Genomic DNA, 61805 nt, shown 5'->3' with positions numbered 1-61805 from the left:
AGTAGAAATCATCTGCCTCACAGGCACTGGGAGGGGTGGAAGGGGGGACATATTGGGGTTCTTGGTGGTGACGTTACTGGGCCCGCTCGAGCAAATCGATGAACAACGGGAGGACCGTGACCGTGACAGTGATCCATTACCCTACATTTTGAAACTATGGTCTGTTTCTCTTCAAGTGTTTGCACATAGTATTCCCTTAGTACTGTGTGTTTTTCTCACCTAGTATTTATCTCATTAATTACTAAAATACTGATAAACACTTGTAAACTAAAACCTTTTAAAACCTAGTAAAATAAAAATTACTGGACTTTAAAACATATTAGGACCTAACAATAAATCCATTATTTTTAGTTTTTTACTTTAAAAGTCCTTGTTTAAGGGGCCAGGGAAGTGGCTCAAAGGTCTGCAGCATAAGCTTAGCATGCAGAGGTTTAATCCCTGACACTGCCAGAGGTGACCCCGAAACAAAAGCAAAGCAAAGAACCAAATGAAATGGTAAAGGTAAAGGCCCTCCCGTTGATCATCGATTTGCTCGAGCGGGCCCAGTAACGTCTCCATTGGAGACTTTGTTGTTACTGTGTCTGGCATATCGAATACTCTCGGTAGCTTGCCGGGCTCTCCGAGAGGGGCGGAGGAATCGAACTTGGGTCGGCCATGTTGGCTGCGTGCAAGGCAGACGCCCTACCCGCTGTGCTATGAGTCAGCCTTTATTTCAAATAAATATTTGATCTGTGGATCTCATTTGATTTTACATAATTTTAATGTCTAAGTAGGATAATTCATCAAATATGAACTAAGGAACTATAGAAAAAGAACTTTATGAAATTCTAAATTCTTCCTAAATTCAAATTCACTATTCTTACTTAAGGGATGAAAACTTTTGAAAATTGATGTTCTTTTTAATAGATTATTCACTGCAGCACTGTTGTAATTTCAAGATAACGGTAATAATTTACATGTCTAATAAGGAACTACTAAAAATTGTGGGAAACTGTCCTCTTAATAAAAGTCTCAAGGTCAGGAGTGTCCTTTGGGTAAAACAAGTTTAGCTTAGTTTAAACAATGAGGACTGCTGCAGTAAATTGGGGCAAAAATAGAATAAGAGATTACCACAACCTCAGTGCTATACATTGAAAGTACTCTTTGCTAGTTTATCACCCTCAGGCCACATCTACGTAAATATCCCAGCCTTCACTCTTAAAGTACTTGCTAACTGTTCTTAATGTATTTGTTAACACTGAACAAAGGTTCCCAGGTCTGGAGCAACAGGGAGCCAGGGTAAGGGCACGCAAGTGTATGCAATGGCCAGTTTATCCCCTTGTTTAATAGCAGCAACCAGAACAGTGTCTCATTCTTTGAAACTAACCCTGTTTGACAAAGGTGTGAGGTGCAAATTTGACTGGTTTGATTGTGGTAAATAACTATCAATCTACCAACCCCCCCCACCCACGTGTGTGTGTGTGTGTGTGTGTGTGTGTGTGAGAGAGAGAGAGAGAGAGAGAGAGAGAGAGAGAGAGAGAGAGAGAGAGAATCATATAATAAAATGCTATGTAACAATAAAAAAGGAAAAGAAAAAAAGGTGGGGGACAAAGAGATATGCTACCAGTGGAGGCCCCTTCCCTATCTACCCACTTGCCTCAGACAGTACTAGGTTAAGGTACCTGCCTTGCGGGCTGCCAGTCCAGGTTTGATCCCTTGTACCACGTAAGGTTTCTGGAGTGTGCCAGGAATGATCCCAAAGCATAGATCCATGAGTGATTCCAGAGTACTGCCAGGTGTGACCCTCCCACCACCAAAAAACACAAAAATGGAGGAAATTACTTGCAAAACATGTATCTGATAACACGTATCTTGATGTCATCTGAGTGATTCTAGCCCTGAGTACAAAGCTAGGATGAAGTGTAATAGGAGTGGCCTAAGAACAAAATACAAAAAAAAAAAAAACCACTAACAACAACAAAAATATGCAAATCAAAACCAAAATAAGCTGCCACTTCATAGTAGGTAATTATATATGTTGGCAGAAAATATGGAGAAGTTGGAGACCCCATACCTCAGAAGAAATTTAAATGGGGAGCAGAAGCAATGATACATCAGACAGGGCCTTGCACAAGGTTAACTCAGGCTTGTTCTCTGACATCCTAAGGTCCACCGAGCCCACCAGGAAAGATTCCTGAGTGCAGAGCCAAGAGCAACCCCTGAGCACCTCCGGGGTGCCCCCCCCAAAAAAGATTATTGACAAAAGTGTAATTCACAAAAATCAAAGTACCCAAATGTCCATCAATGATAAATTTTTAATGATAAAACTAGACATGAATACTAGTCAACAATTTATATTTATGTGGTACAATGTGAATAAATCTTTAACATTGTGAAGTGAAACAAAAGTGCACATACTGTATAATCTCACTTAAATGAAATGTCCAGCATAGACAAATCTAGAAACACAGAAAGTAAAATGAATTACTTTTCAATTGAAAATACAAAAACATTTTTTAAGGAGAAAAGGCCTGAAAAATTCTACACAGCTAAAGATAATTCATAAGCCTCAAACATAGAAAACCATATTGACTTTTTTTTTTTTGCTTTTTGGGTCACACCTGGCTCTGCACTCAGGAGTTACTCCTGGCGGTGCTCAGCGGTGCTCAGGGGACCATATGGGATGCTGGGAATCGAACCCATATGGGATGCTGGGAATCGAACCCGGGTCGGCCCCGTGCAGGGCAAACGCCCTACCCGCTGTGCTGTCGCTCCGGCCCCCCCAAATTGACTTTGTTGAGTGTTATCAAATGACCAAAATCCTTTTTGTTAAATTCTGGTCTAGTCTTGAACTGAAAATTACTATGATTAAACCATTATTTGCTAAATATCTATGTATTTTATAAAGGCACTCATTAACACAAAGCTAAAACCTTAAGTCCTAGTAAATAATTCTAATAAATGCAAACAGTACCGTTTCTTGGAATACTAGAACAAAGTCAAATACTGATTTGAGAGTCTTAGGTTGCCATTTACCAAGTAGGTGATAATCAACAATTAACATGGTCTTTGTGAGGCTCAGGTCTCACTTGTTAAATCTGGAATTATAACCTAATTTTACTGAGAAAAGAACTATTCCAGATACTTTACTGAAAGAGAGGGGGCATAATGTCTGGATTTGTTTCACTCTTTCTAAACGCACTGTTGCCATTTTTTAACCACTTATATGTAATAAAAAAGGAATTTAAAAAAAATCTCGACGTATAGGGTCCTTGGGGGCCATTCACTTTAAGAGACAACCACAAAAAGAAGATCAAAAATGACTTTCTAGTGCCTTTCAAAGCCTTTTCACCTTCCGAATTCAGGAGAAAAAAACCTGGAAGAAGCAAAGCTAAACATTTATTTTTCTGAAAGCTATGGTTAAACAAGAGATAAACAAGGGCCACAAAATTCCGCTTTTTAAACCACTTTCCTCAAAACGGACCCAAGAATCTAACCCGAAGTGGGGGGGGGGGGGGGGCCCGCGGGGGTAAATCCCATTTGTTTATTGATGCTAATCTCGCTATTCTCAAACTCCAAGGTTAAGCGGGGGAGGGGGCCGAGTGGCGATGCAAACTCAGATTCTAAAGTGATAAAAAAAAGGAAGCTCGGCTCTTTCGACCCACCGGCTACCGGGATCTAGTTCACGGCCAGCCGGCCAGTAACGATCCTGCAATCCAGCGCGCCCGGGGGCGAGGGGACACTCCCTCGCCGTCGGGTTTCGCCGGGGCAGGGTGCGGGGACGGAGGCGGGGCCCGTTCTCCCGTTCTCCCGCGCCCCGGCGGGGAGCCGAGCGCTGGCGGAGGTCAAAGAGGTGCCATTTTTCCAGTCACCGGAGTCTCCCCCCACCCCCACCCCGGGCTCGTGCGTGGCTTTTGCTTAGCCGGTCGCCAGGCGGAGTCGTTCAACTTGGACGTGCACCCCCCCCCGCCCGGAGGAGGGGAGGGGACGCGCGGCACGCGCCCACCCTCCAGCGGGCAGAACCGCCTGGTTCCACCTTCACGCCGCTTCGAACCGATCCGCACTCTGGGCCGCTTAATAGTTGACGGAGAAACCGAGAAACCCTTTCCGGGCGTCAGATGGCTCCCGCCGTTTTATAGCTACGAGATGCAGCATCTATATACTGATATATATATAATAACAAAAATACTATATTCACGTATTTGTGTCTGCACGACTCTTTCGAGAACTTTTTCTTTTTTCTGAAAAGACGGGGTGGGGGATGGGGAGACACACACACGCGGCGGCGAGCTCCCCGCCCACGCGAAAAGCCCTCGCAACGGCCGGCCCGTGAAGGGATTTCCCTCGCTCGCGGGCGAAGTTGCCACGCGCCGCCCGCCTCAGAGCTCGGCCTTCGAACCGCCGCCTTCGCCCCGGCCCTCCCGCCCGTCGCGCTTCCACGCCCGGGGGCCACGGGCGGCGGCCGGTCCCCTCAGGGCCGCGCGAGGACAGGCTGAGGCGCGGGTGGGGGCGGCGGCGGCGGCGGCGGCAAAGCGCGGCGGGTCGCCGAGCCCCGAGGGCGCGCGGGCGGGCGGGCGGAAAGGAGGGACACCCGTGACTCACTCGTCCCGGGCCCGCCGCCAGACCGCGCGGGGCCCCCGCTCCCCCGCGCGCCGCCCCGGCCTCGCAGCGCCCCCCAGAGGCCGGGGCGGGCTGCCCTCCCGGGACCGACCCCCCGAGTTGGCAGCGGGTAGGCGGGGAGGACTCCCCCAGCTCCCCCACCCCCGGAGGTCCCGGCTCCCGCACAGACCTGAGACGCCGCCTCTCAGCAGCCTCGGACCGCCCGAGCGGGGGAGGGGGGAGGGGAGGGGAGCGGAGGGGAGGGGGAGAGGCCGCTCGCGCCCCGCCCATCGCGCGGCAACCCGCCCCCTCCCCCGCCCCCCGCCCTCCACGAGCATGCGCGCCGGGCCCGCTCGCGCCTGCGCGCCCCCGCCGGCACGCGCCGCCGCCGCCAGGGGAGGCCGGACGAGGCGGCGGCGGAGGCGGAGGCCCCGCTCCCTGGGCGGCGCGCGCCCCCCCCGCCCCGCCATTCACAGGCGACGTTGGCCCGCGGTCCTCCCTCCTCCCAGCCCGTCCTTCTTTTGCCCCCCCCGCCCGCCCCCGCCCCCCGTTAGGCGGCGAGCGCCCGAGGGGAGGGGACAGCCCGGAAGGCAGGAAGCTGCGGCTTAAAAGGGCAGCCCGCGCCGGGCCTTTCCTCCCTCGCTCCGTCCCCGGGCTCCCCCGAGTGCCTCTCCGTGGCCTGCGCCCCGCCGCCATGTACCGCTGTCTGGGCGAAGCGCTGCTGCTGTCCCGCGCCGGGCCCGGCGCCCTGGCCTCGGCGGCGGCGGCGGCGACCAGCGAGTCGGCCGCGCTGCTGGGCCGGGCCCGCGGGCAGCCCGCCGCCGCCGCCGCCGCCCCGCTGCCGGGGTTCGGCGCGCCCGCCCGGCGGCACTACAGCGAGGCGGCGGCCGACCGCGAGGACGACCCCAACTTCTTCAAGATGGTGGAGGGCTTCTTCGACCGCGGCGCCAGCATCGTGGAGGACAAGCTCGTGGAGGACCTCAAGACCCGGGAGAGCGCCGAGCAGAAGCGGAACCGGGTGCGGGGCATCCTGCGGATCATCAAGCCCTGCAACCATGTGCTGAGCCTGTCCTTCCCCATCCGCCGCGACGACGGCTCCTGGGAGGTCATCGAGGGCTACCGGGCCCAGCACAGCCAGCACCGCACGCCGTGCAAAGGAGGTGAGCGCCGGCTCGAGCCCCTCGCGCCCATCCCCTCCTCCCGCCCCGCCCCGCACGGTCGCTGCCCGGGGGTCTGCAGCCCGGGTCGGCCGGCCCTGCCCGGCCCCCGCCGCGGGTAAGGTTTCTGCAGCCCTTCCTGCGGCGCGGTGGTTGACTCCGTCTCCTTTCCCTCCCCCCCCGAGAGCCATCCTCCGGGACTCCTGCAGAGGTTGATGCTGCACCGTTCTTTTCTTTTTCATCCTGGTGCAAGTGACTCACCAGGGTGGGTCCCGACAACATGCACTTCTAGAAAAGGGAACGGTCGGCCCCGTCCGATTGGATCTGTGCATTTTGTGGTTTTGAGGTTGTTTGTGTGTGTGTGTGGGGGGGGGTGCTTACTGTGTTACTGTGACTTAGACGCTGAGATGCACGCTAAGATTCTTTTCCCCCAAGGGGGTGGGGGGTGGGGTCGCACTGTTTACGGCAGTGACGGGACTGGGTAACAACATGCACAATTCTGGCAGTTTTAAAATGGATTAGCCGATGGTACCTTGATCTTTTAGCATGGGCTATTTTCTGTCCTGATAACTTCGGTTTCTTACCAAAAAAAGTAATGCATGAGCGGTGTGACATCTGACAAATAAACACCGGGCGTCCTGACAGTAAATCTAAAGGGTGTAAACTGCGGGACTGCCCGCCAGCCAATGGAATGAAATAGCCCTGGGGGTGTGTACTAGTCCTGGCTAGCACCAGATTCGAGCTGGGGGGAAAGATAAAAGTATAGGAAGTAAGGAGCTGGCTGCTTTAGGATTTAGTTGTCTTCAAGTCATCGTGTAGTTTAAATCTTTGAAATGTGTGTAGTTCCGACTTAGGCAGTCCGATGCTCTCTTTGAGTAAATAAGAGGTTTTCCTTTCGGTGTTTCACCCAATAAGTTGCACAATGGATCGTTAAAGGTGCTTTAAAGTAACCTAAAATAGAAAGGTCGAAACCACTTTTTCTGTTAAAAAAGTGCCATGAAGGGCCCAAGTAGGTGAAGAGTCTCGTTGAAGCCAGTGACTTGATTAATAAATACAGAGGATGTTGCTAGACCCTTGCTTGGAATCCTGGAGGGGTCTTTTATTGTATCAGCTGGCTTCTGATGACGGTGTTCAGAAATATTTCTACCAGAAAAATTGAAGCTCTGCTGGCATTCCCAGTCCGGGAACAAAGGTTGCTTCAAACTGTTTAATGATCTACTTTTATTTGCTAAATTTGCATCGATGACCCCACCTACTTCCAGAGTTTCACCTTTGGAGCTGAAGTTACCCTCTACCTCTGCTAGTTTCCTCTTCTACAAACCAACATTTTAATCACTTGACCTTTAATTTCCCTTTCTAGCTCCAAAATTATATAAAAGGTGCATGCTGTCAATCGTCCTGCATCTACCACTCTCTTATTCCCTAAATCAGAAATCCCAGTTCAGACTCCTCCAGAAGGCAAACAAGTGTAGTGGAGTAATGGATACTGTTAGTAGTTGTTTTAATTTGTCTTTAAGTCGACCTTACTGTTAGATTTTGTTGACAGCAATTGATTTTAAAGTTATATAAATAAACCAATGTATTCATTTCTCTGTAGGATCTGCTTTCCTTTCCTTGGAATTCTTTATCTTATTGCTTTAATGGCAACCCCTCTCCTGTCTTTATAAATAACATTTCCACACGCTCACTAAAGCACCTAAACTGTACCAGTTAGTCTATTCCTGCTGTTGCCACAGCACTTTCAGTACCAAAATGTTAGCATAGCAACAGTTTGCCTCAACCATAAACAGTTATTTATTGTAGCATTTGCTTGTTCTAGACAGGAAGATACATTTCTGTTATATTTTTTCCAACTTGTAAGATGCAACTTAAAGCCACTATTAACTTTCTGCGGACAAGCATAGGGAAACTATTGCAATAATGGTGGCAAGCATTGTAAGATGATGTAGTATGAAATTTTTCCTCACTATTTGAAGGGATTGGCAAGGGGGGAGGGGGGAATTTCTGGCCATATCCAGTGGTGTTCGGGGGCTACTCCTGCTTTATGCTCATGGGTTACTCTTGGCTGTGCTAGGGAACCATAATGATGGCCAGGGATTGAGGGTTATCCACATGCAAGTCAAGCACTGCAAGTACTCTACAATTTCTTCAGCCCCAAAGAACATTTTGGTATAATATACTAAATACGTGATCAGCAAAATTTGGGTGCTGGAGATTTTGATGTTCTGCTCCAGGAACTTCCTGCCCATTTTTTATCCCTTGGCTGATTGCGGAATGTAATGTATTTTAAGAATAATTTATTTTTAGTGTTTTTACAACCTAGCATTTATAGGTTTTTCCCTTAGAAGGAACGTGTTTACTTTCTTGTCCCTACTCTTACCTTAGAAATGCAGTATATATTAGGTGATTGAGTTTTTTAAAACGCTTTTAATAACGCCAGTGATCGGTAATTCTTTTCTAAGCAACCTTGAGCACACTTTTTTCTCCCTGTCCTTGCTTAACTGCCTTACTTCTCTACCAGTGTTCTTTGCTAAATAAAGCAAACAAAACACCCTTTCCACTTCGCTCCATTAAAAGAAAAGTTATACTGTATTTTAGGTAATGTGGCTACAAAGGTATTAGTGTTCATGGTTTTGATTTACAAAGTTAAGCACCTTCATCGTTCCTAGAGTATCTTAAGACCTTCTAGCTCTGTCCTTACAGTTCTTACTCTCTTGGTATTATTCCCAGCCCTCAGCTTTCTCGCTAATCTTTCCTCAAAAGCAACCTTATACCTGAGTTTTCCAAAATAAAATACTCAAGGTTGAAGCAAACCATCAATTCTATTATAATCTTAGTAAAGGGAAACAGGTAACTTTAAGTCCTGAGGATGACTGGCGTATACTTTATTCTGAGTAAATATTTAATAACGTGTTGTTTTTGCACTTCTCTTCCCCACATACCATATTTATGTAATGCCACTAGATGTCCATCTGTTGAAGATATTCAAGTGAGGGACCAGAGCCATAGTACAGTGGGTAGGGCATTTGTGTTGCACACAGCCAATCCCATATGGTCCCCCATGCACTTCGAGGAGTGATTCCTGAGTGCAGAGCCATGAGTAACCCCCAAGCATTGCCAGGTGTGGCCCAAAAATAAAACAAAAAAGATTTTGAATTGATTATACCACAGGCTCTGAAGATAAGTTTTTGGTTTTGTTGGTAGTTTGTTTGCTTGATGTGGGGACCATACCCAGTGGTGCTCAAGGCTTACTTTCGGGAACGTATACATACAAAGCAAGTGCCTTGGCTGCTGTAACTAGCTCTCCAGGCTCCTCTGAAGGGACATTTTAAGATGGGGGTTGAAGGGTGCGGAAGAGCAAAGCAATATACAGTGGGTAAGGTGCTTTCCGTTCACACCCAACCTGGGTTCAATCCCAGACACCACATATGCTCCCCAAAGCTCCACCAAGAGTGATCCCTGAATGCAATTTGGGGAAGTAACTCAGTGGTACAGTACTTGAATGGGAAGGTGTGGCATATGCACATTCAACAGAGATGAATATCTGCAAAACTTTCTGCTTTTAGAAATGTCTTCAGAAGGTTTTGTGAGGGGCCGAAGAAACAGTACAGCGGGTAGGGTGGCTGCCTTGTATGCGGCTGACCAGAGTTCGATCCCCAGCAGCCCATATGTCCCACGAGCACCACCAGGAGTAATTTCTGAGTGCAGAGCCAAGAGTAACCCCTGAGCATCGCTGGATGTGATCCAAAAACCAAAAAAAAGGGAAAAAAGATTCTTTTGGAAAAGGGAGGAAATTTGGGCTACACTCCGCTTGGTATTACTATATATGGTGCCAGGGATGAAACCATGTCAGCAAGGTGTAAGACTTAGTCCCAGTGCTATCTCTGAGCCCCAAAGAGTCTCCTGTGTTTGAAAAATAAGCAATTAATTGTTCCTATTAACTTCCAAATTATCTGTATTCCCTTGGTTCTGCCAAAGACTTTTCTGCCATTTTAGGAAGAAGAATGTTTGTCCCCAATTTGGGGGCCAGAGATGTTCAAAGGGCCAGAGTACTTGATTTACATGGGGGAGGCCTGGGTTCAGTTCCCTGGTATATAGTCCTTAAGCAACAAACTAGGTGTGGTCTCTGAGCCCTGTCTGGTATGCCCCCAAAACCAAAATATTGAAAAGTAGCACTGTCCTCCCGTTGTGTTGTTCATCGATTTGCTTGAGCGAATTTTTTTAAGTTGAAATTATTTTGAAGTCAATTTTCAAAATGCAGATTAATAATAGCAACTTGTTAATAGAGGACTCAATTAATTTTTTCCCTCCCCTTACGATTTTTTCAGGTTGAAACTGACATAACTGATTCTTGTTTCATAGAACTATTAAAACATAGAATAGGTTGGATCGCCTTTTGAGTAGAATCTCCTGAAAGTAATAACTTTGATATCTTTCCTATAACTATAAATAAATAGGACCCCACTGAGGTAACTCAGAGGATGAGAGCACATGCTTTGCTTGTTTGGATCTCCATTCCCACAAGGTCCCATCCCTGAAGTACTGACCTGGAAGTAGCCTCTGAACACTACTAAGAGTGACACACTCCACAAAAACTTACAAATAAACAGGAAGAGTTGGGTGGCTTTTGGTCTGGGGAGGGGAGGGGGCAGCTAAGTGTTGAAGCCTGCCTCTCAGATTACTCATTAGAGTAATGATGTAATTTTGTATTGAATGATAGAATTTGTGTGGGGATTACTGAGGACTGATGGTGTTTTACATTTACAATGAGACATCCACACAGGTACAGGAGTTAAGGCGCTTTCTTGATCCATGTCCCTGGATTAGGTCCCTGTACCAGTTCTATCTCTACACAACATGTGGTCTTGAGCACTGTTGGAGCCGCCAAAAGAGGAGTACCCACTGCCTACAGTTAAAAATATTATCTCTGATTTATTTCTGGCATTTTGAATTGACAATCATCAAAATGTGGATTTTAAATAAACTGAGTAGATTTCACACTTCTTTTTGTTGTTTCTGAACCACAGCAAGCTATGCTTGTGGTCTTCTCCCAGTTTGATGCTTGGAAGTCAGAGTGGTTTTCTGGGAATCAAACCCAGGACCTTAAGCTGCTAAGCCAAGTACACCACCACTGAGCCACATCCCTGAAAAATTTCTCATATTTTTTATGACCATACTTTCTAATGTTTTCGTAAGTATGTGTGCCTGCCTCTGATATGTCACCTTCATAGGTGCATTTAATTTGGTATTTGACTCAATCAGAAACTTGAATTAGAAAAAAAAAAGTATGTCTACTATGTCCTAGTCTTTAGTTCTGAGGATTGTGTTTTGTGAATGCTTTGTAGTTAAATATGAAATTTAACTAAATTCCATTTGCATGTCATGTCTTTTTAGTTTTATTTTAGGGAAACCAAATGCAGCTGTCCCCTACCCATAGTATATAATGGAGATCTTAAATCAGATTGCCATTCAATCTTCCATCATTGAGTCTTAATGATTTGCTTTGGCAGTAAAAACTTCATGTGCAGGAAGATAAACACTGCTCGCTCATTATGCAAAGAACATTGCAGGAATTAGAGCATCAAAAATTGGAGGACAAGTAACAATTGGACCTAAATTCTAATACTGGCAGCGTTTAAATATTAAGAATAATAAGGGGCTGAAACAATAGTACAATGGGTAGTGCATTTGTCTTGTGGCCGAGCTGGATTCAATCCCTGGCATTCCGTATGGTCCCCCAAGCACCACCAGGAGTAATTCCTGAGTACAGAGCCAGGAGTAATCCCCGAGTATCATCAGGTGTAATCCCCCCTACCCCAAAAAAATAATAAAATATTGAATTTTCTGGTATATCATAGAAAGAAATTATGTAGCTCTGTTGCCAAGAATTTAAATTACATAGGAAAATTGCTTTTATCTGATTATGTTTAAAAATATTTATAGAGTTCTTCCAGGGACCAATAAAGATTAATTAAAATTCTTAACTTTGGATATTGAAAATGCATGGACTTGATACTCTTTTCTATTTATTTTATATATTGAGCTTGTAATACCAATTAAAATATCTCTAACATCTGCTCTTCAATAAAGCACAAACTTTGGAATTTTTTTTGCTTATTTTATTTCTCAGGGGCGGGGTGGGGGGGTACCACCCATAGTGCTAGGATGAGGGGTAAACACCAGTGTTTTGCAGTATTGTTATTAGCGCATTTCATGCATGCAGTGTTCTGACAACACACCCTTCACCAGAACTTCCCCTCCACCATTCTCTTAGGGAGGGACCATTTTAAAAAGTAAAGGTTATTATGCTAGGGGAAAAGGCAGCTCAGATAGAGAAGGGAGCACCAAATAAAGGGTGTTGGGAGGATCCTCCCAGGATGAGAGAAGCATGCTGAAAGTAGACTATACACCAAACATGATTGCCACTCATTGCCTCTTTTGCAAACCACAGCACCCAAAAGAAGAGAGAGAACAGAGGGGAATGCCCTGCCACAGAGGCAGGGGGGGATGGGGGGATGGGTGGTGGTGGTGGGAAATGGGCACTGGTGGAGGGATGGGTATTTGATCATTGTATAATTGAAACCCAAGCACAAAATTTGTAAGTCTACAACTGTACCTCATGGTGTCTCACTAATAAAAAAATAATAAAAAAATTTTTAAAGACCTATTAAAGTCTCATTAGCCATGGGGGGAAAAAAGTAAAGGTTATTTCTAACTTTTTTCCTCATCTTCCTTTCTCTTTGTTGTTTAGATTGGGTTGGAATTGGGGGTTGCGGTTGGGTCGTGCCCAGCAGTGCTCAGGACTTACTCTTGGCTCTGTGCTCAGCAACACTCATGGTGGTACCTGGAGAAACATGCAGTGCTGAGATTGAATCCGAGGTTCAGGATAAGTAAGCCTAACCCCTTACTGTTTCTCTGGCCAACTTTTCATTATTTTTGTTCTTATGACCAGAGGTTGCACACTCCGAATTGTAGCAGTGCTTCCAGGGGTCACACACTGTGGTGTTGCACATTTTAGTTGTGATTCTTCCCTGGGGCCTGACTGTAGGAGGCTGGAGATTGCACACCTAATTTTGGCACCAGCAGTCCCAAGCAGCCGAGCCACCATGATTTCACTCGGCATGTGTGGGCAACAAGCATGGGTTGAATTCAGAACTCATGCTCGCACATCAATTCTTAAAATGCCCACAATTGTAATACCCAACAAATGCTTCTTTAAATACACACTTATTATTCAGGTATCCAGGTAGTAATGAAAGTTAAGAAATAAAAAGTGGTGCAGCTCTATTCTCTGGTCTTCCCTACAAAATAACCTAAAATAATCTCAGTTTCAAAACTTTAAAAAAACCCTGACCTATCAGTTTAGGTGGATTTGTATTTCCCTATTCCCTGAGGCAGATTGAAGCTGTAATAGTGAAGTAGTAGTATTTCGTACATGACAACTCATGTACGAAATATTACTCGCAGAGGCAGGAAAGATTTTATGAAGGGCAAGAGAGCCTGGGAAGGGCTGCTTGTTTTTGATTATCTTTCAAAAAGACAGGTGAACCTGGAAGATGCCACCTTCACAGAGGTCACTAGCAAAGATAGAGCAGGATAGCAACAATAACTAACATTTATTGAGCTGCCTGTGTACATCAGACCATTCCTGAGTTCTCTGCATACATTTTGCTAAGAATATTTCATGCTTGTGGAGTATTTCCTCAGCACAACTGAGGAAATAAAATACTGTTGGCCGGGAAGGGGGGTGGAGTAATAGTATAACGGGTTTGCCTTTCACACGGCCAACCTGGGTTCAATCCTGGGTTCAATCCCTGGCATTCCAAATGAACCCATGAGCTCCATCAGGAGTAGTTCCTGAGTGTAAAGCCAGGAGTACCCAGAGCATTACCAGATATGGCACCAAAAATATATATATATATAGTTGATCCTGGTTTTCAAATGTGAATCATTATAGCTGAATAATGCAGTCTCTGCAAAGTTGCATGGTACACAGTAGTAGATTTAGGAATGAAATTCTAGTCATATGATTAGATAATATTAGGTCATTATTACATGGGAAATATTAATTTTAAAAGTTGCGAGTTGTATTGTAGGATAAATACTACTTGAGAACCGTGTCCTCCCAGTCACATGATTCCTAACATTTTGGATTATTTGCAGTTTGCTGCAAGGTTTTAAAAAGCTAAGTTTTAGGTAGAAAATTAATGCATATTCAAACATTTGCATAGAAAATTAATTTATAAATGGTATCTCTCAAAGGGCTGGAGCGATAGCACAGCGATAGGACGTTTGCCTTGCATGCAGCCAACCCGGCCGAACCGGGTTCAATTCCTCCGCCATTCTCAGAGAGTCCGGCAAGCTACCGAGAGTATCTCGCCCGCATGGCAAAGCCTGGCAAGCTACTGGTTACTGGGCCCGCTCCTGCAGGAGCAAATCGATAAACAACCGGAGGACAGTGCTACAGTGCTATCTCTCAAAGTCCATTGTTTAGTAATTGTTTAAACAACAAAATAACCTTTGAAGAAAGGTTTCCTTTAAAAGAAGTTTCAAAAACAGTGGTGTTTTAACAGTTTAATGTTGTAGAACTACTCATTTCTCTAGTAAAGTCTTTTCATGTGTTGCAGGTTTTCAACAGAATAATTTTTAAATAACTTTCTTCCAAGAATCTCTTCCTTACAACTAGAAAAGGTTTTTTGTTTATAATGAGTTGCTAGTGTTTCTCTTGTTTGTTATTCTTAGAGAAAATTGTGTCCGACCTGATTTCTCTGAATTGCTTCTTGGCTATAGGAAAATGTGAAAGCTGACACAAATGAAAACCACAGGTTGTCAGTAGTATGGTTCTTTTTCCACTTATTATTAACACAGTTAGTTATATTCCATTATGCGGTTTTTCCCCTGTGAGCAAGAGCATTTATTGGTTTTTGACCACACCCAGTGGTACTTAGGACTTTCTCCTGGCTCTGTGCAGAGATCACTCCTGATAGTACTCAGGGATGGCCATTGGGGTGCCAGGGATTGAATGGGAGCCGGTTGTATGCATGTCAAGTGCCCCTGTACTATCATTCCTATCGCCCTCTATAGGTTTTTTATGTTTTGAAATACTTTTTTCATTGATTTCCCCCACAGTCTTAAAATCTAAAAATCTCTTGTACACTGTTGTTCTTTTTTTTGTCAGTGTTCTATTTCTACAATTTCTGACTCCAGTCAATAAATGACACAATTGAACACTTTAAACAACATTTCTATAGTTGGAATTCAAAGATTCTCCAGGAAGCAACAGACTTGATCTAGAAGTGAGAAAGGCTGGATAGGAGTTGGACAGGAAAACGATCATTTCAGATAAGAGGATGGCTCACTCAGCCTAAATCTGAAGGACTGAGTGTGATTGGGTCATAGGAACTGACTTTTTTTTTTTTTTTTAGTGAGAAAAAAAGGTTTTGTCCTGTCCCAGAACTCCTAAAACCCTTGTCATCTCCTAAGCGATAGGGTACTAAGAACATCTTTTGTCCTAATACCTGGTTTTTACTCTAGGAACTTCTGAGTTCCTTAGAATTTCATGATAGAAACTATTGCTCAAATGTGGCAACTCTTATCTCTTTGGTGGCCCCTTGATAATTTCAGTATGGGGGCTGACACTTAGTATTTACAGCTTCTTACCCCATCCTAGGGAGGGGAGAGGGCTAGCAATTGAGTAGGAAAATGGATTATCCTGTGAGAAAAAGCTTTCCTAAAAATCCCTAAACTGCTTACTGGGTACGGGAAGCTTCCTGGTACATATTCATAAGCCAGAATGGGTGCCAAATCCCAGCTCCATAGGAACAGAAGCTCCTCCTACACCAGGGACTTTCAAAATAAGCAGATATATGTAGGCTATTTCCCTGAGTTTATTGAGCTGTTAGAGCAAATTATCAAGCCTGAGAAGGGTGGTGTGGAATCCCAATCAGTAATCTCCAGGTTGAATGGAAATCTGGGAACCCAACACATGAAATGAGAGGGAGGGCGGTCATGTGGAACTGAGTCCTTTACTCGTGGTGTTTGCATTGATTGATTCTGTATAGTCATTGGCCAGAATTGAATTGTACTCAGTTGGAGTCCGTAGGGAATAAGAGACTTGCTTTGGGTAGAAAATCAAAAATGATTATCTGAGCAGGGCCAGAGCAACAGTACAGCAAGTGTGTGTGTGGGGGGGGGGGGAGGGGTGCTTGCCCACCTCATCAGCCAACCCTTAGTTCAATCTCCAGCACCACTTTTTGGTCCTCAGCGCCTCTCCAGAAGTGATCCCTGAGTACAGAGCAAGGCGAAAGCTCTGAGCATCACATACGGGCACAAAAGCAAACCACAAAGTACATGAGCAGTCTTGAGGTTTGTTGGATGAATGGACAGCACAGAAAGCTAGGCAACAATGACACTGAGGATGGACTCACAGGTAATTATGGCAGAAGAAATGAAACCTGAAGGAGAGACAACAATTTGAAGAAAGAACAGCATTTCCTAACAGATGAGAGTTGAATTTTAAAAATAAAGGAGATTATTATGAAAATTGGAAATATGTTTTTCTCAGTCTTGTTCTCAGCAAAGTATATTTGCTCTGTCTTTGGTGCTGGTCTCCTGTCTTCCTATAATTCTGTTATTCCTCCCTTATTATCCATCTCAAATATTACGTACATTTATAAATAATCTACATGAAACTGGGTATCTGAAATTTTGATAATTTTTTTATCTCTAAACATTTTTATAACAATATGTGCGATATTTTCTAAATATTAGCCAACTTTATATTTATACGTTTAACTAGCATCAATTTTTAAGATTAGTTTGACTAAGTTTAATGCTATCAATGAATTTATGGAAATAATAATGACTTTCTCCTATGTATAATCTTTTCTCCATTTATTGCCAAGTAAGTGAAAAAAACACAAAATAAAGATGTATGTGTTACAGACATTTAAATTAAAAAACATTGGGGCTGGAGCGATAGCACAGCGGGTAGGGTGTTTGCCTTGCATGCGCCAGCCCGGGTTCGATTTCCAGCATCCCATATGTTCCCCCAAGCACCACCAGGAGTAATTCCTGAGTGCATGAGCCAGGAGTAACCCCTGTGTATTGCTGGGTGAGATCCAAAAAGCAAAAAAAAGAAAAAGAAAGAAAGAAACATACATTATGGTAGGGGCTGGTCTGCAATTGCTCTTACTGTAGCAATTGTGGCAATCATGTGTGGGAAAGAAATTGTTACTTAGTTAACACTGCTTTCTTAGCAAAATAGAAAGTGATCATGTAATTTTGTCAGGCAGGAGACATTACAATAAAAGCAAGGAAGTGTTTTGGACTAGGGTGAACACCTATAGTTTTGAAAACTTAAAATCATAACTGAGCATGTTCACCTATAATGAGATGACTGAGGTCACAAATGGTAGCCCAGGGAGATTTCAGCTTTCTCTGTATTTAAATTTTGATGAAAACATACATCAATAAAAGTAAGAAATACTTTCCATCTTTCCAACATCAACCAAATTCTTGCTTTCTCCTTAAATTTGCTTCTTCTAAGTGACTGGAGTAAAGATTTTGCTGTAATGAGTTAAAACTCTAAAATATTTGTTTCCCTGCCTTCTTACATGTTTTGCATATGGTCACTGTTAAAATCAAAATGTGGTTTTCCTTAGCTCCTTCACTAAAGCTTTTTCCTCATACCAAATGTTGAATTTTATCTAAGACTTACTAATATTGTGTGTGGTCGTTATTTATTGATGAGTGCTAGGTCCTCACCATTTTCCCTCCTATCCACGTATTTAAGTTACGCAAGTCTGTTGTACAGTGGGAAATTCTATTGTGGAGAAAATAGGTTCTAATAAACAAATAGTAAGGAAATCCATGAATTTTAAGAATCTAAAGTCTTTTCATTTTTAAAGTTCTGTTCTTAAAGGGGCCAGAGTGATAGAAAACAGCAAGCATGGCGTTTTGCCTTGCATGTGGCTAGCCCAGGGCTGATTCCCCAACACCCCATATTGTCCCCAATGAGCACTTCCAGGTGTGACCCAAAAACCAAAAAAAAAAAATAGTTTTATTCTTATAGTTGAGCTCTAGGTTATAAAATAATGCTGAAGACTGAAACAATAGTACAGTGAGTAGGATCTTGCCATGCATGCTGCCCCACCTCGGTTCAATCCCCAGCATCCTATTTGCCGCCGCCCCCCCCCCCCCCCATGAAAACCAGGGCTAAGTCCTAAGCACCAGGGGGTGTGACCCCAAAATGAATAAATAGATAATTAGTGCCTGGAAAGTGACAATATAGGGGTCAGAGCAGTAGTATAGTGGGTAGGGTGCTTGCCTTGCATGTGACAAACCCAGGGTTTTATCCTAGGTTCTATATATGGTTCCTGAGTCCCCCATTCCCCCCCCTCCAAGTAATAATTACTGAGCGCTGAGTCAGAAATAAGCTCTGAGCACTGCTGGGTGTGGCTCAAAAACAAAAAGTAAGAATGTAACTAGAAGTTGGGTTTTTGTTTGTTTGTTTGTTTTTCTTTTTGGGTCACACCCAGCTAGGCTCAGGGGTTACTCCTGGCTCATGCACTCAGGAATTGCTCCTGGCGGTGCTCAGGGGACCATATGGGGTGGTGGGAATCGAACCTGTGTCAGCCATGTTGGCTGCGTGCAAGGCAAACACCCTAACCGCTGTGCTATCGCTCCAGCCCCTAGAAGTTGGATTTTTGATGTATGAATCAAACCCTATAAAAAAGATAAAGGTTCAAGTAAGTTTAAGAAGGGAGAAAAATCAGAACTAATTGAATTTTAGAAATGAATCATAGAAACAGTGACTCAGTTGCTAGAGTCCTCTGTTAACTAGCTGAAGAAAGAAAACTTCTAGCTGCTCAGTTGTGGTTTCCACCAAATCTTTTTCAGAGTAATGAGTGCCAGTTTGTTTTCTTTATCACCATAGCAACATCAGCTAGTTTTCTCTTTGGCTTTTTAGTTTCTCCTAGAAAAACAGTGTGCAGCAATCTTAGAGTCTTGAGGAAGCTAAGAAATACCTTTAGTAACTTCTAAGAAAGGAAAATGCTGTGTGCTGTATGTAGTTTGCAGATGTCTCCGTTTCGTTGGTGTTCTTTTGAGATATCTGGATACCAGTTAGCAAAATATATAAAGGAAGTCACTTTTGGGGGGGGGTTGGTTTTGGTTTTTGGGCTGCTCCTATTTTGGGATTGGAAGCATTATTCCCTATAGTGCTTAGGGGACTATGCAGTAGAGTGCCTGTACAGACCCCAGGAGTTCTGCATGCAAGAAAACATGTTACAGTATTTTAAGACACCTAAACTAATTTATTTTTCTCTATTTTTGCAGTAAGTTTTTTGGTGCTTTTGAGTTTCTGTCTCCACTCTGTCTAATCCTTTTTGGTCCTGCTTACTTTGAGCCTGCTCTGCTCTGCCTAACTTCCCATCTCGTAGGAAAGGAGGGAAGGCCTGGTTTTACTTATTTTCCATCCCAAAGGAGGAAAAGAGCTAGCTTTTTTTTAGGTGTGAGCAATTTCTATATTACAGTTTCTCTCAATATTACTACAGAGTATTTTTCTTATTTTTCAGATTAGCAGTTCAAGTAGTCCTATAATAATGTATACACCAGCCTCCACTAGTAAACACATCTATCTATTTAACTAAAGTTAAAATAAAAACATTTCTTCCGTGGACCCAACACTACCACCTATATTTGTTTCTGTGTGTACCTTTCTCCTTCTCTGACCTGCTCAGGGGCATATTCCCCTAACAGCTACTTTCCTTAGTTTCCCAATAGATCTTCCACTGTCTCTGTGCACCAGATCTTCACTGGTTCATAGTCTGCAAAAACGCCTGTGTTGTGAAAAGTCATTTATATAACTGCTTTGGTTCTGTGTCTTACAGTTGAGCTCTCTAAATGGGAGTGGCTAGAACATTCCACTTTACAAGCAAAAATTTTTGGTTCCATCTGGTGGAAACATGTTTTGGTTAAACTTACACAGTTTCTGACTCATCATTCTAGCACTGTTATAATTAAATAGATGCTTTGTTTATGTTATTTTGTAAAAGGAATAGTTCAGTTTCTGATTCCTACCTCTGTCTAAAATACTGTGATTTGCTCTTGGATTTATGATTGTTACTAGTTCATATGCTGCTTAGTTTACCGTTGAATGTGTAAGTACTACATTATATTTTATACTTTTTATACTAAATTTTTTTTCCCCTGGTTAAGAAAGCAGGAACTGGAGCAAGCAAGATACAGTGCAGCAGTTAGCGAGTCTGCCTTTCATGCAACTGACCTGGATTCTAACCCTGGCATCCCATTTGGTCCCCTGAACCCTCCCAGGAGTGATCCCTAAGCTCAGAACCAGAAGTAATTCCTGAGCTGCTGGATGTGCCCCCCAAAGGAAAAAAAGAAAGAAGGAACTGTACTGCCCACTCAGTGAAATAGCTTTGAGAGAGAGAGAGGAAAGGAAAGGAAAATTGAAATAGTTCATTAACTGCGCGGACTCAGAAAGCAATAATTTTTTAAATTCCATTTTTAAAAGTACACTGTAGGCTAACATTGGTTTGACCTTTCTCCCTTGCTACAGGGACCTTAGGTTTTTCAGGTGATATCCATCACAGTGCTCCTGAAGCACCTCCATTCCTCTGTGTTTATTGGAATGTAGCTCTAAACATTTTAGGATAACATTGGTATGTATTGTTTCCTTGCCACAGGGAGCTCAGGTTTATCACAGTGCTCCTGAGGCACTTCCATTCCACTGTATTTATCTGTAAACTCCTCTCCATGCTCTCTTCCCAACGAGTCTTTCACCTTTTCCCCAAATGAGACTCTGTTAACTTGTAAGGTCAGATTCCTCAGAAATCTATGATTTCATATCTCTCAGTGAAATAATTGCCTTTCTCCTCCTGTCTTTTGAACAGTTTACTTTAAAGCAATGTCCTTTTGTATAGACACAGGAAGACAGTTAATATTATGCTTTTGTAACTAGGGATTTAATTGACTTCCAGTAATATTCCCTCCGGGGCATCCGCTTCCTTGACTTAAGCCTCAATTGCCCTTAGTTCCTAGCACCCCAAAAGCAGGGTCCCGACGAAGGACTGAATGGAACCAGGGCAAGCTGTGAGGGACCCTGGCATCGAAATGGGCCAGGCCAAGGCGTCATGATACTCAACTCTAAGTTGAGAGCATGGTCCTGGACAAATGCTGTCCTGATCCAAAAGTAACGACAAGATTAGGACCCTGCTAGCATTAGGAAAGACTAATCTGGCCTGAGCACTGTAGTCTGAGCTCGGGATGACCCAAGGAGAGCAATTCTATAAGCTTAATGTATCTCTTACTGTGTCCATACAAAATGATTAATATTATGAATGTTTTTATATGTTTGTTGGACAAGGAGAGGAGAAGCATGCCCATGGGATTCCGCTCTTGGGTGTGTCATCCTGCTCAGTGAGAATCTGCCCTAGAAGCAGCTTTCCCTGACGGAAAGATTAACCCTATTGATTGTAACCACACCTGTGTGTAAGCCCCAACCCCCACATGCTTTGGATTTAACTAGACTGTAAGAGGGAGCTGGGAGAGCCAGGAGGAGAAGGAGAGGGGCCAGAGGGAGATGCAGGTGGAGAATCAAGTAGCATGGGGAAGGAAGAAGCAGCAGGAGAATCAGGAGAATGGAGATGGGAGTGGAGTAAACTGCAACTGACACCAACCAGCCTGGCCCGCCTTCCTTCCTTCATCCGCCCATCGCTGTCAACCTCCCCTGGGGTGAGGGAAGTGGCCCGAGACTACCCCACGCGGGCAGCAGTTAGAGAGAGCTGCTGCGCGAGGCCCCCTTTGTAATTTATTTTTAGTAAATACACAGTGCACCATTCAATTATTGCCCTGAAATTTATTTTATCATTTATTTGGTGGCAGTTGGATCCCGCATCCAGCAGTGTCCAGGGTCTCTTTCTGGCTCTGTGCTCAGAAGTGACCCAGATGCTGGGGTTTGAGTCAGGGTCAGCTGTATACAAGCAGTTAATTGCCTCAGCACCTGTATTAATTCCAGCCCCTCCACAAATTTATTTTGAGAAATGATATTGAGTTTTATTGAGTCATGTTTTTATTTTGTTTTGGGGATTTGTTTTGTTTTGTTGTTGTTTGGTTTGGGGCCTGGGGGGTTGTTTTTGTTGAGTGTTTGTTTGTTTTTTCCCTTTGGGGTCACACCCAGCACTCAGAAATTTATTCCTGCTGGTGCTCAGAGGACCATATGGGAACCTGGCTAGGCCATGTGCAAGGCCAGCGCCATACACACTGTAATATTTCTCCAGCCCCAAACCATGTTTTTAAATTACCAATATAAACTTAATGTTTATTTGTAATAAACACCTTTGTAATAGCAGTGATAATAGCTGTAATTGAAGTATTATCTGCATAAGGGCACTGTGCCAGCTGCCCATGAAGTTGACAAAAAGCTTAAGAATGTCCCTTCCCAGGTGAGAAAGTGCAGACACCCACAGATAATGCTCTGAACTTAGGTTTACTTGTTTATTAAGAAGTGCTAAACATGGCGCCCCACCCCGGTACCTGGCCAAACATCATTTCACTTAGGTTTTTTTTTTTTTTTTAAGTTTAATTTTAATTTTATTTGGTTTGGGGCTATATCTGGCTGTGCTCAAGACTTAATCCTGAGTTGTGCTCGGGGAACCATTCATTGTTCCAGGCATCAAACCTTAGTCAGACTCACTGCCCCCACATTTTAAATTTTTTTTAACACTTGTTAGTGTTTACTGTTAATTTTTTAACCATAGGAATTTTCTTTTTTTAAAGATTTTTGGGCCAAACCTGGCAATGCTCAGGGGTTGCTCCCGACTTTGCACTCAGAAATTACTCCTACAGTGCTCGGGGGGACCATATGGAATCCTGGGAATAAAATCTACGTTGGCGGCTTTTGAGGCAAGCACCCTACCCACCGTACTATCTCTCTAGCCCCTCCTCATTCTCACAACTCCTCTTCACATGTCAGGACTTAAACAGAATTTTTGTTTTAGATATAACAGTTTGATCTTAGTGATACTTACAAAGGTAATTTTTTCTGGAGTACTTTCTAGGACTTAATGCTTTTACTCTTTAGTACTTTAATAATGCATATGAACATTTATGGTGAACTTCTTAGAATGTGGGTAGGGCGTTTGCCTTGCATGCCGCCCACCCAGGTTCGATTCCTCCATTTCCCTCGGGGAGCCCGGCAAGCTACCAAGAGTATCCCGCCCGCACGGCAGAGCCTGGCAAGCTCCCCATGGTGTATTCGATATGCCAAAAGCAGTAACAACAAATCTCACAATGGAGACGTTATTGGCGCCTGCTTGAGCAAATCGATGAACAATGGGAGGACAGTGCTACGGTGCTCAAGTTTAGAATATACATGTGTGCCAGTTATCACTTTTCTGATTCTCTACCTTATTTTTTTGTTTTGGGGCCATACCTAATGGTACTCAGGGCTTGCTTCTGGCTCTGCTCAGGGATCACTCCTGGCAGTACTCAGGAGATCAAACCTGGGTTGGCAGTGTGCAAGGCAAATACCCTGTCCTACCTGCTATACTATTGCTTTAGCCCCTCCACCTTAACATTTAGGAGTCAAGAAATACATATCTGTTCAACATGATTTTAGCGTCTAATTCATGACATCTGTTTTAGACATCAGGAATTAACGTTTTGGGGTCACACCTGGCAGTGTTTGGGGTTTTCTTCTGTTTCTACACTCAGGGATCTTTGTGGCAGGATGGGAGGGACCATATGTAGTTGTGGTGTCAGGGATCCAACCCAGATCATCTGTGTACAAGGCAGGTTCTTTCCCCACTGGACTATCTTTAAACCCTAGACATTAAGAATTAAAGTAGTGGGGCTGGAGCAATAGCACAGCAGGGAGGGCATTTGCCTTGCACGCGGCCAACCGGGTTTGATTCCCAGCATCCCATGTGGTCCCCTGAGCGCTGCCAGGGGTAATTCCTGAGTGCAGAGCCAAGAGTAACCCCTGTGCTTTGCCAGGTGTGACCCAAAAAGCAAAAAAAATACTAAACAAACACAAAGTTGGTGGTAAAACATAAGGTAGAAGGTGCTACAAGGTGGGAGTGCAGGAGAGGTGCTACTTTTTCTTTTTTTATGTGGCCCACAGAAATGTGTTCAGCATCACAATTTCATCTTTATGGTTATAGTATATGCAGTAGATATTTTTTTTTAATTTATGTTTATATCAGTATTATTAGAAATATAAAGAGTCCAAATGTTCAAAATTACTAGGAAGTTTTCTCAGAGCGCCAACTCGTGAGATTGTTTTTTTCTACCTAGGAAACTTTAATTCCAAAAATCCTTCTTTAGTAGGTGTCCCTCAGACCTATTATGACCCCCCACCCTCCCAGTGTACCCAGCTTCATCCAACACAGTGTCAGGGAGCTCCACACAATCTGCAGTCAAACCCAGCCTTTATCATTTGTACTGCAAAACGATGGACTATAAACAACAAAAGGTGACTTACCTCTCAACTCACAGTGGTGATTGACAAAGACTCCGATATTAAAGTGTGGGCATACCCACTTTCTGTGTCCCCTCTACCAAACACCTAGTCTGTTTAGCCACCTTATAGTAAGAATGAGTGGGATTGCTCATTTCCATGGAAGGATACAAAAGCTTTTTCATCTGTTGGTTGAAAGAGACTGACATTGGGTGAGGGGAGTAATAACCAAGGATCTTCTGAGATACCTACCACTTGGAGACAATACTTCTATTTAAACTTCTAATATTCGGTTGGAATATCGCTGGAGCGATAGCACAGCAGTAGGGCGTTTGCCTTGCACGCAGCCAACATGGCTGACCCGAGTTCGATTCCTCCGTCCCTCTCGGAGAGCCCGGCAAGCTACCGAGAGTATCTCGCCCGCACGGCAGAGCCTGGCAAGCCCCCCGTGATGTATTCGATATGCCAAACACAGTAACAACGAAGTCTCCAATGGAGACGTTACTGGGCCCGCTCGAGCAAATCGATGAACAACGGGAGGACAGTGACAGTGATAATATTCGGTTGAATTGAATGCAATTGGATGTGTCAAACTTATTGACATTCCATCTACTATTAATTTATCAAACTCTCTGCTACCAAATCACCCAAACCAAAAAGTGGAGGGGGAAAAACTAAAAGGCCTTGACTGAGTTATTTGCTTTTTTAAAGTGTAAAAGCGTTCATTTAAGGGGGATAGGATAGTATCTTGTGAAATCCTAGGTACTGTTATTTCCCTCTGGGCTCTAAATCCCTGAAAGATAGGACTATATTTCTCTCTAAATTCCCATGAAATGTTTTAGTGTCCATCCATCTATAATCAGAAGCAAAACTAGACTTCAGCATTTTTTTTTTTTAACTTTCAGAATACTTCAGATTTCTCATTCTATAGGTCTGGGTTAAATTAATAGCTTTTCTTTGGATCCTTCATGCTGCTATCAAAAGCAACTGCAAGTGATCTTGGAAATACTGAAGGCGTAAAGCGTAAAAAAAGAAAAGGTGTGGATATTATGTTGGAAAGATCTTCTAAAATAGATTCCGTTTCTCACCTTCTGCTTGGTTTTTGTTTTGTTTTTAAACACCACCAGGTATCCGTTATAGCACTGATGTGAGCGTAGATGAAGTAAAAGCTTTGGCGTCTCTGATGACATACAAATGTGCAGTGGTTGGTAAGTGATCTATTTCATTGCTACCTATCATGCTCTCGTTTAAAAAATAGGTTTATATACAGGGTTACTTTTTAAGTGATAGAGAAGTGTAGTTTATCAGAACTATTTTAAGCTGCACAATTTAAGTCTAACATTTCTCAGTCTTTATTAAGATTTAGTCTTGGGGTGCAGGAAAGGTTACCGGATTGAATCTAAGGTTAAACATTTAGGAGATGTGTGCACTCCAGCATTGAGCCACGTTCCCTGCCACTATTGAGTCATTCACTTGAGGCTTTTCTTTTGTTTTTTGCAGGTGGGGGCTAGGGCACCCACCTGGCATTCTCAGGAGAATGCTGTGTCAGGCATGGAACCAAAGGCTCCCACGTGTAAGGCATGAACTCACCCAATTGAGTCATCTCAAGCCATTGTGGCCAAGTCTTTTTAGAATAAGGATCTTTTTATATTTATTAGCAGGGCTGGAGCGATAGCACAGCAGTAGGGCGTTTGCCTTGCATGCAGCCAATATGGCCGACCCGAGTTCGATTCCTCCGCCCCTCTCGGAGAGCCCGACAAGCTACCGAGAGTATCTTGCCCGCACGGCAGAGCCTGGCAAGCTCCCCGTTAGGTATTCAATATCCAATGGAGACGTTACTGGGCCCGCTCGACCAAATCGATGATCAACGGGAGGGCCTTTACCTTTTATATTTATTAGCAAATTGGATTTTAAGTGTCGATCTTTGTTTAAATTGCCTTCCATACTCTAAAGTAAATCACACTTAGAGTGGAAGGAAACCAAAGTCATAGTAGAAGAAACATAAATATGCAGTGTTATTACTTTTTTAGAAATGATAAAAAAAACTGATTAAAAGCATTTTAAAAGAGAATATTTGGGTTTGTTTCTTGTGTTTTCTGAAAATAAAGCTCAGTTGATGATGCTTAAAATTTCTTAAAATGCTCTTTTATGTGGAATAATAACTTTCAGCGTTTTCTTTCAGATGTACCATTTGGGGGTGCCAAAGCTGGTGTTAAGATCAATCCCAAGAACTACACCGTAAGTATCAAAATAATATTTATGTACACCATACATTTATAAGGGATTTGAACTTACTCTTTATCTCCCATACCAGTGAGATTAATGACCCCTATTGTTTTTAACGGGAATGGAAAAACAAGTAAATAATTAACTCATTGAATGTTTGGCTGTTATAAAAGGTCACCTGCTTAATGTCAATGTCCTTTTTCATTTTCTTACTTGGTTAAAAGGTAATGGCTTTTTATTCCCAGGTACTTAATCTGCCATTTATATATATAATCTAATATCTGATCTCATTTTTTAAACTAGAAATACCTACTTCATGTGTTGTGCTGAAGATTACATAAGGAGATGTTTTGAATGTCTTAAAAATAGAAAATATGGTGAAATTTATTTCGTCTCCCTACTGGCATGTCTGTCAATTTTTTTTTTCTTTGTAGGATAATGAACTGGAAAAGATCACAAGGAGGTTCACCATGGAGCTAGCAAAGAAGGGTTTCATTGGTATATATTGCCATGTGGTTTCTCCCCATAGAGTTGTAAACTTCAAAAAAAATAATTGTCTTAATTTAATCTCCTGCTTTTATATAGACATCCTGGGATAGAGTAGCTCTTAAAAACTACTTCTTTTTTGTGTTACAATGGTATCGTGTTTTTCTTAAAACATGGACAAATATGTTATCAGAAGCTTAAACAGACCTGTTCTTTCAAAACAGCAAACACAGTGGGGATAGGGATATTCAGTTTAGTCAAATTATAAAATGTTTGCCCTCTTGCAAATTAAATTAAATTCTTCTTACAAAACATTTTATGTATATAAAATTGATGGTGTGACATTTGATGAGTAATCCCACAACTTCAGTTAGTAAGCAAAGTAAAATCTAGTTTTTTATCCATGGTAATTTCATCATCATAGGAAATTAGAGGATATATATATAATTTTTTTTTCATTATCTGAAATGAGTTTATCTTAAAAACTGGTTCAGTGCCTTTCCCTTTGCCCCTCAGGTCCTGGCATTGATGTGCCTGCCCCAGACATGAGTACAGGCGAGCGGGAGATGTCCTGGATTGCCGACACCTATGCTAGCACCATAGGGCACTATGTGAGTACCCGGAAGAAACCCTGAAGGCTTCATTTTCTCTCTTCAAGAAGTAATGTGATTTATTATATAGAAATGGAGTATGCAATGAGTTTTTTACCTCCTCTTCAATCATAGTTTTAATTTGCGTATAGCTTATCTTCTAGTTCTCTATTCTTAAATTATAGATGCAGTGAACAGAGGTTGAACTTTTAATGTCACCCTATCCCAGATACTGGGTTGGAACCCTTGTTTTTTTGGGGTTTTTTTGGGGGGGTGGTCAGTCTGGCAATGCTCAAAGGTCACTCCTGGCCCTGCACTCAGGAATCACTTCTGGCGGTGCTCGGGGGACCATATGGGATGCTGGAAATCGAACCCGGGTTGGCCGCGTGCAAGGCAAACGCCCTACCTGCTCTACTGTCACTCCAGCCCCTGGGTTGGAACCCTTGAACAGATACTCTCTCAGAGGACAAGACATGCTACTAAGACACTAGAAGAAGGAAAATAAGCAAGCATTTAATTCTGACTTCTCTTAAAGAGTTTTCATTTAAAGGGGAACTAAGAAACACAAGAAAGGAAGGAATAGAAATTATGGAGGCCAGAGCGATAGTACAAAGGGTAGGGTGCTTGCCCTGCACACTGCCAACCTGGGTTCGATCCGTGGCTTCCCAGATAGTCCCCCAAGCACTGCCAGGTCTGGCCCAAAAACCAAAAAGAAAGAAACTATAAAATGAGGGGCCAAAGAGATAGTACAGCACATAAGGTACTTGACTTGCAACAGCCAGCCTAGGTTCAATCCCCAACACTCCACACGATCCCCTGAGCCTCGTCAGGGGTGCTTCCTAAGGGAAGAACATGGCAGCTAGAATAGAAAGTGAGGGTAGAAAGTAAGAGGCTAGTGAAGAAGAGTTAGAACATTTTATTGTCCTGTAACTGACAGTGAGGACTTTGTCCTGAAAACATGGAAGCCAGTGAAATACTAGTTATAAGCTAGGGTGTAAAACTTCTCTGTGGAGTGGCATTTTCTTATTTGTTTACATTTTTAGGGGCAAGAGACTATATAGGAGCTCAAGAGAAGTTAGATTGATCTGTCTTTGAGATGTAGGAAAGAGCAGAGATGTGTTTTAGCAGGGGAAAGCACTTTTTTTTTTAAAGACATGAGAAATACCTAAAATTCTGTATTATAGATGTTGAGGGCCAGGGCGGGCTGGGTAGTGGAGGTTTTGAAAAGAGACCAACTTTGGTTATTAAATTATCCATAGAGTAGTGGTTTTGAAAGCAGCCTGCCCAGGGAATAAAGGTAGATAATGAGGAATAGCCTCTAGTTAAGAAATTGGCTCTACCTTGGGCACACTGGTGGTGTGTAGGTGAGGCATATGTATATATCTAAACCACAGAGCCAGTAGCGGTGTAAGCATGAGACCAAACTGCAATAACCAAACTTGCAACTGTGCCTGTTAAGGAGCCAGGCTGGTGGTGGAGCGGGGAACCTGGAGACAGTGGTGGAGGGAAGTTGACACTGGTAGTGAGGTTAGTGTTGGAATATTTTAGGCCTGAAACTCTGCTATGATCAACTTTGGAAAATTTTGTTTTTCTTGAGGGAGGGAGGGAGGGAGGGAGGGAGGAAGGGAGGGGAAGGAGGGGAAGGGGGGGAAGGGGAAGGGGAAGGGGAAGGGGAAATGGCCCTGGCTGAAGGGGAGACACCTTCGAAGGTGTCTGTCCAGAGAAAGGTTTTTTTGTTTGTTTCTGGGTTGTTTTTTGTTTGTTTGGTTGGTTGGTTTTTTTTTTTTCTTGATTGTTAAGATATTCCTCAAGTTTATTTATTTTTTGGCTTTTCGGGTCACACCCGGTGTTGCTCAGGGACAGTATGGGGTGCCAGGGGATCCAGTCCAGGTGGATCACATGCAAGCCCCTACCTGCTCTACGATCTCTCCAGTCCCAGAAAGGGGGTTCAGTTTGGCTTGTGGAAAGGTCAGCGTTGTAGAAGAAGAGGAAACCATCCTTTCCATTACTTCATTTACATACATGAACATTTAGCTCCTTTTGTGAAGCCCCGTTCTGATGAACCGGCGCTGGAGGCAAAGTGTTCTCTTTGGGCTTCCAGGACAATTAAGTATGCTGGGAAGTTTAGCAGCTGGCACCTTGCCTGACCTCAAACAGAATTGCTGTCAGCTCCAGAATTTTTATTCTCACTGTTTAAAAGCTTTTGGCCTCAGTTTGCAATTCTGTATTCATAAGTATTAATTATTCATGAAAGAAAACTGTGGGAAAGCTACTAATTCCATAAATCACTTTACTGGACTATTTTTTCCCTTGCTTTAACTCTTTTTGTTGGTAATTATAGAAGTAATACAATTCCACCTTCACTCTATAAAAGTGTTTAAGGAATACAAAGATTTGGGCATTTATTAATGCAGGCATTTGAAATAAATGATAATGCAGGCATTTGAAATAAATGATAATGCAGGCATTTGAAATAAATGATAATGCAGGCATTTGAAATAAATGAAGGTGAAGACACGGGTTTGGAAATGAAATACTTTAACCAAGTATTTTAAGGCAGCACCAAGACACCTTGTGCCAGAGAGTTAGTGCGTCTGTGAGGCACCTCCCTTACACACATCTGACCTGCGTTTCAACTCCCAGCACTGCATATAGTCCCTAAGTCCCACCTGGGTGGAGTAATCCCTGAGTGCAGGATCAGAAGTAAACTCCGAGCACAGCCAGATGTGGCCTCAAAACCAAAAGTCTTTCCTCATTTTATATTGATTTCTTATATAAGATAATGTTCTAAGGCTAGGGAGGTAATACACAGGTTAGGGCACTTGCCTTGCATGTCAGATCCCTGGCATCCAGAGGGTCTCCCAAGCAAAAAGCTAGGAGTAGCCCTTGAGTACTTCTAGGTATGGCCCAAACCTACTACTTTCCATCCTTGCTATCAAATAAAAAAAAACCTAGACTTTTTCCTGTGCTATTCATGGATTTGTCTATGACATACTATTCTGTCTGCCGGTTTTGTAATATATTTGATGTCTTGGAAAGGAAGCCTACTTAATCCCTTTTCTCCTTTTTCTCTGGTTGTGCTTGTTTTTCTGAAGAATATTTGTACTCCATTAATTCGAATTATACCAAAAGATGGGGCCAGAGCGATAGTAGGTCACTTGCCTTGTACACGGCACCCTGGGTCCCAGTACCCCAAATGAGCTCCTGAGCCCTGCCAGGAGTGGTCCCTGAACACAACCGAGTGGGTCCTCCTGCCACCCCACAGAAAAAGACTATCAAAAGATGGATATTAATATTAATAAAGACTATTCTCTAGCTCCACTTCTCAGACCTAATCATTGTTACTAGAGGGACTTAATTCTACATAAGCATGACTGTCTCACAACAGTTACCTTTTTTAAAACCCAAATAATATCCAAATATATAAATTAAATATTTTAATTCTAGAAGTATTTTGATTTTTGTTTTTATTTTTTAGCTTATATGAAACATGCTCTGCAAACTATCTTTAATATTTTTGTTGTCCACCCTTAATAGGTGAACTTGGATATTTTATTTTTGTTTTTATATTGTTTCGTTTGGAGGTCACACCTGGAGGTGTTGAGGGCCTACTCCGGTTAGAGGCAGTTCTCAGGGGACCCATAAGGGTTGCCGGGGATCAAACCCACTTGCAAGGCAGACACCCTTCCCGCTGTACTCTCACTCTGGCCCCAAAATATTTGTCTGTTTTGGAGACTGCACCTGGTGTAGTACTCAGTACTACACCAGTTTCAGTGCTCAGGGATCACACCTGGCTTTATATTTAAGGGACTCATGGTGCTGAGATAGAATGAGGTTTAACTTCATGTGTGGGGCAAGTGCCTTCACCCCTCTTACCCTCTGACTCCCTGCAGATACCTTTTTTGTGTGTCATTTTTATTGAATTTCTAGATTAGTTTGGCGAAAGTATATCTTAACCGCATTAAATTGTCCTGTTTTGGTCACATACCCAAGTTTGTAGATAGAATTGGTGGGGGCAGAGCAGTAGTACAGCGGGTAGGGCATACACCTAATCATATATTAATCTCCTAGGGCTTAAATTTTGTGGGAGGAGCAATAATTTTCAGCTGAACTAATTCTTTTTATGAAAGTGTCATTTGTGTTTGCTATCTATTAAAGTTTGTTTGGAGGCCATAAATAGTAGTGCTGGAAAGTAGGGACTTGTTGGGGGTCGGGGGGCCCTGCTCCTGACTTAATGCTCAGGTGTCACTCCTAGTGTTACTCCAGCGCCTTTGAACTGTCTCCTTACCTGGATGTTAAAGTAAATTCTTGAAAACCCTGCTTTTTCCTTGAGGAAATCTCATCTATTAATATTTTCTTGGAATAGAAGTCTGGAAAAGTCTCTGTTATCAAGAGTGAACCTTAATCACACACTCCTCCTGAGCATTAGTTAAACGAAGGAAGATGTGCTAGTCATCTTAGTCATTCGTTGCATTGGTTCCTCACAGGTACAGTCCTCGACAGTTTACTGTAAGTAACGTCTTACTGTTTACTTTCTCTTACAGGACATCAATGCTCATGCCTGTGTTACTGGTAAGCCCATCAGTCAGGGTGGAATCCATGGACGAATCTCTGCTACTGGTCGGGGAGTTTTTCATGGAATTGAAAACTTCATCAATGAAGCATCTTATATGAGCCTTTTAGGAATGACACCAGGATTCGGAGATAAAACATTTGTTGTTCAGGTGAAAATTCTGTTTGCTTAAAATTTTTTAATGTTATTAGATTGGTAATTTTTTTAACTTGATTTATTTTTTCTCAAGTTTTAGAAAGGGTTTTTTTTTGTTGTTGTTGTTGTTGTTTTTCTCTCTGGGTCACACCCGGCGATGCACAGGAGTTACTCCTGGCTACACTCAGGAATCACTCCTGGCAGTGCTCAGGGGACCATATGGGATGCTGGGAATCAAACCTGGGTCGGCTGCGTGTAAGGCAAATGCCCTACCTGCTGTGCTATCTCTCCAGCCCCGAAAGGTTTTATTTTCTCCCAAGTAATACATCCCCTTTTTTGAGTTTCGCTATCATTACTGTGACTAAAACCACTTTAAATATTTTTCAGGTACATACAAAACTGTGAGACATCTCAGATTTGCATAATTCAGATTTCAATTTTCCAGAAGAATTTACTTGATATTTGGTTATTTTAATGCTATTTTAAAATAGAATTGTTATTCTTTCCAGTTAGCAACTTAACCTTTTTATAGCCTGGGACATTTGGTGATCAGGGAGTAATAACCTCAGCAATGACTGGGTTTCAACGTTTGAGTTCCATATTCTTAAACTTAGAAATTTATTGTCAAAGTATTTGACAATTACTTACTGGCTAACAGAATAGTCAGAACAGGTCAGAATAGTCAGGCACTTAAAATACTCTGCTAACTTTGTTTTTTGTATCGTGCATAATTGTTCACAGGGATTTGGTAATGTGGGCCTGCATTCTATGAGATATTTACATCGTTTTGGTGCTAAATGTGTTGGTGTTGGTGAATCTGATGGAAGCATATGGAATCCAGATGGTATTGACCCAAAGGAACTGGAAGACTTCAAGTTGGTACGTTAATCTAGTATCTGTAAACTTGGACTATACTGAATATTGGAATGTGAGTTATGTTCTAGGGGCTGGGAATGTGGCTCAGTCCATGCAGAACTTGTATTCAGAAGACCTGGGTTCGATCCCCCATTGCACACAAAAAAGGGAAGTTTTAGTGAAATCTGTTTCCATTGCTTAGAAATGTAATTTAAATAATTATTAATAAATAAATCTTCATGTTATTGATAGTGAATATAAACATTTAAACTCTAATTCAGCTATTCTCATATCCAATCAATTCCAGCAACATGGATCAATCCTGGGCTTCCCCAAGGCAAAGCCCTATGAAGGAAGCATCTTGGAGGCTGAATGTGACATACTGATTCCTGCTGCCAGTGAAAAGCAGCTGACCAAGTCCAATGCGCCCAGAGTCAAAGCCAAGGTGAGATCACAATAGAGACAGGTTCAGTGACCGTAGAATGTTATGGGTCCAGGAAAAAATTATTGGCGGGGCTTGAGTGATTATACAACTAGTAGGGTGCTTACTTTGCATGCTGCTGATCTGGATTCAATCCTTGATATCCCATATGGTTCTCTGAGCACCACAGTTCCCCCCCCAAACACACAAAAAAGTCATAATTGGACACTGGAGAAATTGTACAGTTAACAGGATGCTTGCCTTCATGCATCTGACCCGGTTCAGTCCCTGGCACCCCATTTAGTTTCCTGAACTTCCACTTTTGAGTGCAGCTAAGCCAGGAATAATCCTTCAGCATCACCTGCTGTGACCAAAATTTTAAAAATAACTAATAAATTGTGGGTTTCCTTAAAAAAGAAAAATTGCTTTGTTAGTATATACTTTACCATAAAAATTTACCTACGTGTACAATATATTCACAGAATTATGCAACCATTGCTATAGATGTCTTCCTAAAACTTTGAGCAGTAGTCAGGTAGATAGAAAAGTGATGGTATTTTTTATGTATTCTACAGAGCAAGGTAACCCTTGCAGTTTAATTTTAACTGGAAGTGTGCTTCTCCCATCAGCCCCTGCCTGTAGATGCAAATCTCTTGGCCTTAATGGAAGGAATTTGACAATGTTACTGATATTTCTGTGTTTCTCATTCTTTTGCAGATCATTGCTGAAGGTGCTAATGGACCTACAACTCCAGAAGCGGATAAGATTTTCCTGGAGAGGAACATTATGGTTATTCCAGTAAGTCTTGTTTGCCAGGCTCATATTTACTTGGCATCATAATTGTCTTTTGCAAGGAATTAAGGGAACAAGAGGCATGTGATTTCCCCCAAGCTGTAATGAATTCTTCATTCCTTGTTTTGCTTTAGAAAACTAGAAAAGCATGGTTAGTGGCATTGACTTGTCAGGAACTAGAGAGATAATAGAAGGGCAGACACTTGGCCTGCATATAGCTGCAAATCTGGTTCAAATCTCTGGTCATGTCAGAAGTGGCTCCTGAGCCCACGGTCAGGAGTAACCTTAAAAATAAATAATAGGCCTGTCAGTTTTTACTTGGTCTGAACATTTTCTTCCAACTTAAAGCTCCTTGAGTATATACTTAACCTTTTAAAGAATTCAGTTATAGGAGCTGGAGCAATAGTACAACTTGTAGGTTGCTTATCTTGCATGTGGCTGACCTGGGTTTAATCTCTGGAATCCCATATGGTTCCCCAGCCACCCACCAGGATTAACTCTTGAGTGTAGAACCAGGAGTAACCCCTGAGCATTGCCGATTGTAGGCCTTCTCTCCTCCCCCCAAACCCCCCCTCAAAAAGAGTTCAATTACATAAATTTATATTGTGCTAGAAATACTATTCTAACTTAAACTCTAAAGATTCTTAATGATTCTTAACCTGATGCATTTGGAATACACCTTACTGCTTTATTCAGAACATGTGTTTTCGTAGCTGAGTATGGTGCCTCTACTAAAAACATTATTGAAAATTAGAAATCCTACAGATTTTTTGATGCATTTTGAAAGTTTCTTGACTGAAAACACCCAAAAAAATCAATTTGAGGGCCAGATAGGACAGCAGGTAGGGTTTTGCACTGCATACATGCATCGCCACTGCCTGCAACCCCCACCAAGCATAGCCAGGAGTTCTCTCTGTGCACAGAGTCAGGAGTAAGCCCTGAGCACTGCTAGCTATGTTCCCCGCCTAAAAAAAAAAAAAAAATTACTAAAAAAAATCAGTTGGAGGTCCTGAGGTGTGTGGCTGGTGTTGACGCTCATAACCCTGCATGCCTGAGGGTCCTGTATTTGATTCCCAGAACCACCCAAAACGAGTTTGATTCGACTAAAGTAGATTGCCCTTTGATGTTGTGGAATATACCCTATGAATAGTACAATCAAGTGGTTATTCATCAAGCAGTGTTGTCTGAGAATTTCTTTGATAAAGAGGCTCTAACCAAACTTTATCAAATGTATCTAAAATGTAGTCCAACGTTTAATCTGCTTTGATTTAAATGAGTTTTTATGTTTATTGTAAGCTGTTAGTAAAAACTGGTCTCCTCATTTCCTTGATTTCTCTTTTTTTTTTTTTTTTTTTTTTTTTGGTCTGTATAGGATCTCTACTTGAATGCTGGAGGAGTTACAGTTTCTTACTTTGAGTGGCTAAAGAATTTGAATCATGTCAGCTACGGTCGTTTGACCTTCAAATATGAAAGAGATTCCAACTACCACCTACTCAGTAAGTTCTCATGATTTTTCCCTAAGAAATTTAATCTTCTGAGGGTTGAGGTACGGCTCAGTGATGGAGCATATTCCTTGCTAGGTGAGCCTCCCCTGAGTTTGATACCAAGCACTGCAAAAATAATAATTAATGGAGCCAGCCAAAACCGAGCTGGGAAAGAAAATTATACTTAAGCAACTAGTTGGTTACCAATTTGTAAATGAGTTTACAAAAAGAGTTTAATCACAGAATAGAAAACTATATTCTGTCTTGTGAGGCTCAGACCAAAAATAAGCAATTTCTTTATAGTTGTTCAGTATATTAATCTCTCATTTATACACAAGTGTATGTCTGTAGCATCTGTTTACATATTTCCTGAATATAAAATGTACAAATTAGTAACATAAGGAATATCATTTTAAACCTGGAACTCCTATTGCTATTCATTCATTTATTTTAGTAAAGAAAGACCAAGCTAGTATCAAGAATATTCTGAGTCACCTGATGAGAAGACTTTTCCTTTGACTAGAGTAGCCTCTAAAGTTAACAGTAGGATTTTCTTCAAGCTGAAATAAGACCAGGACCTCCAACTGAGCTTCTGTGCTCAGCCTACTCAGAGAATCTGGGTGAAGTGTTCCATCTATTTCCGTTTCTTTTTCCTTCAGCATTTTTCTTTTTAAAAAGAGCCAAGGAAAAACCCTGGTGATGGGTGTTATGGAAACAGAGTAGTGACCTAAATTCACATTCATATAGCAATTTGGCAGAGTGCTTTATTCCCTCTTTATTCAGTCTAACATGATTAGCCCTTTAATATCAGCCATGTTAGAGGGCTCTAAAGCGCTTAGCTTGGGGGTGAGGGGTATAGTTTGGGCTACTTTCCCTTCTACTTTTTCCTACTAGCAGTATTTTACCCTGATCTCTTGGCTTCTTCCAGTGTCTGTTCAAGAGAGTTTGGAAAGAAAATTTGGAAAGCATGGTGGAACCATTCCTGTTGTACCCACATCAGAGTTCCAAGACAGGATATCGGTGAGTGTGTTTATGATAGAGTTTACAGATACTACTGTTTCCCTCTTCAGACCTGACCGATTGATTTACTTGAATTGCAGTATATAATCAGCATAACAGAAATTATATGAGTTGTGTGTATTATAAAAGTTGTGTGTACCTTTTCCTTTTGTAATGTTCTAAAAATGGAGTTCTAGTTTAAAATGAATCATCAGTGAATTACTTCTGCTTTTGGTCTTTCATAATATAGATGACTCAACAAGAAGTTCTAATGTAATTGTGGAAAATATGTATCCTAACTCTTTAAGTTTCAGAGAAATAGAAATAGAAATAATTAAAAAGTAAACGTACTAATATGAAAAATTGAATTTGCTGTGTAGAAATGGGTAAGAGTTAAAACATATTATAAATTAGCTGTTGAAAGGCTGTAGTTCTGTTCAGATTTATTCTAGTAGTGCTCTGTACTTTTGTTCTGATAATGATATGCGGAGATTGAAAAAATTGAAATTCCAAACGTGTGCTGTGCTTTTACATGCCATTATAATAGTGACCTCAGTGGTGACTTACTTTAAGAAAATAGTTCTTGAGGCCCAAGCAGTAGTACAGCAGGTAGGGCATTTTCCTTGCAATGCAGCCAACCTGGGTTCAATTCCCTGTATCCCATGTTGTCCCCCAAGCACTGGCAGGAATGATTATGTTTTACTAGGTTTGGTTTACATTTGAACCAAACTTCCATTGTAGAGATAACAAGTAGGGTACTTGTCTTTCACACAGCTGACCCTGGTTGGATTTCCAGCATTTTATATGGTCCCCTGAGCATCTTTGGGTGTGGCCAGTTTTGGTGTTTTTTTTTTTGTTTTTTTTTTTTATGTTAAGGGAAAAAATATATTTTATCTTTTTAAATATTGTAATAAAATAATTTTAGATTATTACCACATAGGAAAGAATTTCCTTTTGAAGAAGTTATTCTTTCTAGTGAACCTCTCTTCTTTCTTCTCAGAGCCAACATGTGTTCTAGTTGTCTGGAATTCCCTGACCCACTGCTAGCTCCAGTATCATCACATTACTGATTGCTTCCCCTGAAAGCCCTCTCCACATGCCAGCATCCCCTGCATCTTTTGGTCACAAGTAACTTAGAATGCATTGGCAGGACCTGCTCTTACTACTGCTTTTAGATGAGCTGCTTATTTTGGTTTGTTTCGTTTGGGGGCCATACCTGACAATGCTCTTGGCTAACTCCTGGCTCTAAACTTAGGAATGATTTGTGGTATTGCTTGGGATCATATGGGATGCCAGTGATTGAACCCAGGTAGTCATGTGCAAGACAAGTGCCCAACCAACTGTTTTGTTACTCCAGACCTTTAGATGAGCTTCTTGCTCCTCCCTGTGGTCATCCCACATCATATAACATGCCTTGTATATAAGTCACAGCATTTTTTTTTTCTTTTTGGGTCACACCTGAAGATGCTCAGGGGTTAGGTTACTCCTGGCTCTGTATTTAGGAATTAGGCCTGGTGGTGCTCAGTGAACCATATAGAATGCTGGCAGTCAAACTCAGGTCGACTGCTTGCAAGGCAAATGACCTACTGCTGCACTATCCTTCTGGCTCTAGGTCACTGTAATTTAAACCATACACTGAAGTATGGGAACAAGACAGCCAGCCAGTTTAGAAAGACAGACCATGGTGACTTTTTATCCTTATATAATCTTTTACCAGATGTCCTTATTTTCACAAGCTGAAGTTCACTACTGCTAATTTTAGATTCTTGTGTCATTAATTACCTCTTAATGACTTGCTTCTTGAATTTTTTGCCTTATAATAAATGTTGGTTGTAAAACTTGTTTCAGTTCTCTCCCTCCCTCTCACTCCTTCTCTACCCAATCATACTCTGCCACCACCAGAGCCTGTATCATTGATCCTATCATCTTTTCACTGTTCACTGTCGCTCATTACTTCTAATGTCTGAAGTGTCTCAGCTCCTGAATCACTTCTATTTGAGTTCAGAATTTTGGCAGTCTCATTCAGCCTTATGTTTGTTGTTTTGCAGGGAGAGTTTTTTTTATTTTTGTTTTTGTTGGGGGGATAGCACCGGATAGATAGGCTGGAGCGATAGCACAGCGGGTAGGGTGTTTGCCTTGCAAGCGGCCAACATGACCGACCCGAGTTCGATTCTTCCGCCCCTCTCGGAGAGCCCGGCCAGCTACCGAGAGTATCTCGCCCGCACGGCAGAGCCTGGCAAGCTCCCTGTGACGATTCGATATGCCAGACACAGTAACAACAAAGTCTCCAATGGAGACGTTACTGGGCCCGCTCGACCAAATCGATGATCAACGGGAGGGCCTTTACCTTTACCTTTACCTTACCTTTTGTTGGGGGGGGGGCACCTGTTTAGTTTTATTTTAGGTTTTTTTGTTTGTGTTTTAGCTTTTTGGGTCACACCCAGTGATGCTCAGGGATTACTCCTAGCTTTGATGCTCAGGGATCACTCTTAGCTTTGCACTCAGGAATTACTCCGGGCAGTGCTTGGGGTACCATATGGGATACCAGGGATTGAACCCTGGTAGGTTGCATTCAAGACAAGCACCCTACTCACTATACTATTGCTCGGACCCTTAGCCCAAATTTCCTAAGTAAAAGAAATGTTCCAGAGCTGTGTCTTTAATGAATAGAGTGTTAATTGGATAAAGTAAAATGTAGAAAACTTTTGTTGGTAATTCACTTGTTTTTTTCTAATCTGACATATCAGAAAGTACATTTTATAACTAGATATGTCAGGAGTAGTAGAGATAGTTAATTGTTCTAAAGTTTTATAAAGTCTTCTTAAAAATAGATTAGCGAAATCTAGTGAGACAAATTGACAGATGATTGGCATAGCAAAAAGATAGCCTTAGGCTCTTGAAAAATAAATTCTAAGAACTACAGATTTGAGGGGAGGACACTAGGCAGGATGTGATTCAGGGGCATGGGTTGGGGGGCTTGGGCACATTGGTGATGATGAGGTGACGTCATTGGTATATCCGGGCCATAAATGTCAATGCCATTGTAGACACATTAATTATAACAAAATTTTTAAGATAAAAATACAAATTTTTTCGACTTTGATCCGTTTTTTTCATCAGCAGTATAATGAAAGCGCTGCTGATAGGCAGAATCCCATCTCCACTGCCATCAGAGGTTGTTGCACTCTGACATAAATGTTGCTGTGGTGTGTCTGCATCTCAGATAGGGCATCAAGGTACTAAGCAGAAATTAAGTACGTCAAGCAATTCTCTTTGACTGTATATTGACTCTAGGATCCTTTACCTTCTTGTTGATAAAACATCACTTTGGCTTTGTTAAACTTATATGTTCTTTTTTCTAATAGGGTGCATCTGAGAAAGATATCGTGCACTCTGGCTTAGCATACACTATGGAGCGTTCTGCAAGGGTACGTGTACAGTTGCCGTTTCTGCCAGTTAGGTGAAGTATACGTTCAGCTGTGTCATCTCAGCTGCCAGTCTGCCCATGTGGTGATAGAAAGTAGCAGTCTATATGTTTCTCATTGTGTGTAGAAAAATCCATGCCTCTTCAATATTAATATTAAGTGTTGAAATGTTTTCAGATAGTCAAATATGTGTTGATTTCTTAATGAGATACAGCGAGCATGTCATAAATGTCAGATGAACTTGCTCTAAAGGGCAGAGAGACTGGTTCATGTAAAATTCTGTAGAGCAGTTCCTTAATGCCACCAAGACAGTAAAAGATTAATTCTAGAGAGTTAGTCCTTTCTAACTCTAGATTGTTTTACTCCCTGAGTAGTTTCTCTTGTGGGCCAAGTTCATCGCTGAAGTAGTAGCGGTAACTTGTAGCAGGACCGTACATCTAGCGTATTTGTGGATGCTTTAGACAAAATAGTACTCATTGTATCATCTCCTTTTTTTTTTTTTTTGTCCAGCAAATCATGCGTACAGCCATGAAGTATAACCTGGGATTGGATCTCAGAACAGCTGCCTATGTCAATGCCATTGAAAAAGTCTTCAAGGTGTACAATGAAGCTGGTGTGACCTTCACATAGATGGATAGTGGCTGGCTTCTACCCTTCCCTTTTCACCTTTTCATCGCGACCTATCACAAGTTTACATGTAACCACAGAAATCTCTTTCTCTCATGACTTATTAAATAATGGACACCATTCTCAACAAGCCAATCCAAATCAACCCCTTAAGAAGAAAGAAATTAAGGGTAGGGGGATCATGTATAAAAGCTAATGAGTGTGAAAGTAGAAATCATCTATTCCAGAGAGCCTTTGGGTATTTTGCCTTTAAATAAAAAGTCTTTCATCCAGCTGTGCTGCCTTGCTCCATGGCTTTTTCCCAACCCAGAGCTATGGCCTAGGAAAGCACTTATCCAAGAGTAATCAGTTGCTAGCTGCTTTAACTCTGGACAAGTCTGAGATGTGCTGTAACTTTTAACATGCTTAAAAAGCAGGTGTGGCGTTTTTAGAAGGTGGCATGGTCCTCAAGTGAGTTATTGATATTTTACATCAGCATAATAACTCAGTTTTACAAGTTACAAACAAAAATAAAAGCTATTTCTCTTTATGCATTTTATTCTTTTAGAATAAAATAAGTACATGCTGCTGTAATAAAATGGCCTTTATCACTTAACAGCCTAACTTTGACTAAGCAGTGAATGCCTATATAAACATAATGAACGGAAAAAGCTAGTATTTTTATAACATATAAAACGGTATCATTTATAGCTTAACAATCCTGTGTTATTGTCCAGCAAATATAAAAAGCCCATTGGAGAGTTATCTTCATACAAGCAAATAACGGACACTATTTTTGTTAAGATTGTTCGAATTTACTAAGTAATTATGACATATAGTCCAAAGAATGCAGTAACCTCCTTATCATGTTAATTAATTGCTTTTCTCTTTGGGAGATCTATTGTGTTGACTAATTGAACAATAATTCAAGTAGAGTGTCCCAGAAAGAAAAACCATGTGATCTCCTTGTTTGGAGTCTAACTGGCGGCTCTCAGCATTGCCAGGGGCCCCCACTCAGCCTGACTTTGTGTTCTCTTTTAGAGGTCTCACATTCTGCACTCAGCATCATTAACAGTGGGCAGAAAATCTTTGAGTGTTTTATTTGGGAGTTATTTGGCCAGGGTCTTCTGAACAGTAGTGTCCCAATGAAGTACTAGATTATTATTTATGGACGAATGAGCTTTTTTTTTTAAAACAATAATATCCTTTCAGAAATTTCTAACTACTTTGTAACTGCATGACTTATCCTGATGACAAACGCAGTTATTAAAAGTCTACCTTTTCCAAAGCTTATGGTTTCTTTTCTGTGTTTTTGTATGTGATATCTTGGTAGATAATAAAACCATAGTTGGGTTCTTGAGTTTATAGCCACCTACATAATTTCTTAACAATATATTGTGAACTGCCCAAGTTTTATTCTTAAGTTCTATTTCATTCTGTTAAGTATTGTCAATGGCTGTCTTAGAGAAGATGTTTCCATGCTTAAAGCTGATCTATGAGTAATTTTTAAGTGCCTTTTTTTTAATGAAGATGGTTTTATTGTATTAAGAGTTTTTTGTTTCTCGGGGACTTGGACCACACCCAGTGGTACTCAGGGCTTTTTATTTCCGGTTCTGTGCAAGATAGAGTATTAGTCATAAGCAACAGAACTGGATGGTGAACCTGATTCTATCACTTAGCTTTTAGTTCGGAAAAAACATTTGCCTGGACTTGTGTCTGTTTTACCCCAAGTTTGCCTTAACATCATTCTAAACATCAAGTCAGTAGAGAAAGCTGCACCATGGAGAAAGTGAGCCCTTACTGAGCTGAGCATGCTGATGTCTACTTGCAGGAGATGTGCTGAAGTGTGTTGGGTGTGAGTGATAGGAAAACAATTTTCATAATACTTGAAACAATACTGGAGGGCAGTAGATTTAGATCAGTAGCACTGCACTGTCCTCCCGTTGTTCGATTTGCTCAAGCGGGCCCAGTAACAAGTCTCCATCGTGAGACTTGTTGTTACTGTGTTTAGCATATCGAATATGTCACAGTAGCTTGCCAGGCTTTGCCGTGCGGGCGAGATACTCTCAGTAGCTTGCCGGGTTCTCTGAGAGGGATGGAGGAATCGAACCCGGCTCGGCCGGGCTGGCTGCACTCAAGGCAAACACCCTACCACTGTACTATTGCTCCAGCCCTATTTAGATCAGTACTGATCAACATTGTGCTAAAAGTTCTCTCCAGAGCAATTGGTCGCATCTGAATTGGGAAGAAGTGAATATTCTGTTTGTTGAAAATACTTATATAGAGAAAATACCATGGAATATGTATACACATAACTGCTGTGTTTACCTTAGTGCTGGCACTGTATCCTTGGGCCCTGGCACTGAACTACCCAGCCTATCTGGTCAAAGATCAGCAAGACTGGTCCTCATGCCTTCTAAGTACTATTTGAAAGGGTTCCTTAAAAGGGGATGGGAGGGTGTTTTTATGCACCATCAGTGAGCAATCTATAAAGGAAATAAAACAATTTTATTTATAATAGCATTCAAAAGAACAAAATATCTTCCGGTATAGTTTTAAAAATGTAAAAAAAATTTAAACTATCACTCAGGGCCAGAGTGATAGTACTGTGGGTAGGCCACTGCTATCTATGCACACGACTGACCAAAGTTTAATCCCAGCATCCCATATGGTCCCCCTGAGCACTTCCAGGAGTGATCCCTTAGTGCAGAGCCAGGAGTAACTCCTAAATGCCGCTAGGTGCACCCCCCCAAACAAAAAAAAAAAGAAAGCACCTCAATAGAAAGAAAGCTCACATTTGTAGGTCTTAATATTGTTTTAATAGTCTTAAGAACAGTTTAGAGGGGGCTGGAGCAATAGCACAGCGGGTAGGGCGTTTGCCTTGCACGCGGCTGACCCAGGTTCAATTCCCAGCATCCCATATGGTCCCCCAGCACCACCAGAGTAATTCCTGAGTGCAGAGCCAGGAGTAACCCCTGTGCATCGCCAGGTGTGATCCAAAAAGCAAAATAAATAAAATTTTAAAAAAGAAAAGAACAGTTTAGAGATGTAAAAGCCCAAGGGCCAGGGAGATAACTTAGAGAGCTAGACCACATTCTTTATCTTCAGAAGCCCCGGCCGTCTTCCACCATATGGTTCCCCTAAAAATTAAATTCCAATGGCCATTTTTTGTTTTTCAAAAGTTAGAAACCAGAGCAATAGTACAAGGGGGTAGGGTGCTTAGGCCTGCATGCGGCTGACCCATGTTTTATCCGTGGCATCTAATATGGTCCTCCAAGCACTGCCTGAGTATAGAGTCAGGAGTAAGCCCTGAACAATGCAGGGTGTGGCCTAAAAAAGTTGGAAATCTAACCCAAGAATTAATAGGAATTAAGTTGACTCCTAATAAAACAATATTAAGGAAAAAAGTCTTAGAAGACACTTCAAAAATACTACAAAGCTACATAAAACTGCTACAGTTGAAATGAGAGCTTATAAATATCAGGTCAGTTGATTTTCAACACTGGTGCCAATATTAATAACTTGTATTCATTTCCTAGGGTGACCTTAATAAAGTGCCACAAATTGGATGGCTCAGAACAACAGAACTTCAGAGGCCTGGAAGATGGCTCTGTGGCTGAAAGTGCTGGCTTGGCAAGGTCAGGGCTATGAGTTTAAGCCCAGGTGCCACCCGGACACCCTAGGGCAATCCTGGCAGCTCTTCTATTAAGGCTCCCTACTAAGAAGGGACAAGAAGGTGGTTCAGTAGCAAAAGTGCCTAGGGCAAGCATGAAGCCTGGGGCTTACTCCCTGACGTTTGTTGCATGCATGTAGGGAATCCTGAGTTTCCCGATGAGGGGACGTAAAAACTTGTAGTCTGTTCTGGGGGTTATAGGATTCAGGTATCATTCTCCTGCCCTGAAACCTGTAAGGGAAAATGCTACTAAGTGATTATCAGTCCTTGTCATTCTTTGGCTTACAGCTGCTTTACTCCAGTTTCTTGTTTTGTTTTGATGCCATACCCAGCAGTGCTTGAGATTTAATCCTGACACTGTGCTCAGGGATCACTTGTGCAGGGAACCATATGGGATGCCAGGTCCACAGTGTGCAAGGTGAGCACCCTATCAGCTCACCTACCCTACGATCCCTCTGGTGCTCTACTACAGTTTCTACCAACCATCACATAGTCACGCCTCGGTGCCTCTGACAGTGACAGCAGTCATACTGGATTAAGGGCCAATCCAACTCCATCGTGATCTTTTCCCCTTGTTGCAATCACCAAGGGTCATAATAGCACACCCTGACTGTGGCGCACACACATTTTGTGCTTGCAGGAGTCTCACATCACGTTTCAGTGCCCACACTCAGCCACAGTTGCTGTGAAGGGTTCCACCCCTTTAGTTGAGTTGCTCATTGGAGCTTGCTGTTATGCTGAGTGGGGGTCATACCCCTTCAGTTGTGCACATATATACCTGACTATCTTTATGCATATTAGAAAATTGGAAATGGCTTGCAGGGTCAGTTCATGGCAGAGCTGTCAGGATTTAGCAAAGACTGGGAAAGATTTCATTTTCTCACCTGCACATAACCCTGTGTGTGTGCATAGATAGAAATTCCCAGAAATATGTTGGAGTACCACCACCCCACACCCCCGCCCTCTTTCATGTCTTTTTCCCACCACCTCATAAAGCCAACACCTGTGAAATTATAGTGTCAGGGCGATAGTACAGAGGATTGGAGCATGTAGACCTGAATTTAAATCCCAGCATCACCAAGTCCCCAAAGCAAGCTGGGAGTGATCCCCCAAGCACTGACTGTACCAGGAGTAGTGTTCTGGGTGTGGCTCCAGAACAATGAAAAGAATTGCCTCTAAAGTTTCTGAAAAACAGGGACTGGAGTGATAGCACAGTGGGTAGGGCATTTGCCTTGCACACAGTCGACCCGGGTTCGATTCCCAGCATTCCATATGGTCCCCTGAGCACCACCAGGGGCAATTCCTGAGAGCAGAGCCAGGAGTAACCCCTATGCATCGCCATGTATGACCCCAAAAAGCAAAAATAAAGTTTCTAAAAAACACCCCCCATCTCCAGGGAGAAATAAAGACACACACACACACACACACACACATGTGCACACATGCACAAAACTATACACATAATAGCCACCATCACCCTTTAGGTCTTTTTGGAAGCCACCAGTAAATAAAAATTGTCTGGGAAAGAGACTGAGGAGATTATAATCCTGCCCACTCTTTCCATGACTGCCAGGCTGGCATTTGTGCAGACTGTGGCTGTTGATTTTTAAGGGACTGAGGGCACTGAAGAAGAGGGTGGGGTAGGGAATGAGATTAGAATAAGGAAATGAAAACGTCACAGAGCTTGTTCTTTTTAACAAGATTTTGTTTGACCAGAACTTTTACATTAGTGTTTCCTGAATTGCTGCAAGTCTAGTTAATTTTCCAGACAAAAGTTGATTCTACTTTTGCCAGTATTCTCACTATTGTTAAAGAGGAGAGAATTTCTGGAGGAAATTCATTTAGTTTGTTAGGGGTCAATATTCTATTCCTCATTGCTCAACACGGAGTAAACAAAAAATGATGGATGGTGGTACTTGTTTTAGAACAGCAATGGCAGGGTAGAGTAAAGGGAACATTGGGAATGTTGTCCAGTCTGTTTGTCTTTTCATCTAGTTCATCAGAGCCTATGGTCGTCCTTTGTGTGACTAGTTCACATGCAACTCACCATTCAAGTTCAACATGAGCTGGTCTAGAGCCTGTCTAGCAAGAACTGTCCACAAGTAATTCTCCTCCAGGCCAAAGCAATGTGCAATTGCTAGGAGAAGTTCTAAACATTTTTAGTTTATTTATCTTATGGCCAAATAAGAACAAAGTTTGCAAACTTTGAGTAGTACTTATTTAGAAAACAGAATTGAGTAAGGTAAAACATGCGCTCCATGACCACATTTTGAAATCTCAGTGTATTGCTTTTAAATTTACAAAGCATCATAAAATTATGTGATTTAGAAGATGAAGATTCCTCATATTTCTGTACACAGGTTTGTGTGTGTGTGTGTGTGTGTGTGTGTGTGTGTTTTGCTACCATTTAAAAATATTTATATCAGATGGCCTAGAGCGATAGTACAGTGGGTAGGCCATATGCTTTGCATAGGGCTGACCTGAGTTGGATCTCCAGCACCTCTATGGTCCCCCAAGTTGACCAGGAGTGATCCATGAGCACTGCCAGGTTTGGCATAAAAAATCACTTAATCCCCGTTATTCATCGATTTATTCGAGCGGGTGCCAGTAACGTCTCCATACATCCCGGTTGCGTGCTAGCGTAGCCCAATGGTATCTGTTCGTTCTAGGAACATGCAGAGCCTCAAACCGATCATTTAGGGTCTTAGTGGCACAGAAAAACATTTAAATATTATTTGCAGAGCCAGAGCAATAGTACAGTGGATAGGACATTTGCTTTGCACACAGCTGACTCAGGCTCAGTGCCCAGCGTGGCTTGTAGTCCCCCCAAGCACTGCCAGGAGTAATTTCTGAGCATACAGCCAGGAGTAAGCCATGAGTACTGCCAGGTTTGGCCACCCCCAACCCCCGAAAATGATTTTGATTTGTTTTAGGACCACATCCAATGGTGCCCAGAGCCAGCTCTGTGTTCAGGACTTGCTTCTGCGGTGCTGTGGTGGGGACCATGGAGTAAGCACAGAACGCACACTCAGCCTACTGAGTTATCTCTAGCCCAGGCGTTTCCAGTAGTTTGTTGTCACAGATATGCCACTGTGAATCTCTGTGTTCACCCTTTGAACATTGCATGTACCTATGTGTACCTGGAGAATAAGGCCTGGTAAGAGCGACTGTCATTCAGAGAGGGTGTTAGTAAGGTAGTAACACAAAGCCAACAGCAAAACAGTGGGAGAACCAATTCACACAATTGCCTTGGGGCTGGAGAGGTTGGCAAGGGAGGGTCCTTAGGAGCGGGAGATGGGGACTGGTATGTGCATCACCAATATAACAGTATAAAAAAAAAATCACAGGACCTCAACACAAAATTAGTTTTTATTATTTTAAAAATACAAAGAGGATGTTAATTTCACTGCTACCCTCAATGCCCTCAGCCTCCTGAGTTTAGGATCTGATTAAAGGAATTAAAAAGTTCCTATCTTGGGGCCGGAGCAATAGTACAGCAGGGAGGGCATTTGCCTTGCACACAGCAGACCCAAGTTCGATCCCCGGCATCCCATATGGTCCCCCAAGCACTAATAGGAGTAGTTCCTGACTGCAGAGCCAGGAGTAATCCCTGAGCATCACTGGGTGTGACCCAAAAAGCAAAAAAATAATAATAATAAATAAAAATAAAAAGTTCAGATCTACCTATACCTAGACAGTGACAAATATTCCAAAGCTAGGGCTTTGGATAGTCCTGAGCGCTTCAGAAACCTGCACAGACAGAAGTATGTTACCTTACTTATTCCATCGGAAGAGCACCTTTTTTAATGTTAATTCAGAGCCAGTAATTTCCTGTAAGATAAATGATTTATGTCATCCTTGCTTTTACAAATTCTTCCTCTTTCTTTCTTTATATGCTTCATGGTTTTGGAGAAGAGGACCCCACGAACTTGCAGTCAAAGAGAAATGCTTTTACTCAGCACAGTCCTATTTGTTTCCCATGTCTTATCATGAGCTTGTAAGGGCCTGGGCCCCAGGCAGCCCAGATTCCCACCCGCAACGTGCTCTGCATGGAGCCGCCTGCTACTTCCTTGAAGCTACGTGCTTTCCTCTTCCTTCTTTACCGAATTATTTTCCCTCACACTTTCCAGGAAGCTCTCTCCACCGTACTCAATGGGCTCAGTACAAACACAGGTTCTTTTAGCAAGATTTTTTTTGTCCCTTTTCCTTGTTTGTTTACAATAAGCTGGGCAATGTTGCCAACTATTTCAGTGTTTCTATGCAGACGTTTGCGGGGTGTTCCTTTTGAGCAGTACCCACTCCTTTCAGGCTTGCAATATCAACCTTTCCTATAGGTTGCTGCATGTGTGACTCGGAGAAAACAGCTCCCAAGTTTTCTGAAAGACCAAGAGAACATAGATTGGGGCCTCTCCTCTCACTCTGTGTTGGTCATTTTGGTGAATTGCTGGAAAACAGAAGCTCCATGTCTTTAACTTTTTCCTCCCCAATAAAATTTTTTAAATTAGAAGGGTCAGAGAGAGAATACAGCTGTAGGGTGCTTGCCTTGCATGTGGCTGACCCAGGTTCTATCCTCAGCACCCCATATAGAGATCCAAACCCTGCCAGGAGTAAGCCCTGAGCAGAGCCTGGTGTGGCTCAAAAATCAAGATATTTCAAAATAAAAAATTTAAATCAGAGGACTGGAGCGATAGCACAGCGAGTGGGGCATTTGCCTTGCACATAGCTGACCCAGGTTTGATTCCCAGCATCCATTATGGTCCCCCAAGCACTGCCAGGTGTAATTCCTGAGTGCAGAGCCAGGAGTAACCCCTGTGCATCGCCGGGTGTGACCCAAAAAGTAAAAAAAATAATAATTTAAATCAGATGCTATTTCCCCATTCTTTTGACCTTTATGGTACTGACTCATTGTGACAGGAAGCAGAGAAGATCTAGCTCTCTTGCTCACCACTGCCCACTAGCACTTACCAGGCCTGACAAAAGCCTGCAAGAGCAGAGATGACAACAGCTTCCCCAGTCAATACCGATGATTGATTCTTCCTTGAGCCATCAAGTGACCAATTCTGTAGACACGCTTCTCAGAAGCCTTCTGCGGACAGTGAAGCAGCCCAAGCAAGCTGAACCGACCCAGCAAACCTTTCAATCAAGTTAGTCTCTTCTCTTCCCTGTGTCCCAGGAGAACATTTCAAGAATGTTCAAATTTGAATGACTCAAAGAACATGGACGTGAATTAGTCCTCCCTTGGAGTGTCCTTGAAGCACTGTGTCTCACGGTTAATTTATATTTTCTCTGAAATGCTATTTAAAAAATAAACACTAACAAATCTTCAGAGCTCCTTGCTGACATGAGAAAAAATCTTTTTCCACCCCCTCCCCCCATGGGTGTAGAGTAAGAGTGGTTAGGCTCGACCCAGTGGGGGCTATTCCTGACTCTGTGCTCAGGATTGTCCTCTGGTGGTGTTCGGTGGAATACACATGGTGCCAGGGATTCAAACAGGTTGAAGCTGAGACAGCCAGCCTCATGCAAGGCAAGTCCCTCACCCCCGGTACTACCACTCTGGCCCCTAATATGAGAAATCTTTATGGGACAACAATACATCTGACAATTCCTCATTCCCCACAGTGCAGACCTGCTGGCCCCACTCTGCCAAGGGGCTGCTCAGAACATGGACAGTTATTCCCACCCAAACAGGAATAAATCCAAGGCTAGAGGTGCATAAGTCACAGGTTTTTATTGAGATTCAAAAAGAATCCTGGGGCATGGTGTTTTCACTGTCCCCCCAGATTTCCCAGGTTTTCTGCAGCGTGGTAGACAGCATTTGAGACTGTGTTGGTGACTGTCTCAGTGACATCCTTCATCACCTTGTCTCCTTTCTCGTGGGCTTTCTTGAAGGCATCAGCAATGACTGTCAGGAAGAAAGAGGGGAAATGCACTGGTGAGCAAAGCCATCATTTCATGTCACCTTGCATGGCCTCTAGGATGTGGCCTGGAGCAGAGCCCCAGTGGGAATCTGGAGGAATACTTTTTTTTTTTTTTAAGGCTTTTCGGCCACACTCAGCAATGCTCAGAAATTATTCCTGTCTCTGTGCTCCGGTATCACCTCTGGGGAGCTCAGGGACCATATAGGGTGCTAGGGATAGAACCCAGGTTGACCCCGTGGAAGATAAGCACCCTACCCACTGTACAACCTCTCTAGCCCCCACTTAAATTTGATTTTATTCTACTCCCCATCCCTTCCTTATTCCTCCATTCTGAGTGAAGCTGAGCATCTGTTCTTGTGTGTGTTGGCTACTGTTCTTCTGTGAAGTGCCTGTTTGTAATTTTTTGCTCATTTTTACATTGAGTTATCATCTCTTTTGCAAATATGTTTCCTCCGTTGGCAGTTTTTCTTTTGGCTAAGCTAGCAGATTTGCTTTTAATATGGAAAGTTTTGAAGTGTATATTATTAAGCTTACATAATATTTTCCGATTGTATTTTCTGTCTTGGTTTAGAAAGATTTTTCAAAGGCCGGAGAGAGATTGTGCAGCAGGTTATCAAGTATGCGCTTTGCAGGCTGGAGCCCCTGGTTTGTCCCCCCCCCCCCCACATCCAGGACTGCTAGAAGCAGCCCCTGAGCACTGAGCTGGGAGTAGCCCCCAACATTCCCAGGCAAAGTCCAAAATCCAAAAGGAAAACTCTCCCCTAAAAAACTACATCAGGGCCTGGAGCAATAGCACAGCGGGTGGGGCGTTTGCCTTATGTGTGGCCTACCCAGGTTTGATTCCCAGCATCCCATATGGTCCCCCTGAGCACCACCAGGAGTGCAGAGCCAGGAGTAACCCCTGTACAATGTCGGGTGTGACCCCAAAAAAAAACCTACATCAAACTCTCCAAAGTATGTTTTTTCCTAATAATTCTACGGACTAGGCTCAGAGGGCTGGGCTCATGCCCTACATACAGAAATTCCAGCATTGCATGTTCCCGCATGTGCTACCAGCTGTGGCCAAAAAAACAAAAACAAAATTTAATAATTTTTATGACATGGGGTGGGGTAGGGTTCCCACTGGTGTTCAGAAAGCCTGACTCAGCCTTGGGTTCACTGTGAGGGCCCAAGGATGTGGCCCTGCTCCAGACCTTTGGTGCTGCAGTTCCTCCTCTCGGTGCTTGGAGGCCTCCAGGGCTGCACCTACTGATGCTCAAGCCACCATGCAGTGCCAAGGACTGAACCAATATCAGCCTCATGAAAAGCATGTGTCTTACCCCTTGTACTAGCTCTCTGGTCCCCCAAATTCCCAAATTGTGTGTTTTTACATTAAGTCCTTGATTTATCTAGACTATGTTATAAGCAATATGCATTTTTAAAAATATGCAAAAAATATGCAATATGCAAAAAAAAAATTTTCCATTGTCAAAGTACCACATACACATCTTAAGATGTATGTGCATATATATGCCTACTAAATGTATAATTTGTGTCTTAAACATTTGTCCCAGCTTGGTGCTACAGTCTTTTAAGCATCATCCTTTCACATTCCACAGAGAGGAATGTCTGTATCAATCCTGCCTTGGGCTTCCTGGAGCTTAGATGATTATTAGCAGCTGGAGGAGACTGCATCCGGGTCAGGCTTTGACCTGGTTAGGCAAAGAGCGGGTTGCACACCCAGCTTCCCTCCTGCCCTCCTCGCCCAGTCCTGTCCTCAATCATACCTTTCTCGCCAGCCTCCCTGGCATGATCCACCACCTCCTTCACCACTCCCTCCACGGCGTGAACTGTGACAGGAAGACAGTCAGGAGTAAGAGCACAGCACAAACACAGTTCTCTCCTCATGGAGACAGTTGTAGGGATACCACGTGGGGCTCTAGGATACCCACACACATACCCCAGCCAGGTCTAGCTGGCTTCCTTCAGTCTGGAGGCCAGCGGAGGGAGCCAGGTAAGGTCACAGGGTCTTGTGTGTACCCCGGAAAGCCAGTGACCCTCTTCCCACCTCCACCCACCGGGTCTGGAACCAAGGCTGGGCTATTTCCCAGGTGTCCTGCTGTCTTGCTTCAGGCCAGCGGCAACTTCAAGAGGAGGTTTAATCCTAAAGCTTCCAAGTCCCCCCAAAACCAAGTTTACCTAATTTCTTCCGAGTTAGAACTGTGCCTACAGAAAAGTTTTGGTTTGTTGCGGGGGAGCAGGGAGATTGCATGTGATGCCTGGCAGATCTGGGAGTCGGAAAAACTGGTTCTGGTTCTAATTCTGCCCTGCTTGGTTCCCTCCTCAGTCGTCCAAGGAAAAAGTCCAAATCGTCCATGAAAAGCCAGAGTGCCCGTGAAGAATCAGGGGGCTGGAGTGGGGGGGGGGGGGGGCATCAATCCCAGCTGCCCAGCTAACCAATGAATCACAGGCATGTTTGAAGCCAATTAGAAGGGGGAAGGAGGAGAAACAGCACAAGCTGTTTCTCACAAAATGTCCAACAGGCCTGGAACCTGGATGCATTCCCGCCGACTGCATCTGAGCCTGCATACGAAAAAGGGTTTCTGGGGACTCTGAAGAAATGGAAACTATCCTTTGTGTACAGCCAGGCTGTGACTTTGAATAGAAGCTGACCTGGCACTTGTATTGTTTTTGTTTTTGTTTTGTTTGGGGATGCCACACCCAGCGATGTTCAGGGGTTACTCCTGGCTCTGCGTTCAGAAAGTACTCCTGGCAGGGCTCAGGCAAACCATACGAGATGCCTGGGATTGAACCCGGGCCAGCTGCGTGCAAGGCAAACGCCCTACCTGCTGTACTATCACTCCATCACAACCTGGCACTTTCTTAATACATACACTTTTGGAGCTTTAAAGCTATAAAAGATGAACATTATAAAAATTCAAAATAAAAAATTATGAAAAGTTGTCTTGGGCCAGAGCAACAGTACAGCGGGTAGGGCGTTTGCCTTGCACGCGGCCGACCCAGGTTCAATCCCCGGCATCCCATGTGGTCCCCTAAGCACTGCCAGAAGTAATCCCTGAGCACAGAGCCAGGAGTAACCCCTGAGCATCGCTGGGTGTGATCCAAAAAGCAAAAAAAAAAAAAAATTAAAATTAAAAAAATAATAAAAAGCTGTCTTCTTTCTCTGGCCTAGGAAGTGGAAAACTGGCTCCCTGGGTTGCCAGAGAGAAGGATTTAGAGCTGTCAGCAGCACCCCAGCTTCCACTCCTGCCCCCCGGGGCCACCCTGCTGACCCTTCGCCACAGACCCCAGAACAGCCCAAGCCTGGCCAGAGGGCCAGAGCTGGTAGCACAGAGGGAGGTGAGTCGGGCCAGGAGCCCCTCCTGCTCGACTCTGAGCTGGCCCTCGACCTCCCACTGTCTTCTGTCTGAGAAGAGGCTGTTGGACCAGCACTCCTGCTGGCACCAGACCCCAACCCTGAGACCCGCCAGTTCTGTCCAATCCCTCCAGCTTGGGAGGGCCCCCCCCCCCAAGGTGGCAAGAGCCATGGGGTCCTTACCGGCCTCCTCGGTGGCCTTCTCGGTGCGGTGGGCCAGGCCCTCAGCGGCGAGCTTTCCCAGACCTCCAAACATGGTCAGTGATCAGTGTCAGTCAAGCAGGATGCCGGGACCTGGACCAGGACGCTTTTATAGACGCCTCCAGCCCAGCTCTGGGGCACTGGCCGGGTGGTGAGTCAGCGCAGGTGGAGGCAGGTACAGGCTGGGTGGGGTCGGCCCTGCCTGTGGCTGTGACACTGCTCCCTGGCAGCCTGAGACCCCCACCCCCCCTACCCTGGGAGCCTGGGGAATGGGGGAGGGGAATGGGATAGGGAGCGGGGCTGACCCTGGCCTTCCAGGCCCCAGGCCTCCTCCAAGGCAGGCACCCGAGTGTCCTGTGGGCACGGAGGCACTTGGGGCCAGCAGCCCGGGCAGCCCCCAGACTCCAAACTCACTCACACCCAGATAGGCCGTTCCCAGCGTGGCTGAGGTAGAAGTTTGGGGTTTCTGTGGGCCTGGACCTCAGACCTGGGCTACTTCCCTCCCTATTCCCATTCCCCAGGCCTCGGCTCTGTTGGGGGACCCGGCAGCCTTCCCTGGGCAGGTGAGGGGCTCAGTCGTGGCCTGCCCAAGGCAGAGGAGGACACGGCCCAGAGCTGAGGCTGAGTCATCTCCCCTGACCATCAGCTGCTGCTCGCTCACAGGTGCACAGTGGTGCTCAGCCCATGTGAGGTCGGTGGCCGGAGGGGCCAACCAGCACTCGAGGTCGGGGAGTGCTTCTAAGCCCCCGCAAGAATTCCAAGAAAGCAGCTCCCCCATGACAGGCTCAGGGCCGGGCTGCTCCCCGGTTACTCAGGATGGAGCAACACCTCAACCACGTACCACATGCTGCTTCCCTTAGTCACTAGCCTCAGCCTCAGTTTCCTCCTCTGTGAAATGGGGACAGCCATGCCTCCCTGACTGTGTCACTGACCATCAGTTAGATCATGCTGGTATGCAAGGGGGGAACTGCTGCCTCCACCCCGACTTTGGTCACCGAAGGTCCAGAGAACATGGTCTTAGCAGGGAGTCCAGAGAGTGGGCCATAGAGAGGCGGGGGCCTGTGGCCACCCCGGAAACAAAGAGCTGGAGTAGCAGACTCCACTGACCAGGGGTCAGGGAGGAGAGACCTGGGCATAGTCAGCACCTCGTCCTGTATGGGCACCTCGTCCCTCAGAACTGCCAGGAGGGTGTAGTGGGACTTAATTACTATTTACCCAAGCACAGGCCCTCATTGCCGGGCCCCTATGGGGAGGCGGCCCTCCCCCATTTCTGAGCCTGATTGGGTGACCTCACCTGGGGTGGACAGGAACTCTGAGTCAGAAGGTCCTCTCCCTGAGCAGGAGGGGATTGGCTCTTAACTCGAGGGCCCCTCTTTCTGGAGGACCAGGGGAAGCCACCCCAGAGTGCTTAGGGGTTACTCCCAGTTCAGTATTCAGGGGGTCACGGGGTGGGTAGCTCCTTGTGAAAGGAGCTAGGAAGGCTAGGAAGGAGTTAATTAACTTGCAAAATTGCTTTCTGTAAACAGTTCAGCAGCCTTGAGATACAAAATTGGATTGAACCCAGTAGATGTGTAAGGTATGGGTTAGACATAACTATTTAAAGATAGATAGAGTGTTTTGACCATTCTGGAAACTGAAACTATGTGACCGGGTCAAGGTGTTTGAGTCGAGATTTGCTCAATTTGCTCGATTTGCTCGAGCGGGCCCAGTAACGTCTCCATTGGAGACTTTGTTGTTACTGTGTCTGGCATATCGAATACTTTGGGTAGCTTGCCGGGCTCTCCGAGAGGGGTGGAGGAATCGAACTCGGGTCGGCCATGTTGGCCGCTTGTAAGGCAAACGCCCTACCGCTGTGCTATCGCTCGCCCTGGAGCGATAGCACAGCGGAAGGGCGTTTGCCTTGCACGCAGCCAACATGGCCGACCCGAGTTCGATTCCTCCGCCCCTTTCAGAGAGCCTGGCAAGTTGCCGAGAGTATCTCGCCCGCACAGCAGAGCCTGGCAAGCTCCCCTTGACATATTCGATATGCCAAACACAGTAACAACAAAGTCTCCAATGGAGACGTTACTGGGCCCGCTCGAGCAAATCGATGATCAACGGGAGGGCCTTTACCTTTACCTTTGAGTCGAGATACTACAAGAAAAACTGTAAGGAACCTAGCAAAACATGTATGTGAAAAATATGTGGGAAAAATATGTGGTCTTTGTTCTCAAACGGTATAAAAGATGACCTGTTTCTGAGTTCGGGGCTCTCAGCCTCTGCCCGTTCTTGGGTATGTTGCAGAGCCCCAGCATGCTGGCTTGAATAAAACTCTGCTTGAATTCCTGCAGGAACGTTGTCTGTCTGGTCTCTCCATGCCTCCCAGGGCTAGGGAACTCCTGTCCCCAACACTTGGTGATTCTCAAGGGACTGTGTGCAGTGCCGGGGATTGAACTTCAGCCTCCTGCAGGCAAAATGTGTTTGAGCCCTTTGACTCATCTTCCCAGCCTGGAGGAAAAGTCACACTATAGCAAAGCCATAGTAGAGCGGCAGGGCACTTGCCTTACACACGGCAACCCATGTTTAATCCCTGACATCCCATATGGTGCCCTGAGCAGTGCCAGGAGTGATCCCTGAGTGCAGAGCTGAGAGTAAGGCCTGAGCACTGCCGGGTGGAGCCTCACCACCAAATATATGTATAATACATATGATATAGATAATACTCTGACAGGATTTAGATCTGTATATGCCACTCGTAGACTTAAAGGGGCCGTGAAAGAGGAGTCCTTGTGCAGAATCAGGTCTGGGTGGATCTGTCCTGCCCTTCTATTTTTGTCTTGGGGGCCACACCTGGCTATACTAAGAAACTGCTTCCGACTCTGTGCTCAGGGCCGTTCCTGGCGGCGTTCAGGGGACTAAATGGGTCCACACGGTGCCAGGGATGGAACCGGGGGCTCCCGCGTGCCAAGCCTGTGCTCCAGCTGTGCTCCAGACTCTGGCCATCCTGCTCAGAGCCACAGGGGACCTGCGAGCAGGGAAGGCACCTCGGGAGCTTGGTTGGTGGGAGTCGTGGTGACAGATCCGTAGTCACATTTTCTGCAGCTGGGAGTCCCCACCTCCTGTGGGGTCCTCTGTGCCTGTGGCCTACAGGGCAGAATCCTGACCCTACTCCCGTCTCCTGGGGGGACTCTTCACAATCTGCCTCTCCACAGGAACTGCCCAGGCCCTAGTTAAGGCATGACCACTCAGCAGGCCACTGGCCAGCCCAGCCCCTGCTCCCAGAGCCTCTGGCTACACGTTACCTTCCAATCAGGGTAGCGTTGCCCTCACCACAGGCTCCCAGCCAAGCCCCGCTGCTGAGTAAAGCTCTGCCCTGGTGGGGAGGGCCCTGACAGTGTGATGATACTCTAGTTGGCACTAGATGAGAATTCTTTTTATTTGGGGGGGTGGGCGTGGGGAGGGGCACACCCAGTGATGCTGAGGGGTTATTCCTGGCTCTGCCCTCAGGAATTAAGTCTGGCAGTGTTCAGGGGACCATATGGGATGCCAGGAATCAAACCTAGATGGGCTGTGTGCAAGGCAAGAGGCCTGAGGAAGCCAAGGTGCCCAGGACTTGCCCTGGGCCCCAGACCTTGGATCTTTGGCCCAGGTTCAGTATCACTTGGTCTTCCTGCTCCAGCTATGACCAGCTTCCTGTCAGCATAGCCCATGGGCCCCTGAGGGCTGCACTTCCTTCCAGCCAAAAATTCTGGTACAGTCAACGTCTTAGGCCAAGGATGACTCAAAAGGGAACAACTCTGTCTTGAAGTGCCCTCGTCCATGCTGATTTAATGGGATTAGGCGGCCTTAGAATATAGGTGCCCCATCTGTGTCCTGAGTCAGACAATCAAGTATACCCCTTGGACAGAGAGAATCAAGACTTGACAAGAACCAACTAACCTTCCCAGTGGAATTTTCCCAGGCTCCCAGTTTGGCCAAGGATCAGCTGACTGCATCCACAGCCAAGGAGAGTCCATTTTCCAAATAGCAATTTGCCAGCTTAGCAATTAGCACTTGTGAAAAAATTTTGAAGTCCTTAATGATGAGTGTTGTCTTGTGTCTGAAGCCTGATGGTTTCTTGCGTGATCTGAGCTGCAGTCGTCATGGATGACAGTAGTTTGAGGTTTGCCCATGTGTGCTTTCTCGGACTTCCACTCTGTAGGTTTGAGCTCAGTCTACTGAGTCCACACGTCCAACACACACCAGCTCCTCCCAGCCAAAGGGGAGTCGATGCCAGATGCCAGAGACTTGGTTTGTCAGCCATGGAAGGCACATGTCAACACTCGTAATCCCTGGGTGTCAGCCAGGGTCCCAGGAAGGCAGAGGCACCCCAAAAGGTAACCTGTGGAAAGGGACTATTTACAAAGGTGTGGCAGACTTGGGGAGCTCATGAGGGATGCTAGAGTCCGACACAGGTGGGAGTGATGACCCTCTCGGACTTGGAGGAGGGGGCATATACAGCCGTCCAGAAAGGCTGTGAGTGTAGGAGAGGCTCATGGGATAGGAGCTACAAGAGGAACAAGAGGAACACAGGCTCTGCCAGCCTGCCCACCACAGACGAGACAGTCAGACTACGTTTCTCTTCTTTCTCTCTCTCTGTGTCCCCAGCAGCTGATCCTAACCAGGGTCAAGGGTTAGGGTGCCTGGTGATGAAGTTCCAGAGGGGGGCGGACTCCAAGGGCAGGGCGGACTACCGGGTGAGAGTGGATGCAGCTGCTCTGTAAACAGAATACCGGCCAAACCTGCCGAGCCCCAGGCCTGCTAATACATGGAGCAACTTAATTCTCAATAGGCCCATTTCTCCTTCTTAGTGCTCTGGGTGCAGTAGGGACTTAGAGAGATAGTGCAGTCTACCCCTGGCATGCTGCCAAACCTTGTGTAATCCTTGGCACCTCATTTGGCCTCCTGAGCTCCACCGGGAGTAATCCCTAAGCACCAATAGATGTGCTCCCCAAACTGCCCCACACCTCGCATACACAAAGGTCTGTGGGACAATAAGGAGCAAAAGTAGAAAGTAGGAAAAAAGGCTCATCAACACACATGTGAAATCCAACTTTAAGGTTGGGGTACTCAGGAGTAGAGCACTTGCCTTGCATCAGTGAGATCATGGGTTTGCAAGACCGCAAAAAAAAAAAAGGTTGGTTTTTGTTTCTTATTTTTAAAGTCTAACTTTAGAGAAAATAGGAGTCAGGGAAACCACACAAATCCACTAGGAACAGACAAGACCACTAGAAATAGGAACATAGGGACGCACAGAAGAGTAGAAAATAGGGAGCAGCCAGTGTGTGTGTGTGTGTGTGTGTGTGTGTGTGGTGTGTTGGGGGGGCAGACTTCAGTTGCTGGCAGACAGCATTCAGACCAACAGTAGAGGAGTAGAAGACCTGGAGTGAAAGCTCTCTGTGACATAACTGAGACCTGAAGAACGAAAGAAGGAAGAGGAGGATCCAGGAGAGAGTATATGGTCCATTTGTATGTTGGAGGCCTGGGCTTGATCCCCATCACTGTGTGGTCCCTGAGCACCACTGCGTATGATCCACAAAACCACAAAAGGAAAAAAAATGGAAGTGGGGGTAAGGAGGAGAGAGAAAGAAAAGAAAAAAAAAGAGAATGGAAGAAAATAAGGAAAGAGAGAGAGGAGAGAAAGAAAGAAGGAAAGAGAAAGAGAAAGGAAGGAAGGAAGGAAGGAAGGAAGGAAGGAAGGAAGGAAGGAAGGAAGGAGGAAGGAAAGAAGGAAGGAAAGAGGGAGGGAGAAAGAAAGAAAGAAAGAAAGAAAGAAAGAAAGAAAGAAAGAAAGAAAGAAGTTCTAGAGGTGTCAAAGAAAAACCAGCTTCTTAAGCAAAGGAGCCTGGTAGCACCCCTAACCACACACACAAACTTTACATAGGAATTGCTGGTTGATCTTGGGAAATTTCATTTCAGATTTGAACTTCAAATTCACGGCCATCTTCATTATGACACAAATACTAGGGTTTTCCGACTGATTTGAGTAGGTCTCTATCTCCCAATTCAATTTTATTGAGTTTCAAAAATAATAGTCTCCATATCTTCCCATCCAGCCTTATCTGACGGTCTCCTCTTACGTAGCTGCAGGACAATGATCAGAAGCAGGGAATTAACATTTGCATATATGGGGGACCAGAGAGATAGTACAGTGAATAAAGCACTTTCCTCGCATGTGGTCAAGCTGGGTTCAAGCCCCAGAATGTCATATGGTCACCTGAGCACCACCAGGAGTGATTACTGAATGCGGAGCCATGAATAACCCCCAAGCAAACACTGTGAGGTTAGGCCCCCAAAACAAAAGAAAAAAATCTTGCATATTTAACTTAATTAAGGATAATAAAATACATTTGGAGTACTTAATTAAATGAGTTTAAATACATTTAAATTATTATTTGGGGAAGGGACTTGGGGGACCATATAGTGCCAGGAATGGAACTTGGGGTTTCTTCATGCAAGGTGTTTCAGCCCTCTGAGCAACCTCCCCAGTCCTAAAATTATTTTTGAAGTCATTTTATCTCCCCACTCTCCTTCCCTTTGTTGTTCCTGCAATAACTGGAAAGTTTGGTTTGGGGTTTGGGTTTGGGTTTGGGGGCTAACCTGGCGGTGCTCAGGCATCACTCCTAACAGTGTTCAGGAAGCCATACAGGGTGTCAGGAATTGAACCTAGCCACATGTAGCAAGTAGCTAAATCTCTGTACTATCTCTCCAGTTCCTATACTGTCTCTCCACTTCCGCAGAGATTCCGTTTATGGAAAGCCTCCCAAGCACAAATGCAGTCATTTATAAGGAGTCATTTATAAGGAACCAATAAGGAGTGTCAGTGATTTTGAGTAGTTGGGGGGCTGTTTTTTTGAGAATTATAAATCATTTGGAATTGTTCATAGAAAAATTGATCCTTGGGGATCTAACAGAGACACTAGTAGTGAGACACCTTCTTCCTCTCAGCCAGTCTAGTCTCAAATAGCTTTAGGCGCCTCACAAAGACAGGCCTGGGTTCTCACAAGCTTCTTGAGCTCGCCCTGCCTGAAGCCTCCATAGAGCAAAAGACAAGCCCAGTCTGCCCCTGCCCACCCCCAGGGGGTCACTGTGTTCAAACAGATGCACATCAAAATAGGCATGTGATATGGCATATGATGGCAAGAGAATGCCAGCGGCACTGGTGGTGAGAGAAGGGGGCGGAATAGCTGCGAGGCTACTTTGAAGAGAAGGTACTATGGGGTAGGGAGACAGCTCAAAGCACTGGGTCCCTGATTTGACACCTGCCACTGAGTGGACTCCCTTGCACTACTGGATGTAGTCCTGGTGGGTCCCAGCACCACGGAGGAGCCCCCCAGCCCCCAACTGAGATTGCACTGTGGTGAGTCTGACATTATCATTCAGTCAGTCAGGGAAGAGTGATCTGTGCTTTAACTGAGCAGATGTTGCCAGAGCGCCTCCCTAGGCACTGGGTGTGAACCCAGATGAAAAAGTACAAGGAATTTGGCTGCAGTTCCATGATCAACAATCACAGAAAGGCACACAGGAAAGTGATTCATTAATTAAAACTGTGGAAAATATGTATAGGGCGGTGTAAGAATGCATTAGTGTCTGGACCCATTCTCTCTCTCTCTCTCTCTCTCTCTCTCTCTCTCTCTCTCTCTCTCGGGTTGGGGTAAACTGAGACCTGAAGGATTAAACAGCAAGAGCCATGAATAAAAGGATAGTTTCAAGAGAAAGATTAGCATTCCCGGCAAAATAAACAAACCCAAAACAAACCAGTGCACGAAGATCTGAGGTAGGCAGGGGCATGGTAATAAGGAAAATGGAAAAAGGTCAATGCCACTGAAGCA

General features: G+C 44.1%; 2 protein-coding genes and 1 non-coding gene across 3 annotated transcripts; 2 read left to right on the top strand and 1 right to left on the bottom strand.

The window, feature by feature from the left end:
- The first annotated feature begins 5120 nt into the window (after positions 1 to 5120).
- On the top strand, positions 5121 to 42099 carry GLUD1 (glutamate dehydrogenase 1). The gene is made up of 13 exons (XM_056130428.1): positions 5121 to 5738; positions 25344 to 25424; positions 26399 to 26454; positions 26877 to 26940; positions 27445 to 27539; positions 32063 to 32242; positions 32968 to 33105; positions 33389 to 33526; positions 34220 to 34300; positions 35667 to 35790; positions 36707 to 36798; positions 40143 to 40205; positions 40713 to 42099. The coding sequence occupies exons 1-13, from the start codon at positions 5273 to 5275 to the stop codon at positions 40830 to 40832; spliced, it is 1698 nt and encodes a 565-aa protein (XP_055986403.1). The 5' UTR covers positions 5121 to 5272; the 3' UTR covers positions 40833 to 42099.
- LOC130038705 (small nucleolar RNA SNORA41) lies at positions 16898 to 17031 on the top strand. The gene has a single exon (XR_008794769.1). It is a non-coding gene; the product is annotated as a small nucleolar RNA SNORA41 (small nucleolar RNA).
- Positions 42100 to 50246: 8147 nt separating the features above from the next.
- On the bottom strand, positions 50247 to 54017 carry FAM25A (family with sequence similarity 25 member A). Its single transcript, XM_056130522.1, has 3 exons — positions 53938 to 54017; positions 52166 to 52228; positions 50247 to 50383 (listed from the first exon to the last, which is right to left on the bottom strand). Exons 1-3 carry the CDS (start codon positions 54008 to 54010, stop codon positions 50247 to 50249), a joined length of 273 nt encoding a protein of 90 aa, XP_055986497.1. The 5' UTR covers positions 54011 to 54017.
- Positions 54018 to 61805: the final 7788 nt, after the last annotated feature.

Source organism: Sorex fumeus, unplaced genomic scaffold (genome assembly GCF_029834395.1).
Source record: "Sorex fumeus unplaced genomic scaffold, SorFum_2.1 ptg000078l, whole genome shotgun sequence".
Classification (NCBI taxonomy): domain Eukaryota; kingdom Metazoa; phylum Chordata; class Mammalia; order Eulipotyphla; family Soricidae; genus Sorex; species Sorex fumeus.
Note: the sequence above shows the minus strand (reverse complement) of the source record. Positions and strands in the feature narration are given on the sequence as shown.

Coding starts and splice junctions, on each gene's coding strand:
- FAM25A (XM_056130522.1), bottom strand. CDS start 54,010: ATGTTTGGAGGTCTGGGAAAGCTCGCCGCTGAGGGCCTGGCCCACCGC. Junction 52,229..53,937: donor GAAGGCCACCGAGGAGGCCG/GTAAGGACCCCA, acceptor TTCCTGTCACAG/TTCACGCCGTGGAGGGAGTG. Junction 50,384..52,165: donor CAGGGAGGCTGGCGAGAAAG/GTATGATTGAGG, acceptor TCTTCCTGACAG/TCATTGCTGATGCCTTCAAG.
- GLUD1 (XM_056130428.1), top strand. CDS start 5,273: ATGTACCGCTGTCTGGGCGAAGCGCTGCTGCTGTCCCGCGCCGGGCCC. Junction 5,739..25,343: donor CCGCACGCCGTGCAAAGGAG/GTGAGCGCCGGC, acceptor AAACACCACCAG/GTATCCGTTATAGCACTGAT. Junction 26,455..26,876: donor TCAATCCCAAGAACTACACC/GTAAGTATCAAA, acceptor TTTTCTTTGTAG/GATAATGAACTGGAAAAGAT.